This window comes from Ambystoma mexicanum, chromosome 14 (assembly GCF_040938575.1).
Source record: "Ambystoma mexicanum isolate Mex_15411 chromosome 14, UKY_AmexF1_1, whole genome shotgun sequence".
In the NCBI taxonomy this organism is placed as follows: domain Eukaryota; kingdom Metazoa; phylum Chordata; class Amphibia; order Caudata; family Ambystomatidae; genus Ambystoma; species Ambystoma mexicanum.
The window spans coordinates 557,525,817-557,597,905 of record NC_090940.1 but is presented as its reverse complement, the minus strand read 5'-3'; positions in this window follow the sequence as shown (position 1 = coordinate 557,597,905).

Below are 72,089 nucleotides of genomic sequence, written 5' to 3'. Positions count from 1 at the left end.
CTGAAAAGTTGATGAAAGTTTTGAAGCTTTAGTTTGTTGAATGCTGTGACTATATCGTAACCTCTTGTCAGTTGACACTGACCACAAAAGCACTTGTGGTTGTGAAAAGCTGTTCAGGCAGGGGAATATAGCCAGATTGTTAACCTTTGGCGATAATGGGCCTGGCATGAGAACAGGGCTTGTGAAAGTGGAAGGAGTGCTACAAGGTGGTCTTGACAGAGACATGTTTTTGTTGTTAATGGTGCTGGAGGAAGAGCCATGCAAGGCTGTTACAGAGAAGTTGTATTTTTTTAAATTGTCAAAGTAGCAAAATATCCTAACTGAGACAATCATTGATGCTGATAAGGAACTGAGAACCTGTTTAAAGAAGAAGAAGAGAGTTATATCTTTTGTGTTGGAATTTTCTGTTGACAAGTTGGGGTTGCATCGAACTGAATTGGAACGTTTGGTGCAAATCAGGATTTCCTTGTGTTCTTTCTTGAACTTTGAAGCAGAATTACATTTAAACCTAGGGAAGGGGTATTCGCCCAGGTTATGAAAAGAGACTGTGGTCACATTTTGAATTCAAACATTATTCTTTTGAACTGCCGAACATTTCCTTATTTATTTGTTTTATGTATAAGTGTGAGAGACAGATATCCTTTGTTAGATTGTTTCCTTCAGTTTATTTTAGGCAGGGAAATCCTTGTCAGGGTAGGGATAGTGAGGCCTTCATCCAACCCATTTCTGACCCCTCACATCGTCCAATCCTTCATCCTCTTCCTTTTTCCTGGAGGGAAGGAAGCTGGATGCGGTTGGCAAGTGCATCACTTCAGGGCCTACAGTTATGGACGCCAACGGCCTAGCCATCCTCGCACAATACGACAGAGAGCTATGGTATAAATTGGGGTCCATACTCAATTACCTGGCAGAGGACAAGAAAGCGGAGGCCATGGCCATCTTTCAGAAGGGAGAAGTTGCATCTGACCATGATATCACGTTTTGCCTTGATATTGCTGACTCTGGTTTCCAGCAGATGGGCAATGGGGTCGCCCTACGCCATCAAGGTTGGCTGAGGGCCACGAATTCTAGGCAGGAGGTCCAAGCCAAGGTGGTCGACATGCCTTTCAATGGGGATAACCTTTTCGGCAATGCAGTGAACGAGTCTCTTCCTGACATCAAGACTGACACAGACATGGCACACGCTCTGGGGACGCTGCAACAGAGGAAGCAGAACTTTTTTCCACCCGAAAGGGAAGGTCTACCGAACTTATAAGGCACTCACCCCTTCCTACCGTCAGCCCTCCTGTTCCACTGCTCAGGAAGCGTATAGAGGCTGCTCGTAGGCCTACAGGGGAGGTACCAATCTTGTCATGGGCAAACTACTAGGGTGCAGATGCTGAAGGAAGCCTGACCAGGGCCAGCCCCTGAGCCCCTACTTCAGCACCCCAGTGAGTGGTCTGCTGTTTCAGTTTGTCGAGATGTGGCCAACATCGCTATGGACAAAGGGGTGCTAGACATCATCGAGCAAGGACACTCTATAGAGTTTCAAGACAACTTCCCCCACATTTCTCTCATACCAAAGCAAGAATTGCACGGAGCCCAGATTGTCAAAGAAGTTCAGGCCATGCTGTTGAAATGGCAATAGAATCTGGCCCGCTGTGCCTCCAGCACTCCGGAGTATACTCCAGATGCTTTCTGGTTCGCAAGAAGCCAGGCAGGTGGAGGCCCATGCTGGACTTGCGTCGGCTCAAAGAATGTGTGAAGACCCAAACATTCAGGATTTTCATGCTGCAGCACATGCGCAGCAAACTTGAGGAGGGAAATCTCCTGGCAACACTGGACCTAGAGGATGCGTATTTTCACATCCCCATTCACCCAAAATATTGTAGGTTTCTAAAGTTTGTCATCCAAGGGAGACATTGCCAATTCAAGGCATTACCTTTCAGACTCAAATCAGCCCTGAAGGTGTTCACAAAGTGCCTAGCCCTGATGGTGGCTTTCCTTCGTCTGAAGGGAATGTATGTCTATCCCTACCTGGACGATTGGCTGGTCCGGTCTCGTTCTCACTCCCAGGCGATGCAACATGTAGTGGAGACTGTGCAGACTGTAACCTCTCTGGGATTCTAGATAAACTGTCTCAAATTCTGCATGGTGTTGTCCCAAGACACCCTGTTCCTGGGGGCCGGAATCAATACATTATTGTGTCTAGCTGCCCCATCGGAGGAAAGAATAAAGACCATCCGAGGGAAGGCCTAACGGCTGCCATTGACCAGCGTTGACACTGTCCAGTCCATGAAATCCCTATTCGGGGTCATGTCCTCGAGTTTCCACCTGGTCCCTCATTGCCGACTGCAAATGAGGCCACTTGAGGAGTTCTGGGCAGTAGGTGGAAGCAGATCTCTGACTCAAGAAATGACAGGATAGACCTCAATCAAGCTATCTGCCAAGCCCTGCACTGGTGGTCCATGTGTCCTCACATCTCACAGGGACAGGTCCCCTGCACATCAGCAGATGGTTACCACCAACGCATCACTGGAAGGTTGGGGCAGCCACACGGGATGACTTTATGCCAGAGGCCTTCGCTTCCGGAGAAGTCATTGCATTTCAACGTCCTGGACCTGCGGCAGTTATCTGACCTCAAGTCTTTCAAACCTCAGCTTTTGGGAAAAGTGGTCAGGGTCTTCACGGACAACACAACCACCATGTAGTACATAAAGAAGCAGGGAGGTACGAGGTTGCCCACCCTCTCTCTGGATGAGCAGAACCTGTTGCACTGGGCCATTGCTCACCAGATGTTCCTGGTCTTGTTGCACCTGGCAGGCGTTAAAAACACCATTGCAAGGAGAGGGGGCGCTGTTGCACAACAAGATGGCCGTCTGAGAGTGGAGCTCCTCTCTGGCATACAATCCTGTTATAAAAATATCCTTTTACCGCCTTCCTCTGTGCTACCCGATCAGTGGCATTGACCAGAGTAGCTGTCCTGCATCCACTGGAACGACAACGGGGGTAATCAGTCCCGGAGTGCCCAGATACGAGCGGCGGCGCTAGCGGGAGGCCCCGTACTGCTCCGCCGCTCCAGAGTGAAACACGCGTGTGCCGCTGCTCTGGGTGGTGCATGGGCCCTGCAGCAGGCGACCCCGGCTCTGTGGATTGTGCAGGCGGCGCGCGGAGGAACCCTTGATCCGCACTGAAGCACCGCTTTCGGAGGGAGGACGGCATACACACCTCGAGGGCGGATGCCCTCACTGGTAGGAGAAGCACCACCTGTCCCTGCACGCATCCCGAGCTGCAGGCACTCAGCTCTCCCCTGATCCCTGGCGCTGGGGGTCACCTCCTGTCCTAACACTGCCCTGTGAGGTGCTGGTGGCGCGGGGCCCCTATTGCTGGTGGCAGGCACCATATGGCATCCGACTGCATCCGGGGAACACTTAAAAAATAAAATTAAGAGAGGAGAAAGGGGGAAAAAAGAAGAAAAAGCCGGCGTCCCTGACTCTGGTCCATTTGGCCGGCCGCAATCGAGATCACGCAGCCCACCGGTCCCGGTGCGCATGGTACACGTGGCCGTTGTGCGTTGTCACCCACGGGCCGATGAGCGGAGCGGATACCACTGTACACACACTGTGCACGATCCTGCCAGACACTCGAACAGGGGGCCACTGAAGAAAGTCCCCGCCGTTATATTATTAAAAAAATAAATAAAAAAATACAAACGCTCGCCGCACGTGTGGTTCCTGTCTAGGTCCCGGGGCCGGCGGCATCCTCGTGACACAGCACGGCCCGCGGGTTAACCACTGCATCATCCTTCCTTGGCAGTGGCAGTGGGGGGAATACATGAGCTCCTTCTAGGATCAAATAATCTCATCGCAAGAGGGGGCAGTGGCCCTATCAACCCATCTGAAGCACCCACATCAAGATAAGTGGTCCCATTTAACCATCACTGGCACACTGACTGAACAGTCTCTCAACGGTTGGTGCCCCTCTGTATTAGCTGTCCTGGAATCCTCTTCATAGCTGCATACGGCGTGGGCACAGGGCAGCACATCCCCAGGCCTAAAGGGTTCTGGGTGGAGATCTTTGACTCCCTCCGGCGTAATCCTTCCAAATACATAACTACGTGTGAAGAAACAGTCCAGCCTTGAGATCATAAGGGGAACTGGAGACACTGGCGGACATTGCATAAAACACAGGACAACACTACCAGACACCCACCCCACGGCGCACCCCACTCTGCCGCCCAAATAACCTTACACTCCCTGTCGTAGTACTAAGACACGGGCAGACTACAAGCTTGGAAATACCGCAATAACATAGATACGTGGGAGGACACAGTCCATTCCGGAGAACACTGGTGGGTCAGACGGAATGTAGGATCAATGTTGACCAATTCATAAAGGCAAGTAACCGTTGGTACACCCCCCTTTTCTGCCCAAATCGTCTCATCCTCCGAGTGGCGGGACAGATCTGCCAATAGAACTTGAAACCTACACTTGCTGCGGCCGAAATCGCCCAACCAGGGGGGCGGCGTGGAAGCGGTCCTTCTCACAGTCCGAGGTGGACCCCGTCACCGCGCTCACCCACGTTCCTCATAACAATCGATATAATCAAGTGGACACTTGCATGATGCCTGGTAAAAACGTGGTAAAAGCAGGAAGACCGGGCCAATGGATTCCTTCACAAACTCACAAACATCTGCAGAGGGCTCGGGCCCAGCGACAGCCTCTGACCCCCCTACTACAGAAGACTGTAAGTTTAACCATCTCCTAACAATGGTCTAAAACGGGTTCCTGGCAATAAACGTCAAATTAGACGATATCGTCTCCACAATTGGTTCCCTTAAAGCCAGGGTAGATAAGGAAAACGCCAGAATCACGGACGCCGAAAACAGGATAAGTGCAAATGAAGATTCGACCCACCAAAACACTCAGGATACCACTGTCTTGAAAAGCGAAATGAAAAAACTCTGTGAAAAGTGTGAGGATTTGGAGTCGAGGTTGAGAAGGAACAACATACTGTAACGCTCACCTGGTATCCACGGGGACGTCAGCCTGTTCTGACCTCTTACGACCTTGAACCCTTCCCTGGAGTCTTCTCGACTGGAGACTGGGACTGAAACACAGGATTGGCAGAGTTTAACTCCTATTGTCTCTGTGTGCTTGAACCCCTTCTTCCCCAGGGTCCAACCCCTCCCTTTGATCCACAGCTCACCTTATTTTTTTGGAAAGTGTTCTCTCCGTCCTGCTTTCAGCGCAGGGGCGTGTTGATTGATGCAGGCTCGTTGCTGACTAGTTACTTCACTGGCAAGAGTCCGACAGGTAAGTATAATGAATCTTTAGAACAGTTCTGTAACTTCGTTCCTTTCCTTCCTTAGATGGTGGCCGGCGTCCGGGGATGGCGATGTGCTGCTGAGATGAGTAGCGCTGAAGGTGAGTGAGAGCGCGATGCGCGATGCAACCCTTTCGTATTTGTATTGAACTGAGTTCTTTTTCTGTGTCTTTTAGGTGCCGTGACGTTTTCAGCGTGGATGCCGGTTATGAAGAAGAAATGCGGTGAGTAAGTGCGGTATGCGGCACCTCTAGATGTTTCCACGCTAACTTGGAGTGTCTTTTCCCTCTTGCAGATGGATGAGAAGTTCCAGAGACAGAGTTCCCCCAGAGCGGGTGGGATTCAGGTAAGCGTTTGAAGCTCGTACAGTCTTTAAAAAATAAGCGAAGATTTGCTGAATGCTTACTAATGCCTTTTTTCTGTTCTTTTCCATTTTCCTTAGGAAGCGGTGTGCCGGGATGGGAATGACACAGCCGAAGATGCCTGCAGAACAGAAGGTGCGATTAATGATGGGCAGAAGCGCCGCAAGGTAAGGCTGTTCCTAGCAGTGTTCTTGTTCTTGCAGGAGCTGAGCGCAGAAGAAAGATGCAGGCCTACTGGAGACCGATCCGAACATGGTGAGTGTCACGCTGCAGGTGCAGAAAACACAAAGCATGTTTCACAGCCTGGCTGTGGCTTAAATAGTCTCTGGGTATCCCAGGTGTCTCTGGGCTGAACCACACCCAAAAGACTAGACTGCACATGCAGTTCTGGGAACCAAAATATGTGGGGGCATCCATCTTGTCCCCATCAATGCACTACAAGTCCAATCCCCAATGTTATCCTATGGTAGTGAGTGAGTCTGGTGCCACAAGCGCCAAGTCTGACTCCAAGTGGGTCTTTGGAGGGATGGAGAGGCCCTTGAGGGCCATGTAGGTGATTGTGGCCTGGCTCCAGCCTGACATCTTGGAGGGCTGGGTACATGAAGGGCAGGAATCATGACACATACGCATTGTCGGCTTATCAGAATCCTTTTGCAAAGGCCACGTTGGAAACCCAAATCGAGACCCTCTTGCGGACCCTACTCGGTCCATATTCCTTTTCCCCTCAATTCTTGGTCGAAGGGGCACATCGCACACTTACCCCACCACCCAAACCAGGTACCCCCCCCACGCACGATCGTGGTAAAGCTACTGAACTACAGAGACAGAGACGCTGTTTTGAGACTGGCAAGAGAAAAGGGCCTTTTGAGACGCGGCAATGACAACATACATATATATCTGGATTTCTCTGCAGGCGTCCAAACCCAGAGACGTTCCTATGAATCCATCAAACGTCAGATGTGAGTGAGGCAGGTCCCATACACCCTACTGTTTCCAGCGAAGCTACGCATACAACACGGCGTACGTGCGCACTTCTTTGACTCCCCGGCAGCTGCATTGGCCTATGTGGAATCCGCCATCCCTCTTCCTCCTGGAAGAAACGATCTTGATCAAAATTCTCTACAGCAGCCGGTATAAATCCCGTCCTGGCATACTGATTGACCACGGCACTTAATCTCCTCCTTTCTCTGGCTAGACGCACATATTTGTGGCACCAGAGAGTGGTGGTACTGTTCGTTTTCTTTTTTTGTTTTGTTTTTATTACTCTACAATCATCCAAGAAAGCCGGATGAGATGCGCTCATCTACGAGAGCGATGTTGCCGCACTCGTCCCCCTCCACGAGTGAAACCACAGGGTTCTAAAGGGGGTTCATCATCAAGTTGAACCAGATGGTGTGGATGGGGGTGGGTACTGGGAAATTGGGTCTGTTCTGTTGGCCAGATATATGGTCGTTCACATCGAGTGCCCCAGTTGGGCATCTCGGGAAGCATTTAACTGTTGTGTTTAATGTTAAAAATGAAATCAGAGTCATGCGCTGATCCCCCCCCATGGTGACACCCTTCCCTCCCAAGATTGTCTGTTACTCGCTAAAATGGCACAGAGGGCACATACTCCCAGCGGGTTGACACTTAAGTTGTTAACCTGGAACATCTGAGGTCTGAACAACAGAGCAAAATCTAGTAAAGTGGGGGCATACATCAATAGGCACTGCCCGCACATAGTAATGCTTCAGGAGACCCATGCATTGCGGGGGACTAATGAAAATGTTTTGAAACAATGGGGCAACACCAGATATTATACTGAATACTCGTCTCAGAACAGATGTGTCCTTACGTTGATACATCCCTCATTCGGGTTTGCCCCTGAAAAAAGTAAAATCGACCCCTTGGGTAGATACGTAGTGGTATGGGGCACAACTGCAGGTGAAAAGTTGGTACTGGTCAACTCTTATGGTCCAAACACGGATGATCCTGAATTTTACGCTCAACTCCTCAACGAAATTGACACAACAACTGATGCATGGGTGCTGTGGAGTGGGGACTTTAACACCTTCCTAGACGTACTATTGAACAGGTCCTGCAGCAGACAAAGGACACTCACCAGATCCGCCAACACCATACATCAAGCCCTGCAGGACAGGGCTCTGATCGATGCCTGGAGAGGGGTACACCCTACAGACCGTCAATATACTTTCTACTCATCAGCCCATGACTCCGAATCCAGGATAGACTACTGGTTCATATCCTCTCCCCTGCTGAGCTCTGTAGTGAGCTGTGAAATACACTCAGGTACACTCTCTGACCACTCCCCGGTTACACTTGAAATATCACTCCAGAATATCAGGCGACCATCTCCGCGCTGGAGAATGCCCCCAAATATCCTGAAGGACCCTAACGTTGTTGAATCACTACAAACTGAGATGGAGGAATTCTTTCAGCTGAACACGGGTTTGGTGGGTGAGTGGGCCACAGTATGGGAAACTTTTATGGTCTGGGTGAGGGGCAGTCTAATGTCTAAAACAACTGGCCTCCTGAAAAGTGTTTGATCCAACTTGGACAAGACCGAAACACACCTGAAAACACTTGAGAACGATTACAGTGTAACGCACAATAAAAACACATTGGCCGATATTAATGCATACCTGCTAAAATTCAACCATGATACACGAACTCAGGAAAACATTGAAACATATTTGAATGAGATTGATCTCCCTAGACTTACACCAGAGGACAATCTGGCCCTTGAACAAAAAATAACAAAAGAAGAAATCGCCGAAGCGATTAAGTCACTGGCAGCTGGAAAAACCCCATGCCCAGATGGCCTGAGCTCCGATCTCTACAAGACATACGCCGCAATACTATCCCCTATATTGACTCACATATGGGAGGAAGCCTTGAGCTCCGGCTCGCTCCCAGAGTCAATAACAGATACTGTCATAACAGTCCTACTGAAGCCTAGACGCCCAGCAAATGACCGCGGGTCCTACCGCCTACTGTCCCTTATAAATACAGGCACCAAGATATACGCAAAAGTACTTGCAAATAGACTGCTCCCTAAAATTACCACTCAAATACACCCTGACCAATGTGGCTTTATTCCAATGAGATCCACTGCTCTAAATCTGCATAGACTGTTCGGCATTATGGCACAGATCAAACCAGATGCACAGGCAGTGGCCATCTCGTTGGACGCAGAGAAGGCGTTTGATTCCGTCTCATGGAAATACATGTTTGAGGTCCTCAAATAATTTGGTTTTGGCCCATACTTTACATACTGCGTTAGGCTCCTCTACACCTCTCCCAAAGCTAGGGTCCTAACAAATCGTACTCTCTCTACCCACCTTACTTTACACCGAGGCACCAGACAGGGTTGTCCCTTCTCCCCCATCCTGTTTGCACTCACTATCGAACCAATGGAGGCTGCAAGTAGAAGAGAACAAGAATTGAGGGGCATAAAGTTTGCTGGCATCTATCAATCTATTTCAATGTATGCGGACGATACACAATATTATATATCCGTAAGCCTGAGAACAACCTCGAGCCCATACTGGCAGTGATACAGGACTTCACCTTACACTCAGGATATAAAATCAACACAGCCAAATCTGAAATTTTCCTATTGACACAGGCCACCACCTGCCCCTCACGCACGCATGGTCTGAGATGGTCCCTCGATCACATCAGGTATCTGGGAATCCTGGTATCTAGGGACAAACAGTCACTATATATAGATAACTACGAATCCACACTGCAAACGATCCAAACTAAACTCCAAATTTGGACTAGATTGCCCATATCACTTGCTGGTCGGATGTCGGTACTCAAAATGGTAATCCTCCCCAAGCTCCTATACATCTTCAATAATGTCCCAATATGGCCAGCAAGCCTTTTTCAGAGAACCTTCCGTCCTTGGCAACCCCCTTCATATGGAACGGTGGTGCCAACAGGCTTAAAATTGGAAAAACTGTTGGAACCCTACGACATGGGGGGCTTCGCCGTGCCCGACTATGAGCTGTATTACCTAGTGTCACAGGCTCAGTATGCCAAATACTGGCAGAACCCCACAATAGAAGCACCACACGTCCCTATAGAACGACACTCGGTCCGCCCAACGGACTTATGATCTGTAATCTTTGCGAAATCTTACAAAGACGAATGCAAATATGACCCCGCATCTTGCACAATTGCATCATGGGCCGCAATCAGTAGGCGACTCCATATTGAAACCCCCTACGACTCCCAAGCTCCATTATGGAATTTCCCGGGTATCGCTCCGATATACTACCCCGGTATACAGAAAGCCTGGATTCCGAACTATGACATCACAATGAAAGCCATGTTCCCTAATGGTAGTTTTGTTACCCCTGAAGACTTCGCAGACACAGTGGGGCAGGGCCAACTCGTCACTTTACAATATCACCGCATGAAGGCAGCGTTCAAGAAACGCTGGTCATCATACCCAGTTGAGCCGCCCGAACACCCCTGGTACCAGGCTCTACATACACACCTGGCATAGGCATCTCCACATTATATAACATAGTCCAAACACACACTAAATCATCCAATAACATAAAGGTCTCCTGGGAAGAAGACATGGGTGTAACAATAGAGGAAGGAGCCTGAACTAGATACTGTCTCCTTACAAAGAAGGTCTCCCTCAATGCAGGACTTAGACTCATACAATTTAAAATACTTAATAAACTTCATTATACCCCTGTCAAAATGGCTAAATTTAAGGAGTCCACAAACACAAACTGCCCCAAATGCAATAACCCTCAATCAGACTCATACCACATGTATTGGGCTTGCCTTAAAATAACTGGATTCTGGAGGGAAGTAGCAAGCATTCTGGAAGACATACTCAAACTGTCCAGTTGCAAGATGATTCTCATTGCACCGGCGTGGCCCACGCAGATCTGGTACACAGATCTCCTGCACCTCTCGGCAGCTCCAGCATTCAGGCTTCCTCCTCTCCCGAGAAGGAGGATCCATCCTGCATTGCGACCCAGCGTCTCTGAGCCTGGCGACCTGGCTCCTGCAGTTTTAGAGTTTAGAATGCAAGAGCCTTCTAGTTAAGGCCAGGTCTCCATCTGTACTTGCCTGTTACAAGCTCAAGTGGACGCGTTTCACAGTATGGTGTCGGTCGAAGAATAGCTCTCAATGCCGGGTTACAGTGCCACAGCTGCTTCCTCAGTTGCTCTTGCTTGCCATGGCTGGCCTTGCACATGCATCAATCAAGATACACCTGGCCACCATCTCCAGGTACACCCGGACACCGGGTAAGATCTCCCTGTGGTTGCATAGACACATCAAAGAGTTCCTCAAGAGTCTCTTCAGGACTTTTCCAACAGTGGAGACTCTTGCGTGGGAGCTGAATGTGGTACTCTCCAAGCTCATGAGGCCACCGTTTGAATCTACGCATCAGACCCCCTTGAAGTTTTTTTCTTGGAAAAACGCTTTCCTTCTGGATATCACCTCGGCCAGAAGGGTTGGTGAGATACAAGCCGTCGCTTGCAAGTTTCTGTATTAGTAATTCCACCCAGCGATAGTGGTTCTAAGGACTCATCATTCCTTTATGCCCAAGGTCAACCGGACTTTCCTTTAAACAAGCCCTTGGTTCTGCCAGTTTTCTTTGCGAACCCTTCTTCACCTGCTGAAAGTTCTTTGCATTTGCTGGGCTTGGCACGTGCCTTGCAATTCTATGTTGCATTCATGAAGGACCTTCGTAAGACTTCTCAACTGTTTGTGAACTTTGGACCTGTTGGACATGGGAAGGCTCCATCCAAAGTGTCCATCTCTAGATGACTCTCCGGCTGCATCATGCATTGCCATTAGCTGCCCAACAGGCCATTGCCAGGCAGACTGAGGGCCCATTCCACCAGAGCAATCGCTTCTACGACAGCGTTTCTCTCTGGTGTTCTCCTGCTGGATAGCTGCAGGGCTGCTACATGGAGGAATACCCACTTCTTCACGAAATTCTACTGTATCGACATGGATTCAAAAGAGGAGTCACGTGTCGGACAAGCAGTGCTTCACAATCCATTTTCTTGAGGTGAGTCTGTTCCAGGAGTAATTGTTTTGCTTCTGTGTGCTTTGCCATCTCCTGTGGTTGTGTATATGTGCTGCTGTGTAATCATATGCACGACCTCATGCTCGACGAGGAACCAGCTACTTACCTGTAACTCTTGTCCCCCAGCATGGGTCTGGCACGGATTCACATGCGAACCAGATCTCTTTCCCCTATGCAGCTCTTCTTGGGTCCTTACTGCCACTTTACGTGTGTGACCAAATCTGAAGATGACCACACCAGGGGTGGCGTTAAGGAGGATGAGTGTCATTGGCTGGGGCATTATGACCCAAAGTGACATTGATAGGGTATAGAGGAGACAAGCAGATTTTAGCTTAAAGCAAAACTGCTTTATTTTACTGAGGATTCCCGACATGACAACGGGGAATATTCATGAGCATGTGAATCATGCAAGACTCATGCTGGAGAGCAAGAGTAACAGGTAAGTAACGTATTCCTGCTCTTTCTTACTCTCACTTTGCCACCATCCCCTGGCTGAAGGGGACCTTTATGGCCTTGTGACTCAAATTCATGGTTGTAAGTCCAATTAATAGCCCCTTGGAGGTCACTGTGTCTGCTGTATAACCCCAATGTTCTCCCAATTCAAGGTGATCAACCACTTCCCTATCCAATGAACAATAGCCTAGTGGTCAACCCCCGGTGTTAGTCATATGCAACTGCTCAACCGATGGACATCTCCATGTGCCTTCCCTTCCCTGACTCCTCCCCCACCCTCACTGTTCTTTCCCTCTCAGTCAGTGTCCTCCCTGAATATCCTGTAAGGGTGTTGAAGGAGGAGACTGACACACAGGAGGCAATTTTCTGGCTATAGACTTTTATTGGTGAGGAACAAAAAAGAGGAAACCCTGCCTGACCTTAGTTCTAAGAGGAGTTTCCCTGCCTCAACCAACACTAAGGAATGTGTCTGAATGTCAGTCTAAAGCAAAAAGTCCTCCGTCCTGTGTCCCAAAAACCTATTTCCTTCCCTCACACTATATACTCAACTAAGGAAAAGGGGCTGTCTTATTAATCCAGAAGTAGGATTTGTTTCTCATGAATGATAGCCGAAAGTTCACTTCTGTGTGATACAAATGAAATAAATCAAAAGTCTCAAAAAGGTTCCTCGGATTGAGTTTCCAATAAGGCATATAAAACAAAAAGTCTCTTATCTTAAGAGTGTTAGCGGGATGACTGGTCCCCCCATCACCGTTCTCAAGCTTCTCAAACAACGTGACCATTGGTGGGGAAATGTCTCGATTCTTTGTTATTCCTGGTGGGACATATGCTTTTTCTTAACAAACTTGACAATTGGTGGGGGAATGTCTTCCTTCACCGGGCCTTTCTCATGCTTCTCAGGCTTCCCTGTTCTCACAAATATCAGACTGGGTTCACTAACCTGCCCAGTACTGACATGAGTAGGAAGGCCCAAGGATGCGTTTAGTTTAGTATTTTCGCCCCGACCCGGTTTCTTTCTTCACTGGTTTTTAGGGTTTACCGTGGCTTACCAGCTTTGGTAATTGGCCAGGTAATGATGTTGCTTCTTAGGTTCCCAGACCCTTTTAATGTCAATGTCCCTTGGCATCCTCCAAGATGTGGGTTCCTTCTTGGCTTGTTCGCCCGGGTCTTTCCTGTCTATGGAGGTGCTTGGCAGCTTCCCAATCGTTGCCTGTTTCTCTCCTGCATGTGCTGCGGCTCTGCAGCATTCACACCAGCTATTCCATCAAGCCTTGCTCCTTGTAGGTGTATGGTCAGCGCTTCGCTGCTGCTCCTTATTCCTTTGTGAGGTTCGACTGGCTTCCCCAGAGCTGACCCTGTGTGAACGCCTGAAGCCTCTTGGTTTGCGTCCCTGGCAGCGGTCTTTTCCCTCTGCACTTTCTTTGGCTCTACTCTCCTTGAAGTGCCTCCAGGGCAGATCTCTCTTTGTGTTTGAATTTCCCCTCTTCTATTTCATCCATATCTCGGCCAATAGAACGCCTACAAAGACTAGACTGCTCAGTATGGTTCACAGAGGTCCTCTCTATGCTTCTGCACCTCTTCCTCATCTCTGTACGGATCTTGAGGACTCCCTGTGAGTCAGTTGGCCTCTTCCTCATCTGACGGCTTATCTTGAGGACTCCTGGTGCGTCGTTGGTCTCTTCCTTGTCTCAGCACTGATCTTGAGGACTCCTAGTGAGTCCGTTGGTCTTTTCCTCGTCTCAGTATTCCCTACCTTACTGGTCTTAAGGACACAGGTAGGGACACTAGGGATGGTGATATAACGGGTTAGTGAGGAAGGCTGGTTAGGGATAGGTGGTCTATGGGGAGGCCATGTTCTCCCCGGATTGTCCACTCATCCCATAGGGGGTTTCTGTCTCCATGAGATCCACCCGCTGAGTACCACCCCCAGGTGGACTGTCGGGTAGCAGCCTCGCCTCCCCGGCCTCATGGAAAAGGGCTACTTCTAGGGGCGAAGTGATGACATACAGGGATTCGTCACAGTCCCCCAAACCCTGCTAATTCCCCTTCCAAATCCCCTTCTACTCACCCCAAACTTCTCTCCTCCTCTGACTCCATTATTCCATCTCACCCTTCAACCCCTGCCCCCACCTCACCTTGTTCTTTCTTTGTCAGGGGGTCCCGGGAAACCCCATTTCACCCTCCCACCCCCTGCTACTTTCCATTCCAGTCCCTTTCCCCTGACCCAGAACTGCTCTCCTCCCCCGGCCCAGTATTCCACCTCCTCTTCCACCCAGCTCCTTGCCACCAGTTCACCCCCCCGCCACTCCCGCTCTGGGTTAGTCATCTCCTCACCCCCACCAAAAAAGGTCCTATCGGGCTGCCATGCCGACCAGATCCTGCCAGACAGTGTTTGTAGAGGAATCGTACAAAAATGTTGACCTGGGAATTGTGACGGCTGAAAATGCCGACTTTTTTTTTCAACCCCCTTACCCCACATATATATGTGGGGGGTTTAGCGTATAATATTAATATGGTGGGGGGCTGCCGGGGTCTCTCCCCGCATATATATGTGGTATAAAGGGTTTTAAAAAAGTTGGCCTTTTCAGCCATCGCAATAAACACATAGGGAGTCGAGCAGGAGAACCACTTTGTAGTGAAACTGTACAAATTGTTTTTTACTGTGGGATCCTATCAGGCTCCAGTGGGCGGGGGGGGGCTGTTGCGCTCACCCCCAGTCAACATTTGACTCTGATTATTCATGAGCATATGTAAAATAGCTGTGTTTCCTATAATGTATTAAGCAAAGTATAAAAGGTGCACACCTTTTAATCCTGTAGCTGTATCTTAACAAGGGAATTCACAGGAATGCCTATCAGAATCTCTTGTGGTCTTGTGGGTAAGTGTCTCGCCCCTCACCCTAACGCCCATGGTCGGCATCAGCACTGTGGCGTAGTTTGAAGGAATCCGGCCAGATCCAAGGAGAGATTTTTTGCCAGATCTCAAATCCTGGGAGATCCGGCCCAATGCCAGCTCTGTTTCTATTTCATTTGGTGAATGTTGCCAGCTCTTCCTTCCTGTGCCACCACAGGCTGCTGTCTGAGTGGGTCTAATGAACGGAGTTCCGAGCTGAGTTCCAGTCTGCCCCAGAGCTCTGCAGTGAGAGGACGTGATTCTACAGCCGAGATCCACTTCCACTGTGTTTCTCCTTTAAGGAAAAAAAGCCCAACTAGCCTTTAAAAAGCTCGCGGCCACGTGGAGCGCGCGCGGAGTTCCGAGCTGAGTTCCAGTCTGCCCCAGAGCTCTGCAGTGAGAGGACGTGATTCTACAGCCGAGATCCACTTCCACTGTGTTTCTCCTTTAAGGAAAAAAAGCCCAACTGGCCTTTAAAAAGCTCGCGCCCGCGCGGAGCGCGCGCGGAGTTCCGAGCTGAGTTCCAGTCTGCCCCAGAGCTCTGCAGTGAGAGGACGTGATTCTACAGCCGAGATCCACTTCCACTGTGTTTCTCCTTTAAGGAAAAAAAGCCCAACTGGCCTTTAAAAAGCTCGTGGCCGCGCGGAGTTCCGAGCTGAGTTCCAGTCTGCCCCAGAGCTCTGCAGTGAGAGGTCGTGATTCTACAGCCGAGATCCACTTCCACTGTGTTTCTCCTTTAAGGAAAAAAAGCCCAACTGGCCTTTAAAAAGCTCGCGGCCGCGCGGAGCGCGCGCGGAGTTCCGAGCTGAGTTCCAGTCTGCCCCAGAGCTCTGCAGTGAGAGGACGTGATTCTACAGCCGAGATCCACTTCCACTGTGTTTCTCCTTTAAGGAAAAAAAGCCCAACTGGCCTTTAAAAAGCTCGCGGCCGTGCGGAGCGCGCGCGGAGTTCCGAGCTAGTTCCAGTCTGCCCCAGAGCTCTGCAGTGAGAGGACGTGATTCTACAGCCGAGATCCACTTCCACGGTGTTTCTCCTTTAAGGAAAAAAAGCCCAACTGGCCTTTAAAAAGCTTGCGGCCGCGCGGAGCGCGCGTGGAGTTCCGAGCTGAGTTCCAGTCTGCCCCAGAGCTCTGCAGTGAGAGGACGTGATTCTACAGCCGAGATCCACTTCCACTGTGTTTCTCCTTTAAGGAAAAAAAGCCCAACTGGCCTTTAAAAAGCTCGCGGCCGCGCGGAGCGCGCGTGGAGTTCCGAGCTGAGTTCCAGTCTGCCCCAGTCCGCTCCGGGAGCTGGGGGCTGGCGGCTCCTCCAAGGACCTCGAGGACTGAAGGCCTCCCTGTGCTTCGAGGATCAAGAGGTAGGACTCCTGTTTCCCTGTGTCTACTGGCGCTTGGCTGTGAACCCTGGCCGTGAACCCACGTACCTGTGATCTCGCAAACTACAGGCAGTTTTATCTCATAGCCCAAGCCTTCCGGATTTCCCGGAGCCGTCGGCTCATAGTCCATCGGGCGGCAAGCTATTGACTTGGTTTCCTTCCTTTCCTTTTCCTTCCCCTCGTTCCGTTTCTTGCTCTTTCTCTGTTCGCATCCCTCTACCATTTCTCCTTCCCTTCCCCTTCCCTTCCCTTCCCTTTTCTGCTTTCTCCCTTAGCTGCTTTTCCCCCTCTCTTCCCTTCTCTTTCCCCCCCCCCTCCCTCGCTGCCTCTCTCCCTTCCCCGGTTCTACCCGCGATGGAGGAAGACCCGGACCAGCGTCTCCTAAGGAGTCGCACAAAGAAAACTTTAATGACAGCGTCTTTGTTGGTGCCCAGCAGCGCCGCAGGCTCTGTCCCGTTTCTGCCTCTGGTGAATGCGTCAGCGGCCAGTAATCCGCTTTTTCGAGCAAACCTGGGTCAACCTGAGTCAATCCTGGGTCATGCTCATCCAGGGACCTCCAAAGAATCCTCTCTGCTTGGTAGAGACACTGACCACGGGCATAACCCACCACTCCACCTGGTGGGTCAAGATACTGGACCTGCGCAACCTTCTCTTTGCCCGACCAGGGAACCACGGACCTCTCTGTCTGCGCAGGATCCCAAAGACAGAGCACCTGGAGGCCGCCTGGGCTATTGGCAGTCTTTGGAAACAGAACCCACTATGGCCCGCCCTCGCACCGCCTCGGCGAGTGACCAGCCCTGTGCGGGGACCGGAGGGCCCCTGTCAGGGAGTCTGGGGGTGGGCCCAGCAGCAACTGAAGCGTCATGCGCTTCTCAACTTCCTTCAAATCCGGCCGTCCGGCCGGCAACCAATTTTCAAGAAACTTTAAGTGTCTCCGACCTGCCTCAGAAGCCTCAAGACGCACAGCGGTCACTCCACCTGACCACCAACCCTCCCGCCCAGGCCCAGCGCCCCATCTCACATATCATTTCGGCCGCCCATACCACTACGGCCCTGATTCACCTGGCTGTGGCGGGTATCAAGGGCAAGTCCGACTTCGTCGGCGAAGTGCTTCCAGGGAATCTAGTGGCCTCTGCCACACCGGATAAGACAATCCGGCAACCCGCAGTGGACGCTTTTACGCCACCGGGGATGGGTATGGCGCCAGTCCCTCCCGGCAGCATCCCAGAAACCGGGGAATTAAGGGCGTTGGATATCTCACCCCCAGTCTTGCATAATCAACCAACTTCCTCGAACCCCCTTTTGGAGGAGCTTAGCGAGGCCGACTCGGACCCCTGCTCTGTAACTTCAGATAAGGGCAGTCGTAAATTGCCTACCCACCAAAAGAAAAAAAGACCAATTTTCAAAAAAAAAAAGCAACTTTGCATCCAAGTCCATTGAAACACTATTTACAGCCAAACTTATAGCTGCCTCTAGACAGACTAAAAAGGCTGTTCCGCAACAAGGCCAGAAGAAGAACAGCCACATAAAAGCTACTCTACCTATTCCACTTCTGTCTAATGCTTTGCTGAATTTTTTTCAGACGCAAGGCAAAAGGAAACTGTCCAATGACTCAGAACTGTCGGATGCGGAAATCCTCGAAGCCCTGGATGAGACGCCCCAGGCGTCTAAGTCCAGGAAAATGACCACTCTTGTCAACCCCCAGGGCACGCCATCCGGGCAAGCCCCGGCTCCAGTTATACTGCCCCTTGGACCTTTATTAAATTCTTCCCCGCGGTCTGACCTGGGACTCGACCATCTGGACATCTCGACCCCAACTGTACCTGTAGTCGTCCAACCGAACGCATTGTTGCTAGCCACGCCAAGGCGGGAGGTCTCCTCATCAAATCCATCAGAGCATTTTCAGGCGAAGGCTCCATCGCCACCGCTTCCAAGGCCGGCGGCCCCCACAACGATCGATTCATTAAGTAACAAAAGGACCTTCTACCAGCCCCTTTCGGACATTTTTGACTTGTTGCACCCCAAAGTGGGTCCACAAAGAGAAATGTCGCCTCAACCCTGGGCAAAGAACCACCTGATGACCTCGTTGCCTGTTGTGGGGTGCCAAGACGCCCTGGCTCAGCCATCCCAAACAAGGGACCTAAATCCAAGGCCCTTCAGTGCGCTTGACCCGGGAGAGGGTAACTGCAGGCGCAGGCACTCACTGGCGAACCCTGCAGCTCTAGCAGCAAGGGTTTCGACAGCGAGTGGACGATCGGACTTTGCCTCATCACCTCAGAAAGACTCACCCAACACCAGAAAAGATCTGACAACAATAATGTCGGCAATTACCATCTCCATGGCTCCCTTTTGCAAGCTGTACGAAACGCTAAGTGACGTTTCCAAAGACAACACGGCCGTCTTAGCAAGTATACAGTCAAAGTTAGCCTTCTTGGAAGGCTACATAACAGCTATCGACTTAAAGTACGAAACCCCGCTCTTAACAAAAGAGGTGGCAGCCCCAGCTCCGGAGCGGTCCGTGGCCTCGTCATCAACAAAAGGCTCTTCACCACCACTGACAAAGCACAAATCTACACAGACGACTCAGGTAAAACACCCTAATGAAATTGCTCCAGTGTTCCTCCACAAAGCAAAATTGCCGCAAACATCTAACTTGTCCATCCCGACTTTAAATCTGGCCTTGGCAAGCAGCCCGGGTCCAATCCAACCCCTGTCTAAAGGAAAGAAAATCCTGAAATTAACTGGGGTCGATCAACTAAGCCCATTAGTCGATAAACTAAATCAATGTAGCCCCCCACGGGAGGGCTTGCCTTTTAACCCCAGAGTCCCCGGAAGTACGGCTGAAAATGTCACCCGCTCTGGCCCCGTGACCGACCTCACCCAGTCTCCTAGTCCGATAGCAGACTGTTTGAATTCAGGCATACAATTAGTAACGCCGCCTGGCAAGGCGCATTCCGCTCCTGTGAAAGGCCCATTCTCTTGTGAGTCCTTGACAACTTCCCCCCCTGGCCGTAACTCGAACTCCAGAGTGGCCCCTCTCGCAAGCCTGAGGGAGGCCCCTGAGTTGAATAAAACGACGCAGATCCGACACACTGAAGCTTCATCAAAACACTCGCCGGATTTCCAAAGCAGACCCAGGACGAGAAATCATTCAGCCAGGTCTTCACCGCAAGAAATGCGGACAGCCAGAAGCGCAACAGACAAACATACTGTCTGCACAAGGGGTAATTCTACCCACCTCTTTAAAATAGAGCAAATTTCCAGCAAAGATAAGTACATCATCTTGAATAGAAGAACTGTGCTAAAAATTACATCGGCTACACCCTCGTTAAGCAAACTAAATTCGGAAGACTTTAAAAGGGTTGAGCCTTATCATAGAGACAATAAAGCTAAAGCGTACCTGCACATTTATTCTTCTGCAACTCAAGATATAGGTCGCCTAGCCAGCGACGAACTTAAAGCGCAAGGCCTACTACTGTCAGAATTAAAGTCTCCGGTCCTTAAGTCCCGCACCCAGGATCGCCAATGTAAAAAAGGAAGAACTGGTGTCCATAGTCCTTCCCAACGGCACATCGATCGAAGAGATATAGTGAAGGCACACTTTTCCTTTTCATCAAGAACCCGGAAGCTGCGGCAAGACCCACCTGAACGCCCCACAAGATCTGCCGGGGGCTCTCCAGACCCACCTCGAGGGCCATTGCAATTCTTCAAGCGGCCTAATGATACACAAGATCTAGCCAGACATCGTCTGCGGCACTCCCCAACCCAGCGACTTCGCACGGCGCAAAGAAAGCCAAGCTGGAGAGACCAATCTCCACGAAGAGATCACGCAACTCACAGATCTGGTGTGCAATTCAATCTACCACCGTCGCCAGTTCCAAAAAAATCCGCTCCCCAAACCGGCCCTTGGGACTGGATAAAAGGGGCTCTATCTTCACACCGCCTCAGATAGCAATTACCCAAAGAAGCCGACACCCAACTTTGTGGAAAACTCTTGTCGTTGGCCTCCTGGAACACCAGAGGTCATGCTCATCTGACTGACCCCAATACCTTTGACCTGGGTCATTTTGATATTTTCTGTTTGCAAGAAACTTGGCTCCAGGATACACCCTCAATGGATGGGTACGACATTGTGATCTCGCCGGCGATAAAAGGGCTGTTGGGTCGTCCCTCAGCAGGTCTGCTCATTGGTGTACGGTCAGATCAAAATCTAAAACTGCTCAGGACCACAGCCAGATCATATGGGGTATTGGCAGTCCTAATTGAATGGAACCCTGTGTCTGAACCTTTAAATCGTCGGTCAAAGCAACTTGCATCTCTGCCACTCGCTTTGATCATTACATACTGGAACCCGCAAAGAACTACAACGCAACTCTTCTGCCAAACTATGGCGGAGGTAATTGATGAGATCCTTATTGAATGGAACACTCCCTTCATACTGGTATGCGGTGATCTCAATGCGAAGTGTGTCCAGCAGAAGATAGTCTCCAAAAATTCAATCGAGGTAACAGCAGCAGAGCACAGAGGACAAGCATGGATGACCCTCATGGTATCCAGGAACTTACACAACGTTGCCTGGATCCGTGAAGGGCAGTCCCATCTCCCGACTTGGGAGAGGGGCCGGTCGACAGCCACATTGGACTATATTTTTGCGTCACAAGCTCTGTGTGCAGCAATTCAAGACTTCAAGGTGGTTAAAACGGCCTCCAGCGACCACAATATGCTCACTACTTCCTGGTGCTCTTCTGCGAGGAATTCAACTTATTACTTACCAACGGTTGAAACAAATCCCCAACAATCACGCCTGCGACTGACTCTGGCCAACATTAGAGCTATTACCGACCAGTACGTGGCTGAATTTGGGATTGATCAACCTTCTGTGCCATCGACCAGGCCGGACTACCTTCCCATGCTCCTAAAGTATAGGCATCATACGGCAGCGGGCCTAGCTATCCCAAAATCTTGCAACCACCAGTATGACATGGAAACAGCTGGGAGGAAAAACGTCTTGAGAACTCTCAGAAGACGTGCCAAGGCCGCCAATACCGTTGCGGCATGGGATCGCTGGAGAACTGAAAAAAAAACCTACAAATCATGGATCAGGGCACGTCGAGCGGTTTTATACCAACAAGACGCTGAATCAATGATGAAAGTCCTCAATGCAAAAAAAACGGCAGACTTTTGGGACTTGGTTAACGCTTCGCAAGGATCCACAACCTATAATATGAGCAACTCAGTTCCGGAACAAGTGTGGGTCACGTTTTTCACCGACCTATTTGCCAGCCCAACCCAGGGTATGATCTCGTCTTTTGACACCGCTGGAGCACCCTGGATCGATCTCTCTTCAATTTCAGACATAAGTATAGCCATCCAAAAGTTAAAATCATCAAGAGCCCCAGGCCCGGATGGCTTGTCGAACGTTGATCTAAAGAAGCACCAGGATGAATGGGCTGCCTTCATGAGCATTTTGTTTAACCATTGCAGATCTACCAGACAGATCCCATCATCGTGGTGCAAAGCAACCATCATACCTATTTTCAAACGTGGAAGCAGAGAAGCGCCGGAAAACTATCGCCCGATTGCCCTATTGGACATTATGGGTAAATTATTTGCCACTCTTCTTTTAGATCACTTCCACCGATGGGAGAAAGCTGCTCCCTGCAGTGATCCCTACCAACTAGGCTTCAAGAAAAACGGCAGCACCACATTGAACATCTTTATACTCACAATTCTAAAAGCCAAAATAAAGCAGGGTGCCCCTGCGGTGTACGCGGCTTTTATCGACCTTTCTCAGGCGTTCGACAAAGTGGATCGATCTAGACTATGGAGAAAGCTGGAAAACTGGAAGTGTCCGCCGGCGGTACTACAGCCCATAATAGCCCTGCATACCAATACCTCTCTTAACGTGCGTCTAAATAAACAGGGGGTTCTGTCCAGAAACATTCAAGCGCATAGAGGTGTTAAACAAGGCTGTCCTCTGGCTTCGGCCCTCTTCGTGGCTTTTTTGGGGGACTACAAAGATTCGGAAGTGCTGGTCCGCAGCTTCCCTCCGAAGTTTGGCAATCTCCCCTTGTCCCGCCTCCTATACGCCGATGATATGATCCTGTTTGACCAAACTCCGATCGGCCTCCAAAGGCAGCTGGACAATTTGGCAACCTATATGACCGCCAACAATCTCCAAATAAATCAGACTAAAACCAAAATTATGATCCTGTCCTCTTCATGCCACCCGCCGAAAATCACCCGGTCTTGGTCAGTGTGCGAATCTAGAATTGAAGTGGTCCAACAATTCAAATATCTAGGTGTGTTCTTAGATGGGTCGTTGCAAGAACTCAAAATGCAGCAACACCTTTGGGCCAAAACTAAACAACTGACTTCCCAACTACGAGCACTTGACAGGAAGTTTGGCAAATTCTCACTAGCGCCGGCCATTAATTTCTATAAGGGTAAAATGGTCCCCTCCCTGACTTACGGCATGCACGCCATGTTCACTGTACCACCCCAACTATGGCGAAAACTAGAGGCCTACATATGGAAGTCACTTTTAGGTCTGCCGAATGCTATTCCTATTGAAGCGATCAGACGAGAGTTGGGCCTTCTCTCTCTAAGCGCCACCGTTAGTGGGGCTGCTCTTGCCCTATTTAGAAAAACCCTAATTAAAGACAGCCTGCCAATTTTCAAAATAATTGGGCAGGAACTTGAATCAACCACTACCAAGACGGTCCAAAACTGGGTTCATCTTCAAAAATCCAAACTGGAAGACCTGCAATGCTCACTCAACGACTTGATAACAAACCCGCAAAGAGTAAGTGAAAAACTAAAACTGCAGGATTGGATCACCACCTTGGACAAAGCAGCTTCCATCAAGTGCTTAAACCATCTTCCACCAACCTACAATAAATTGAAACTTCCCATGGCATACTGTCTGAGATTCCCAGACAAAAAACTGCGCTCAACATTTTTAAGGGCTCGTTTAAATCTGCTCCATACCCGAGAAATTCTAGGGAGAAGACTGCAGGTCAGCTCAATTACATGCAGACTGTGTGAAGACCCTGGCTCAGTGGAGAACATCCGACATCTGCTCCTAAACTGTCCGGCTTTGAAGGAAACTCGCGCCCCATTTTTGACTCCGCTTTGGCATGACTCGGTCTTGATCGAGGAACACACGTGGTGGTGCCGTTTGATATCTGGTGAGAAGTCCCGATGGGCGGCAGCTACGGCCAAAATATTGGAAGCAGCTTTCATCAAAATCGGCGGTTTAACTCAAAGTGACCTGCCGACTATGGATGTTTAACGGACATTTTGGTGCAATTTTGAAAACTTTTCTGTAATGAGACTTACCTTGGCGTACCCTTCCTGTGACATACATCAACTGTAATCTTCAACTTCTTGTAAAAATCATTCTTCTTTGATCACATACAAGTAAATAAAAAAAAATAAAAAAAAAATAAAAAGAAAGCGCGAGCCATAACATCCTGGGTCAGCAAGTGTTCTGGCAAATCAGAAACAAGGACGATAATCCTAAATGCGCAGGCGCGAAGCTGTGAAAGACACATCGCGCAGGTCTCAGAATGCTTCATGCGTGGGAGCACGTGGCCACAATTTACACCACATGCTTGTTAGCCAGCAGACCTGTAAGCTTGTGAACTTGCAGGCGTGCGTGCCAGATTTTGATTTTTGCTACGGGGGCAGAAATATTCACGCCGACCGAAGGGAGGGAGTTGTGCTCATCACCAGGTTGAAAAGGTCATATTTTAGAGCACGTTGTGCAGCAAGAATTGGAGAAAAAAAACCGCCATCGTATTTACAGGCAGGTCTAAACATGTAAAATTTCAGCAACAGCCGCCTAACCTCCTGAGCAGTCTTTACTCAGCATTCTGCCTTTGGACCTACCACTTCTCTGCCTGCCACACAGCCTCGTCAGGTGGTCCATTGATGAGCCCCCCACCCCCCTGCCTTCTCGCTTTCTAAGTGAGCCTCAGCCCAGCATTAGAGGAGCCCGAAAACCCTGTTGTGCTGATCGATTTAAAAGCGCGCAGTACTCTGTCCCTTTTCTGTTTTTGTTTGCCCCCCTACAAAGACATGCAGAATAACCACAGGGGTGAACACAATGACACTTCTGCCCCCGTGATTCAAGGAGTGGGGGTCAACTGCCCTCATGTACATTTACATTGGCCAGAAGAAATACGAGTCCCAGAATGCAACGCGTTGTTGGCAGGGCTGCTGCCTGGCACTGGCTGTAGCGGTTATAGACGGCAGCGGGGCCACTTGGCAGCTATGAATGACTGCAAAGAGATGGAATCTCGGGCACAGCGGCACTGCTCTCCTGCCCTTTCCCTCGGCCGCCCATAGCAGGCGCTGTCGCCTTCTATCTCTTCCCGGAAGGAGCCGGATACCTTTCTCCGACTCAGTGAGGCCACAATTACATCTGCCATCGAGTGCCTTATCTCGGCATCGCAGCGCCGTGTTACAATCAATAGCGCCAGCTTCTCACAGGGCCTGCGCCGGGGACGGCAGAAGCCAATTTGCTCCGCTGACAGGTTACCATGAAATAATATTGTGTCGGAAGGTGAGGGGAAGCGCGGGGAATGGCAGCGCAGACTGCCCCTCCCTGCCCCCTGTCCAGTTCCAGAGCAGAGGAGCCGGATTCCTGTCAAAGGGTTACTCCAAAAGACAATGTACACCGTCAACTCGTCTCTTGCAAGGCTAGCCTAGCCGGCAGGACAACGCAGTGGGTTCAGGCCCTGCTGCAGACACGTGTTTTACCTGCTGCTCGCAAGGACACTTTCGGGCGGTGCTGCTGCAAAGTGTAAGTCGTAACCCCTTGATATTGTCCGACCACGTTTTTGCGGCGTTTTGCAGCTGGCTTGGCTGCAAGGTGACACCTGGAAACTGGAGCACACGGATAGGACGGATCCTCGACGGGAAACTACAGTTGTAGTAAAACATTTTCGTGGGCGATTTTCAGACACATGACACATGATGCACATTGTTTGAGCACATGTGTAGGCCTATTTGTAGTGAAGGAGGCTAGAAAGATAATATACCCGTGGATCTGTTATGGAGGTAATGTGGCCGCTGGGTCTGGCTTCAGTAGCCACTCTGGGTTCCCTGGGCAGTGTGGTGCCCATGGAACTGCTAAAATGGTAAAGGGCCGCTGTAGCTATTGTGGGTGTCCTGGGCAGTGTGGCCAGTGGTGGCCATGGACCAGCTAAGAGGGTAAAGTGGCAACTGGGACTGGCAGCTGTAGCTACTGTGGGTGCCCTGGGCAGTGTGGCCAGTGGTGGCCATGGACCAGCTAAGAGGGTAAAGTGGCCCCTGTACCTGGCCGCAGTATCGACTGTGGGTGCCCTGGGCAGTGTGGCCAGTGGTGGCCTCGGCCGGTGACCCATTGACCTGCTATGAGGGTAAAGTGGCCCCTGTACCTGGCCGCAGTAGCTATTGTGAGTGCACTGGGCAGTGGTGGCCAGTGTTGGCCATGGACCTGCTATGAGTGTAAAGTGGCCCCTGTACCTGGCCGCAGTATCGACTGTGGGTGCCCTGGGCAGTGTGGCTACTGGTGGCCGTGGCTGGTGGCCCCTGGACCCACTATGAGGGTAAAGTGTCCACTGGGCCTGGCCGCAGTAGCTACTGTGCGTGCCCCGTGCAGTGTGGCCAGTGATGACCATGTTCAGTGGCCCATGGAACCGCTAAGAGGGTAAAGGGCCACTGTAGCTATTGTGGGTGCCCTGGGCAGTGTGGCCAGTGGTGGCCATGGACCAGCTAAGAGGGTAAAGTGGCAACTGGGCCTGGTAGCAGTAGCTACTGTGGGTGCCCTGGGCAGTGGTGGACATGGCCGGTGGTCCATGGACCCGCTATGAGGGTAAAGTGCCTGCTGTGCCTGGCCACAGTAGCTACTGTGGGTGCCCTGGGCAGTGAGGTCAGTGGCGGACATGGCCGGTGGTCCATGGACCCGCTATGAGGGTAAAGTGCCGGCTGGGCCTGGCTACATTAGCTACTATGGGTGCCCTGGGCCGTTTGGCCATGGTGACCATGGCCGGTGGCCTATGGACCCGCTATGAGGATAAAGTGGCCACTGGGCCTGGCCGTGGTAGCTACTGTGGTTGCCCTGGGCAGTGCGGGCAGTGGTGGCCATGGACCTGCTATACGGGTAAAGTGTCCACTTGACCAGGCCACAGTAGCTACTGTGGATTTCCTGGGTAGTGGCGGCCATGGCCGGTGGCCCCTGGATCCGCTATGAGGGCAAAATGCTCGCTGCGCCTGGCTGCAGTAGCTGCTGTGGGTGCCTGGCCAGTGGTAGCCATGGCCGATGGCCCATGTACCCGCTATAAGGGTAAAGTGTCTGCTGGACCTGACAGCAGTAGCTACTGTGGGTGCCCTGGGCAGTTTGGCCAGTGGTGACCATGTTCAGTGGCCTATGGACCCGCTATGAGGGTAAAGTGGCCACTGTGCCTGGCCGTAGTAGCTACTATGGGTGCCCTGGGCAGTGTGGGCAGTGGTGACCATGGGCGGTGGCCCTTGGACCTACTATGAGGGTAAAGTGGCCGCTGTGCCTGGCTACAGTACCTACTGTGGATGCCCTGGGCAGTGTGGCCAGTGGTGGCCTCGGCCGGTGACCCATTGACCTGCTATGAGGGTAAAGTGGCCCCTGTACCTGGCTGCAGTATTTACTGTGGGTGCCCTGGGCAGTGTGGCTAGTGATGGCCGTGGCTGGTGGCCCATGGACGCACTATGAGGGTAAAGTGTCCACTGGGCCTGGCCGCAGTAGCTACTGTGCGTGCTCAGTGCAGTGTGGCCAGTGATGACTATGTTCAGTGGCCCATGGACCCGCTATTAGGGTAAAGTGTTCGCTGGGCCTGGCCGCAGTAGCTACTGTGGGTCCCCTGGGCTGTGTGGCCAGTGGTGACCATATCCAGTGGCCCATGGACCCACTATGAGGGTAAAGTGTCCGCTGGGCTTGGCCGCAGTAGCTACTGTGGGTCCCCTGGGCTGTGTGGCCAGTGGTGACCATGTTCAGTGGCCATGGACCCGCTATGAGGGTAAAGCGGCCACTGGACCTGGCTGCAGTAGCTACTGTGCGTGCCCCGTGCAGTGTGGCCAGTGATGACTATGTTCAGTGGCCCATGGACCCGCTATTAGGGTAAAGTGTTCGCTGGGCCTGGCCGCAGTAGCTACTGTGGGTCCCCTGGGCTGTGTGGCCAGTGGTGACCATATCCAGTGGCCCATGGACCCACTATGAGGGTAAAGTGTCCGCTGGGCTTGGCCGCAGTAGCTACCGTGGGTGCCCTGGGCATTGTGGCCAATGGTGACTATGTCCAGTGGCCCATGGACCCACTATGAGGGTAGAGCGGCCACTGGACCTGTCCGCAGTAGATACTGTGGGTGCCCTGGGCAGTGTGGGCAGTGGTGGCTATATCAGGTGGTCCATGGAGCCACTATGAGGGTAAAGTTGCCACTGGGCCTGGGTGCAGTAGCTACTATGGGTGCCCTGGGCAGTGTGGCCAATGGTGACCATGTCCAGTGGCCCATGGACCCGCTCAGAGGGTAAACTGGCAACTAGGCCTGGCTAAAAGGATACAGTCCAAATGCTTTTTGTTTCAGGCTTGTCAAAAGGATAGAGCACCAAGCTAAGAAGTTAGGCATATATGCGTTTGAAACCACATGGGCGGTGTAGGAACTATAATTAATGACAAGGTCTTAAAAAGGAAGACAGCCACAGCAGCATTCTGTTTCTGGGTGAAACCAGAAGACTGTGCTCAGGCATTAACACAGGGGGTTTTCTCTATTTTAGCACTCAGTCTTCTGCCCAGTCTCAGTCTTAGACCCCAGACTCCCTTGGGCAACGTAGTCCCTCCATAGAATCAGTCATGGGTAAACCCTGACCTCCTTGTTTTCTCTCTTGAATGAATCTCCAGTTTGTCATTGCCATGCCATCCATTAATTATTGGTACCATGAGAAGGGAATCCTCGAAAAAATGGGGCGGGAAGGGGCAGTTCTTTAAGTGTGGCGAGGGTTGGAGGGGGTGGGCTCTACTATGTGGGCGTGGCCTATGTGCGTGGGGATTAAGAAACAAAAGGAGAGAGCACAGCTAAAGAATGTATACCAGTGCACCCACCTCCTTTTGTTTCTTTTTGAGAGGTACCAAACGCCTCAAACAGCCCCTTAATTCAACTGAGCTCTGTGGTTAAATGGGCTTCCTGGAAGGTTGGGGCTTTTATGTTTGTCTAATCAGAAGCCCCCACCTCACAGGCAGCCCTTTCACCATGCAGATCTGTGTAGTTAAAGGACTGCCTGGTGTGTTTGGCACTTATAGGGCTAGTTGAGGGAGCCCCAGCAGAGCCGCAGCTCTGGAGCACTCTTTGAAGGCTACCAGGGCTCTGCACCGCCTAGACCCGGCCCACTTAAAGCTTTGTTATAGCTATACATAGTTAGGAGTCCCTTTGTCACAGGCACCGTTTGGGCCCTTATCTTTTTCTGTCTGCATCTCGGAGGATAGCCTGGAATCCAAATCTTGAAGTGTCCCTTTAGCAGTCTCTTCACCGTCCTGCAACTTCTCTTCATGCTTCCAGAAGCATATGGAATTCCCAATACCTGTTCGAGTTGCTTCCTTAACACAATCTGAGTTGCTGACTCCTCTCTGTCTAGCTTTTTATAGTCCCCTCTCTACCTCTTCTCTTTCTCTGCTTCCTTGCAGAATAGGCTATTCCTAGCCTGCCTGTTTTTGGGGGGCTTTGCACATCATTTTCCTGGGACCTTAAGCTCACCCTTGTGTGAGCTGGGAAATCAGAGTGTGATGTTAGCAGGGTAGGCAGAGACAGGAGGTTTTAAGGACCCTGTACCTTGTGGATTTTATTTCCCCTTTCAGCAGCAGCATACAGGCTCCCAGAGTTTCCCTCTCTCTATCTCCATTCACCAGTGTGCCCCTCTTAAGTAGGTAAGGGCATTGGTTTTACTTGTAGTTCCCATCACAACCAATGCATTTATTAAATCATGTAGGTGGCGCATATAGTTAATATGGTTACATCGAATGCATTTTTTAAAAATGTATTTATTTTTATGGGGGGCTCCCCCCAACAACCCGTTTGTAACCCTTAAAAAACCACCACAACCAAAATGAACCCTTTACCCTACAAAAATATGCATTCGATGGACATTTTTTCGTTGCAAAAAATTTGATGGAAAAGGTTTTGATGGAACTTTTTCCGATGGAAAGATTGCACAGCAGTTAATATAAGTGTTTGTTAGAAAAAGGGTATGAGAATAGTCAGGTGACGTCCCTGCCTGAGCTGGCAAGTCAATGGAAGTGGTGCCAAGGGTTCTGGGGGCCACCACTAGCAGTGGGATGCTGGGCCCAGAGTTGGCATGGGGAGGATCCGATGGCCAGTGGAGTAACTTCTCTAAAAATGTTGGGGGGGACATGACACCTGAAAAAAAGGTGCCCCAGTCAAATGAATGGGGACAAAATGGTGTGCCATGAAAGTTTGGGGTGACAAACACCCCTGTCCCCCCTAAAATTACACCCTTGCCCACGGCCACCCCTAGCATACCTTAGTCAGGATGTTTATAAGTGACATTATAAGTCATGTCAATTGCAATGTCATTGGTGATGTCCTCATCTGCTGCCCAACAGAGGGCTCAGAGTTAAAGCAGCGTAGCTTCCAACACTTGCCCTATGTTAAGGGTTCAGGTGCATTAAACCAGGTCTCTCCAGATGCCTGGGACTATGATTCCCAGGATCCCTCACCAGTGACTATGCTGGCTGTGGCTGATGGTAATTGTAGTCCAAAACATCTGGAGTGCCAAAGGTTGCTGACCCCTGCGTTAAACCATCAGTTTAACGTTAGTTCAACTAAAGCTTAATTTTTATTGCCAATGATGTTTTTGGGTAGATTATAAATATATAAACTGAATAACATCACATAATTATAAATACATGTAAAGATACAATGCATCTATATATGCATATATAAATTAAGTTCAGTTCGGTTGTACCATGTTAGCCAAGGTTTGAATATAATGTCGATCCACCTTATTTAGGCTAACGACGTCATTCATTTTGCTTCTTTCGTAGAATGTCTCCACTTCCTCAGGCAGACCCTCACACACATGCACATGCATCATGCAAGGTGGGAAACAAGCGAAAGTGTGCATCGCCTGTGGAAGTTAGATTTGCAGTGCCCTAGGTACTCGCTCCTGGTGTTCCAGAAGTAGCTGCTGCCCGGGTGAGGCCCGACACCCAGGAGATGGTTTTAGCTCCTGCTCATCGAATCTTAATGTCAAGCCCTGATCAGATTTAAATATTTGCAGCGTTATTTGCGCAGGTATCGTCTGATGTGTTGGGTTCTAATGTTAAGCACCGCTGCTTAGTTTAATCTTACGGCGGGGGAATTTCTGGCTTGGATAGATGCCCGATACAGGTGTGTCAGCAGACAGGCCTATTCTGTCGGGCAGCAGACGGGATATGATATGATAGGTTATTTCTAACACGCTTAATACCCAGAGGTTTCTAAGTGCAGACCCAGGAATCCAACCGGTGTTGCTCCGTGTCGTCTTGCTTCCAAGGCAAGCATGTTGCCCCTGAGCTATCCTCCCGAGTCACACTTCTACACACACCTGCAGCTCTTAAGTTAGGCTTGTTTGTCTGTGTGCCCTTTTCAAACACTTCTGTGAGGTGTGTGGGAAGGTCTCAGATGGTGACACAGTCCAGTATAACTCTATAACCAAGCCTCAGCTTGTTTGCGTTTTGCTCAGTTCGTGGATTGCGCCCATGGCCGATTGAATTATCCCAATGCGCTTTTAGTAGTTTGATCTTTAGTAATGACATTTCCTCCACTTATGGTTTTAGCCTCCAAAGGATGCTACCATGGTATCTTTTTCATTGTACAAGTTCTTTTCCGGGTCTCCAGCCCTCCTGGGAGACCACTCAGGGGCAGGGTCGGACTGGGGCCCCAAAATTGTCTCGGGGGCCAATGAAAAAGTGGGCCACAGTTGAAAATCGCAATTCATTCCTTTTGTGACAGACTGTTTGAATAGTACTTTTTTGGGGATAAAATGTGGTGCAAATTGTGCAATTTAAGGAATATTTATTCAGCAAAAATGGTCAAAGCTACTAGCCGCACAGTCAAGTAACACATCAAACTGGCCCATATTGGCCAAAAATAAGTGTCCCACTTTGACCCAAAAAACCGACCCACACTAGCATTTTACGTTTTTGGTTCAGGCATTGCCTAATTGCCCTATAAGCCAGTCCGCGCCTACGCAGGGGCTTATGATATGATAGGTTATTTAAGGCGCTTAATACCCAGAGGTTTCTGAGCGCGGACCCGGGAATCCAACCTGTAGTGCTGTGTGTCGTCTTGCTTCCAAGGCGAGCAATTTGCCCCGGAGCTATCCTCCCGTGACAAAGGTATGGAGCCCTTGCACAGTCCCAGTGGTGCACTGATGCCTCTTCAGTTTGCTACAGCGGTCTGAAACCTACCTTTTTATCTTTGCAGTATGCTGCAGTGTCTCGATGGGCTGGTAAACAGGCGCAAGACATCACCATAGTGCTAAATAAAACACCCAAAAGAACAAATAATGTTAATTTTTTGTCCTAATGATGTGCCCACTCCCCGAAAATGTAGGCGTGTGGTTACCAAGTGACCTTCTGCCACCGGGCACGCAATGTTTCAGTCTTGAGCTTTCACAAGTCTGTGCATTCTGGGAGTTGTAGTTCCGATCAATTGAACTTGATTATCAGATCCCAATTGTTAGAAACATGAAGGGCAAGGTCTTGAGAAGGATGTCCACAACGACAAGGAGTCATTTGATAATTGTATTTAAGGCTTTATGAAAAACGCCATATTTGTATCCAATATGAGGATGTCTGTGCATTCTGGCTAGTGCAACCTCACAGCCAGAGTTCCCCTCCCAGCCCCATCTCATTGAAAGTTCTGGCTCAATTGGGCCCTCTGTCCCCCAGATGCCTGAGCCATTTCATTTGTGGAAAATGGAATGAGCACCAATCCAAGTGTGCATCATGGTCTCGTCCAACCCTTTTAATAATGCAGATATATGTGTCCGCTCTAAAGATCTGTGGTCATTCTTGTGTTCCTAACAAGTCCTCTGATTTTTTGCAAAGCAGCCAAGAAGCATCATCAGTGCCATTTCTCCTAGTCCGCTTTCTCATACGGGTATTTTGATAGAGTATAATAGGAGTGTACCAGACTGTCATCACTAACCTACATTTCTATGGTTATTCTAGGTTTTGATAATATTCTTTGCATAGTAACATTCTTATTACGGCGACAATATATGCTGAAACTGCAAACCAGAAATTGGTTTTATCACATTTCAATAAGGGCCAGTTTACGATATTAGTACACTTTAAGTCATTTCCTATTTATTAATAGCTTATTTTGCCAAGAATGCACACCATTTTGTCCCTCAAAATGTCTTTCTTTCTTGGAAAGGGACACACCGAGATTAACACCAATGATCTGTTCTTTCTGCGGGCACCAAGAGCATGTTTAATAATTCCAGAAATAGAAATAGCAAATGCTTTTGCAGAACCCACAGCCTCTTCCTCTGGTCCCGACCAAGGTGGTTAGAAGACCCCTCTTACCCCACCTCACAGAACTTCTCAGGTCCCTGTAGCCTCCCTGTAGCCTCTCTGCATAGGGACAATGCACCCCTCCCCACAAATGTAATTGTAATTGGTTATTTATAACGCGCTTAATGCCCAGAGGTTTTTAAGCGTAAACCGGGGCTCGAACCTGTGTTGCTCTACGTCGTCTTAATTCCAAGACGAGCGCGTTGCCCCTGAGCTATCCTCCCGAGACGTGGATATGGACAACGCTGCTTCAGTTTGATCGCAACATTCCTGCAGGACACACGCAATTGCAATGTCTGTCTCCCAATACAAAGCCAGTCCCCTCCTCTGGGTATGCCTCTTTGACGACTGCTCACATTCTACGTTTAACGATAGGACACCAAAGCGGCCCTTATATGACTTCACCCCTTCTTTGCGGGATTTTCATTTTTCTCTGGTTTTCCTGCGAACACTTACGGGCAAATAAGGACATCCATACCCATCATTTCACTGCACTGTAGGCTCCGCTAGGTCTCCAGCTCTGTCCTGGCTTTTACTCTAGGAATGCTTTTAATGAATTTGCTAGCCAGGGATTGGCCTGACATGGTATTGTTCAAGTGCCAGGCAAAATGTCTCAGTATTGATATATTTTGAAGTTTTTAGTCGAAATTGGTCATTTTGACATTACAGATTATTTGATCATGGGAAGGAAGGAAAATAATCACTATTTTGTTTGTGTAAAGGAAAATATAGTTTATCAAATAAAAAGTAGTAATCCTTTTTTCCATTTTTTTATATATTTATTTTATGTTGGAAATATTTATTTTGCAATTTAACACTGCAGGGACAGAAGCTAGTTATAAGAGTTTTCAGTAAATTGGATACTCTTACAAATGCGGCCAAGCCTCCTGTTCAGACGGAACAGTTCTGTTTTACACAGCAACACTGCGTTGCTTCTGCATCCTTTTGGATGGAAATCTTTTTCATAGGGGTGTGTGGCTGTCACATTTCCAAAACGAGGATTTTCAGTACATTTGCCCATAACAAACCAGAAGTTACTGTGCATTTTATTTTAAACTAGCAGAAGTACTCGTTCTCCGAACGGGTTCTGTAGACAGACATGATAACACTCTCATCAGTTGTAGAAAATGAATGATCCAGTAGGTCGCTGTTCTGCCTCACCCTGCCATGGTGCAGTTCATTGCGGTGCATTGCAGTGCAAATATCTCAGAAAACTTGTACCCTAAGGGCTTGAAACATGGTTTTCGAGGACCTTGTATTGGGACCAGTTCAGAAACAACAGTTTTTGTTTCCCTTCCCAGTAGACATGGTTTACAGCTTCGTCGGCAGGCACCATCTCGCAAAAATCCTCTGGAAAAGTAATTTCACCTGATGCAGCAAAAATGTGGAAACTTCTGGAGTACTACCTGCCTTCACCTTCGCCTCTCATGTCCGTTCGCATCGCATACATTTTTTTTTCCCTTCTCGGTGAACATGGTTTACGGTTTTGTTAGCAGGCCACCAACCAACAAACACATTTTAACTTTTGCTGAAATCCGGGCCAACTACTGGGGTGCTCCAATGTCATGTAGCCAGTATTGTCTGGTGGGTCCTAACAGGTAACTATGCAAAAGTTGGCGCAGATTGGTGAAACAGTGTGGAATTGTTTAAGGAACAACGCTTTGCCAAGCCACAAACCCACCAGCACATTTTTACTTGTGCTGAAATCCGGGGAACGGGGTGGGGTGTTCAAATGTCCTGTTGCCAGTATTGTCTGGAGGGTCCTAACCGGTCACTAAGCAAGATTTGGTGCAGATTGGTGAAACGTTGTGAAAGTGTACAAGGAACAACACTTCGCCAAGCCACAAACCCACAGATCCCACCACAAACCCACAGACACATTTTATATAAATGATAGATGACAAAAATGAAAATAATGTTTTTGGGGCTAAGGCACCCATGCAGTTTTTCTAAATTTTCTTTAAAAAGTAATGGTTGGGGGGCATGTGGTGTGTTTTGCGCCCAACACATGAATTTTGTAATAGAAAAATCACTGGGTTATCATAAACTAAAGAAAGGCTGCAGGTTTCAGTATGTGTGGGGTATCATTGCCACACACCGTATCCTCTTTTCTTTTCTCTAGCACTGCAGGGTGGATTAATACAGGTTTAAAAGTGCACAGTTAGCAGTAGGCTCTGATTGCATGCATGATATGATGGAATATACAGGACCCGCATATCTGCACCACACCCTAAAAACCCACCTGATTGCCTGGTTCCTCCAGAAAGCTTCTCCAATGATGTCCAGTTGGATCTCAGCACCTACAGCCAGTTCAACAACTTCTGCACTTAAAAAAAAAAAAAAAGTGGTGGATTAACTAAAATCAACGTTTTCATCATTTTTATTGGACTAAATGAAAACATTACGGGGAGCTGGTAGAAGGTATTAGCTTTCGAAGGTCCATGGGCTTGTGAATCAGATGGCACCACAAAAATGTCGTTCTGAGTCTCTTTGGCTTGGCCTTTTGTAAGGATACAACATATTTACGACCTAAGACAGCATCACACCTTTCGCAAGAAAGTGGTCTCATAGGCTCATTGTTTGGCCTGAAAAGTCAGCCTGGCTCAAGGCAGCTTTAAGCGGAGCGATGGCGAGCCTGGCAAGCCAGTCAAAAGCAGCCTTCACCCTACAGAAGGGGGTCTCAAAAACAATCGGACAGTGGGCCAGTTTGGGTACAAATAGATTTTTCACAAGCTATATCCTTGGGCCTATGTAAATGAACAAAACGATAATGAGCAAAGGCGGGTGCATTTTTTGAAGGAGAGGAAGTATAGCTCAGGGGCGGCGTTGTAAATGAACAATAAAATAAAGGGATGCGTGGTTAAATCTTTCCCATAAAAATAGTACAAGCAAGCAGAGTTAGCAAGCTTAAAACAGTTCTCTCTGGTTGCTGGGATCTCGCCAAAAGATTGTTTTTTTTTTCAATTTGAAATGATAGGTCGATATGGTGCATTTTACACAACACATATCAACCTGAGGAACTACACACAGTTGTGTAGGGATCCGTATCAAACATTCCACATCTTGGGGGCCATATCACCGAAGGTACACAGGTGTACTTCACTGCAGCAAATCATGGACGTGGCCATCAGACACTTGTGCCCCGCAGGAAAAAATGGATGCACAGTGCACAGATTTACTCCATCACTCAAGATAGATCTGGGACAGTTACCACTACTAAACTGGGTAAAAATGTCAATTGGTAAATTACAGGCCAGAAGAAATGACACCAGTTTAAAATACCAAAGGGTTTGAAAGAGCTGCACTTCAGAATACAGATTTAAGGGCTCACTACGAGTTTCCCCGTAACATGCCAGTAATTCCAGTAGGATACCGGGAAACTGCCGCGACGTCTCTGCCACCTGATATCCAGGTGTTGCTGCGATATTACGTGCGGCAGCAGTAAGTTCCCGTACCATGGAGTCTCAACTCGCCTCTTTACTCCACACTTCACTTCCCTCTCTACTCTCTTTCCCTTCTCGATTCCCTCTTGCACTCAGCGGCCTTTCTCTCTCTCATCTACACTTCTCGCCCTCACTCACGCATACTCCTACTCTTTCATTCAGCCTCACTCATCATTCTCAATCACCTTCTATGCACTCTCACACACAGGTACCACTTTCTCTCACAAACCAATGCCTCTCAGTCTCCTCGTTGCTCCGCTCCACTGTACTTCCTCTGTCTGGTGTTTTGGTCTTTCTTCTCCCTCCTTGACTTCAACCAAGCCACACTCTTAGCCATCTGTCTTCTTCTTGCTGATAGATTTGATCCATCAGCTGTGATTTTTGGATACCGAGGCTTGAGCCTCATTACTCCATCCTCTGGGGTTGAGTGTGTAGTCGTGGGTTAGGATTCTTCTTGGGCTCTGTGGACTTGTCACAGTAGGGCTGGCACACTCTCAGCATTCCACTCATTCTTTTATATACTGCCTCGTGTGTGCCTCACCTCCTCTTCTGCCTTCCATTGGCTAATGTGCTCACCTGGTTCCCCAGAATATTCTCTGGCTGGCTTCCCCCCCAGTTTTCTGGGACGTTGGAGCGTCCTTGCGGCCAGCACGCAGCGTGCAATTTTCTGTTGGCTCTGCATCGCTCTCTCTCGTGGGTCGGGCACGTCGTCCTTCACCGCAAAAGTGAGAAGACCAGCCAGCATGGTGTGAGGCAGGCCTTGGGTGATTGGCAGTGGTACTCCACACCTGTACACAAGCACGTAAAGCGGGGGCAGCGACTGTGGCACTTGCAACTGCCTCATCCTAGATATGGGGTAGAACTGTCTCGGGAGGATAGCTCAAGGGCAACGTGCTGGCCTTGGAAGCAAGACGATGCGGAGCAACACAGGTTCAATCCCCGGGTTCGCGCTTAGAAACCTCTGGGTATTAAGCACGTTATAAATAACCAATTACAATCAACTGTCTCTGGCAAACACCGCAGCAGGCATCCTGTTCCAGCTTGTGAGGGGTCTTTTCCCATATGAAAGGGTCAGGTACCTAACCTGTCACACCTGGTTTGTATGGTACTTTGAACCAGACTGCAACAGGGCTTTAAAAAGCAACATATCGCATCTCACTACCGCAGTGAAAACTTAGAACAAGTGAAACATCAATATTGTTGATACGTTTTGCAAATTAACCCTTTAAGGGCCAAGGACGAGTATGCTCGTCCTTTTTGCATAGACTTGCTCATCCCCTAGTCCCCACTCGCCCACGGACCGACCCATCGCTGCAGCTGCAGATTTTGGCACCCCTGCTGGTAAAGGCCCAGTATGTGTTCTATGGTGCAGTGCTGTAAGGTGGCCTAGAGTGAAGTAGGAAGGTTTTTAAGACAGGCCCTTGCCTCCGAAATGAGGGCCGTGTTAGGTATAGGCCAGTCACCTATTCATGTGTTGCCTGGCCCAGCTCGGCAGGCTTTCCTCGTGCACTGGCTGGCCTCCTGTGTGGGATTTGCGGGACCCTGATCCGGCCTGGTGCATGTCGGTCGTGGCCCGGCACGTGAGAGTACTAAAGCTCTCTTCGTGCTTTGCAGCTGCCCCTCTCCCCGAGCCAATGATGCTTAGCTGCCGCTGAGAGGAAAGCTCAGCCACGCGCGAGCGGAACATCTGCTCCCAGCCGGCAGATCGCCCTGCCTTTGTGTATTCCTTCCGGTGTCCACGCGGAAGAACGCAGCACTTGCATGTCATCCAGCACTTGGGCGCCGTGCCACGCAGCCCGGCCAGGCGTAATGGACCCTCTTACCCAGTGCTGCAAAAGACTCTGGGATCCCATGTGCGGGTGCTAGGGTTGGAGTCATGGCAGGCAAGTGACACGCGTGTCAAGAGTGTAAGACACAGGACTCAAATAACAGGGATGACTTGAAATGTGCAGAAATTGCATAATAAACCTGACAGTACTGTGGAGCAAACAGAGTATGATTGTTGCTTTACTGTCTACATCTTGAATAGAATCCTGCAAGTACCAGCATGCAGTTTAATGTAAGCCGAAAAAGCATCGCCTCCAAATCTAGAAGGAAAAGCAGTGCAACAGTATTTGTGTCACACACCTGCATCTTTATGCGTCCCTCCCAGTTTTAATCACCTACCGTTTGCATCTTTAACGACATAATAGCTGCTCTCCTTGTCATTCACTGCTGCTGTGCCTGCAGCCACGTTACTGTACTTTTACTTTCATGTGCTCAAGTAGAACAACAATATGACCCTCCAGTACAGAACTCTTTTGAGCTTGGAATGCCTCTGGCCACTGAGAACTGCTGATCACTCAAGACACAGGGCCTCATTACACGTTGTGCGGTAAAAATAGGAATTTACCTGCATGGCGTAATTAGCGTGTCCGCCCTCGCAACAGGCCGCCAATTGCGTGCCATTACGAGTTCGCGGGCACGAGCATAGCGCCATGCCAGTAATGATCCTACCGCCATGCCGCAAAAGTCCCCAAAAAGTCCCTTAATGGCATCGTCGAAAGCGCTGTTAGCACTTCCGACCTGCCGCCACATGCAAATAGCGGTCACTGCAATTAGCGGACATCGACATTAGCGGTCACCGCTAATAGCGGTGACCGTTATTTTGCGGAACCGGAAATAGCGTCATCGCACAGGATCGGGAAACAGCACGGCGGCCATCTTTAAAAACACAATCCATTGCCATACTCCTTATCCAGGACACCTTACCAGGAAACACGTTCGAAAATCCTTCCAGGACACTGTAAAGATGCCCAAGTCCGTGAAAAAATCGTCAGAGCGGCAATGCAAGGAGAAATTCAGCAAGGAGGAGCTCATAATGCTCACTCAGACACTAGCAGAAAATGCACAGGTGGTCTTCTGCAACGACATGCGGCGGGAGACCATCCTGAAGAAGAAGGCCATCTGGGAAGAGGTAGCCCACAAGGTCAGCGCGGTAGGCACCACCACCCGCACAGTTAAAGACTGCCGAAAGAGGTGGGACGACCTCCGGCTCTGTGTGAGGAACATCCTATCCGTAAACCGCAACCTGGCTACGGGCACAGGAGGAGGCAGCGAATCGCCGATTAAGATCCGTGAGTGGGAGGAGACCTGTGCATCGTCAATCGGCGTGGAATCCATCGAGGGAGTTGGACAAATGGAGCATGGCGTGGCCATTTCGTCTGATGGAGGTGAGTGTATGCATCTAACAATGCACAGTGAAGTGTGATGGTCCCCCCAATCATGGGTCCATATGAATGCCGTGGATCCAGCCACAAACAAACATGCATGCATCACCACATACCTGTTCAACACAGAGCCATTCATGCATGACCCACCCAACATCCCCATTACCTGCATCCACACTAAAGAGCCCTAAATGCATAGAACGGCATGACGTATTCATTCAGCATAAGGCAGGTCGACCCATAAATGATGATTTCCCCCCCTTCTCGCCCGTACAGGATCACACACAGAAACTGAGGAGGCACGCACTTCCACACCTGCTCCCACATCCAGCAAAAAACCCAGGAGGGATGCCACAGGGGACACCGCCACATCCTCAAGGGCAGCCAGGAGGAGTGACCATGACCACAGGGACAAAGGCAGCAGGAGCACCAGTTGCACGCAGCCACAGGCCATGCCTGCTGCCGTCGTGGCACCCACGGGAGTGTGTCTCCCAGCAAGTGAAGGCAGCATTGAGGGAATGCACTCTGCTGCCACCAGCTCAACGGGTGAGGCAGCAGCCACTGCCCCACTTTTGGATGAGGAGGAAGCACCTGGCATTGAGGATCTAAGCCAGAGCCCCAGACCAACACGCCCCTTACTGGCAAGCCCGAGGTTGTCGTCAGGTCCGGGTAGCCAAGGAGAATCACCCACCCCCACCCTTGAAGGGCCATGGAGCCCCCAGGTATTCTCACCTGATGCAAGTGCCATGGATCCAGGCGCATCAGCCATCCCACCAGCACCCACCATGTGACATGACCTCTCATCCATCTTTCAGAGGCAGACCGAGATGACTGGTCTAGTAGGGCAGCATGTGGCTGAGACAGGCCGCCTGAGGGAGGACATCGGTACATTTGCACAGCAGACGAGGGAGGCCATGGAGGCATGCACCAACAGAATCTGCAATGAAATGGCCCAACTCAGGCAGGCCATGAACCGCATAGCAGACGCAATTGAGCGCCGATGCCCACTCCCAACCCAGGATGAAACGGGCGCCACTTCCTCTGGGAGTTCATGGCAAACTAGCCCCCTACGCCAGTCTCTGCGCAACCTGCAGCGCACCACTTCGCAACCACCAGATGACGGAGCAGGCACTGGCAATTAGGGCCAGCAAGGACTGGGTGCCACATGTGGAGAAGGACACATTCACGCCATGAGGCTCACATGGGGGTGTTGTGGGGGGAGGGGGGTAAGGGTGATTTTGGGAGTGTTGTGGGGGCAGGGGGGTAAGGGTGATTTTGGGAGTGTTGTGGGGGGAGGTGGGTAAGGGTGATTTTGGGAGTGTTGTGGGGGGTGGGGGGTAAGGGTGTTTTCACAGTTGGGGCCCTGCACTTATTGTTGTCTTTTGTTCACAATACACTGTTTGAAAGTTTACACTGGCTTGGCATTCATCATTGTGTGTGTGTACTGTATTGGGGAGATGGTTCTTTGTGGGACTGAACACATGCATCAGGGCAGTAATACCATCTTTATCCATTACAGTCATACCTTGTATGACATGCAATCTGATGCATCAGATGCTGACGCACATCGTGTCCTGCCTGGACATTGCCACCTGCATGTCCCTGCGGGCCTTTTGAGTCATCCTCATCACCATCCACATCATCCTCATTTTGTGCTTGCATGTCAGGTGGCATAGTCACATTCCACCTGATGTAATTTTAGTCCCGAAACACACATGCCATGGTTTACTTCGGCACTTTGTCATGGCCGTACAGGAGGGCTTCACCCAGCACGCTTAGGGACCGGTGCTGTGTGTTGTAGAGGCCGGATGCCTGCTCCATCACAGAGCAGGTACGGCTATGTGCAATTGTCTTGTCCTCTTCCTGCTGGTTCTGTGGTATTTCTGGGTGCCCTGCTGGTGCTTGCTGCGCCTGTCTTGCCCTACTTCTACTCCTCCTGCGTCTCCTCTGTGCTTCGTGTTGTTGATGGTGCCGCACTACAATCACATCCTCCAGCCCATGTAATGCGGGCAGTATTGGAAGCATTTTTGTGTGGGAAGGGGTGTGGGAAGGGGTGAGGTGTGCCCTTTTGTGCTGCCACAGTCTCCATCCCCTACACCTGTGCTGGATGTGTCCACCTGTGGCAGGTGGACTGCTCAGGTCTCTTAACGGGTGGTTCGCGATGCCGGTATTAGCGCCATGGCGGTAGGGTGTTTTGGGGTCTTTACCATGCCGCTATTACCATGTCCGCCTACCTTGTGATGGGATGCTATTATCGACATGCCGCTATTTCCGACCTAGGGGTCGCGTGCCCACCGGCTTGCCGCTATTAGTGCCACCGTACTTAACGATGGCGCTAATAGAGGCAAGTACGGGTCGTAATTGGATAGGAAATTTAGCGTTACCGGTATTCACTTACCGGTAACGTTATTTCCTTACCGCCGTCCGTGTAATGAGGCCCACAGTGTATGAAAGGGCATGGGCTGTTTGTTTTCGCGGATTCGTTTTTATCGTTGCTGAAATACAAAAACAGCAAAGTCCGGCCCAATTTTGGCACTTCTCTTTGTCGCCCCTGATTTCTGGCCACAGACTTGAGCCAGGGATTGCGCTATTCCTGCCCCAGGCCAGGGACAAGTCCCCATGGGAACCACCCACCTCCACAGAACAGGCAGGGGCTGCGCCTGAGTCCTTACCTTAAATTTTACGAGACAAGGGTCTCATTGCAAGTCCGGCGGTAACCCTGCTGGTGCTACCGGCGGGTTGCCGCCCGACTTGCAATACTTACTGGCTCCTGGCTGGCCAGAAAAACCAAGGGATTACGACCCCGGCGTTCTGGGAAGTTAGGCGCCAGTATATTGTTAATCCCCATTCCCACTTTGGTAATGGGGATCACGGAAGCACCGGCACCGTTAACAACGGTGCCGGTGCTTCCGTGAAACTCTGCAGGCGGGTGCCGTTCCACCTGCCAGGTCTGACCCAGGCGGGCGGGACAGCTCCCACCCGCAGTGTCGGACTATGCTGGTCCGGTAACAACGGTGCCGGTAGGCTTACCTGCACCATTGTTACCAGACCGGCATGGTCATAATGAGGCCCAAAGACTCCAAGGTGGATTTATTAGGACCAACAGGGACTCCTCTTTATGAAACTTTCTACTTATACAACCTTTTCTATCCCTCTTCTTAATCCCCTTCCAAATCCCCCCTGCGTAAATTCCTTTTAACAAAAGATCTGCCCTGTCAGCCCACCTTTACTTAGAGGGATCAAAGGGAGACCCCTAGGTTGTGACTGATGGAACAGACCCCCTGCCCTACACCTGGTACCCCCCACACAAGCATAAGGCCAGAGGATGCCTCCATGGGGGTCCAACCTCTTTCCTTACCTACTTATACTATATACACTTCCTTACTTTTCAACAACTATACCGTAAACATTATTTTAGCTATTAATATGCATCCATTTCAAGGCCTGTGGTAGCGGCCGTGGGTTCCATGTGTTAAAATTGCGGCAAAAATGGCCGGGAACACAAAATATTGCGGCAAAAAGGCTGTGGTGTTGCCGCCGCAACCCATGTAAAGGATGCAGGGGACACCCCTGCAGCCCCCAGACCCATTATACCATTTAAGGGTAGCGGGGACACCCCCGCAATCCCCGCTCCCCTTAAATGGTGTAATGGGGTACACCCTTAATGGGTCAAACCACAGCATTTTTGCAGCGAGTTTTTTGTTCAGGAGACATTTTTGCCGCGATTTTATCACTGCATACCTGGCTGTGTAGTTATGGTTAAGTTGCTCAACCCATAGGAAGCGCCCTTTTTGGGTGGCTTATAACTTGGCCTCTCCAGGAACTAATCTTCACCAAACTTTGCAAAAAACGTATATGGCCCCCTCTGATTTATTTTGTGAAGTTTGGTAAGGTTTTGACCAGGGGGGGCAAACTTACAGGGGGTCCCAAAATGTGTAGTTTTTCCCATAGGTGCAATGGAAACAAATTTTGCTCATGCCTACAGCCCAAACCGCGGGGTGGATTTATGCCAAATTTATGCCAGGGACGACGGCTTGGTCCCTAAAGCGTGCTTTGTAAATTTGGTGTAAATATGTCCAGTAGTTCTTTTTTAAACAGCCAAAAAGTAGGTACAAAAAAATTAGTAATATCTGGGTTCGGTTTGCAGACTTACATCCGATGCGCCTACTGATCTACTTATTGGATGGTGAAAAGCGTGAGGTGCATCATATTTTCTGAAATGCTGGCCATGTTGTATCCATGGACAGTGGCTGCTGTCCGCGGACAGCACAGTGGGCAAAAAGTCTGGAATACACAATTGGGTTTGTTTGGTGGTGGAAAGAGGGGCTGAGAAGAGTGGGAGAGTGGAAAAAAGATGATATGGGGTTATTTTTATAGGTTGAAAAAGGGCATGCAGGTGTCGTGGTAGTCCGCGGACAGCTCAGCAGTCTGCATAAAGCGCCATGAACGGACGGCTTGGGAAACACATTTGGAGTTATTTGGTGGGCAAAAGAGTTTTGAAAGGGTACGGGAGTGGAATAAAGATGATACAGAGCTGTTTCTATAGGTGGAAAAAAGGGTTTACAGATGCCGCCGAGTCCCCGGTCAATTTCGGTGTCCGCGAACATAGTTTGCATTGGAAGGGGGTTCTGGACGAGTTTGGATATTTCAATATGTATTGTATGTACTTGTTATATGGTTCCATTATATTGTGGTGGCGGCCATGGCCCCAAGATTCTGGGCACTGGCCACACATACTAGAGTAATATGTGTACAGTAATTATAGGTACTGTAGGGGAGTATACCATATTTGTAATATGGTGGCATAATACAATTGAAGTGCAGTACAATTGAGGGTAGTGGCCATGCCTCCAAGAATCTGGCCACTGGCTACATATAGTATTGGTATATATTGGTATATGTGTATAGTAATGATAGGGTACTGTGGGGGGAGTATACAGTATTTGTAATATGGTGGCATAATACAATTGAAGTGCAGTACAATTCAGCATAGTAATTATCTGTTTGCTTGTAAACATAACACATAGGATTACCTTTGGTAGGTTTAATTAGTTGCAGATGGTAATGAAGGAGACGTCTGAGGTTCTTTGTCTGTGAAAAAAACACATTATAATATGTTATGCAGGATAGTTTTTAGACCCTCATAAACATTACATTCTATGTACTATGTTTGGTACAACATTAGTGTGTACTACACTAGTGCTATATTGACATTCAATAATAATTGGGAAAAAAATCCACACAGGATTAAAACAAAACTACTACACTTATGTCAGTGTAAATTTGACAGTATATTTGTTTGATGTGTGTTGTACTTTAGGGAATGATTAAAGTGCCTACATACTTGTTGGTGTATTCTAAGTATATTTGATGTTAGAAGAAGTGTTTTAAGAAGAATTGTGGTGGTGTATTTGAATTGTGGTGCAACAAAGGGTATTTTTAAACTAGTTAGATACCTGTTGGCGTATTATAACTATTCTGACTTTTAAAAGTAGTATTGTAGTATTATGGATGTAGTTAGATACCAGTTGGCGAATTCTAACTTTTGATAGTGCTACCATTCAGTGACTACATTTGGGTTTAAGGAATATTAAGTAGGCATTTGTTGGTAACCTATGTTTTAGAGTAACAGAAGTGTCGTTACATTCAAACCAACCACTTGTTTTTTTTAACATATGCAGTATAGCCGCCAGCAGTGGTTGTGGTACCAGTATGGTGGATTATGCCTACTGTTGTGAAAGTTTTCTTGCCAAGAGATACTTGTCCGTGTATGAAGTTAGTAAGCTCACAGTTGTTTTTGATACCATCTGCATTATACCTTAAATGTATTAGTATCAGATATTGGCTATGTGAGTTTATTTATATGGTGGAATGATTGTCCGAATTGCAAAGAGTGCATAATATGTCATGATTTACATTTTGCAGAAGCTGGTGAAATGGAATGGATTCACAATTTGGTATGGATACACACACAAATTGTTAATTGGGGATGTTTTCTAGTGAAACATGATTGCAGAGACTGCATGCATTTATGTTTCAAGGTGTATGAAATCTGCAAGATTTAATTTATAGGCATGTTTTTAGTATCCAGTACTTATAGTAAGTACATTAGAAATTATTGTGGATCTTCCTGTGTGTTTATGGTGAATTTCACCATTCCTATGCAAAAGTCAAATTCTTGCCTTATACCTGAGATACTTTACGTTTAGTCAGAGTTATTTGTGGCATTTCTATGAAGGACGAGCATTTGCAAACACAACTGCTCTGAGCAGTTTAAGTAAATGTTTTGAACAATTGGTGGTAATTCGAAAAGAAGATCAATTGCTACATTTGCATAGCGTTTTTCTCCAGTTGTGTTGCTAAATTTAAATGGACCAGAGAGTTGTGTTTCAGTGTTATTTGATGGGCCTGCATTTGTTGTTTGAGACAGAATATGTGTCTTTTTGTCTTCTGATGGAGAAGCAGTTGTTTTCTGTTTTTTCTGGTGGTATTGTTGTGAGATCTCTTGTAGGTTCTGTTTACATTACTTTTTAAAGGTTTTGTTTTATGAGGTACAGGGTATATATCTAGATAGGGGGTGTACAATCCACATAGCCTGTTGTATTCTAGGATGCATGGAAGGTCAGCATTGACTTTGCTTGCATCAAAATTGACTAGGAATGAAACTTCAAGTGTACGTTGTAAGGAACCCATGGTGGCAACAGTAAGACAACAGACACAAGTGATCACAGTTCAATGGTGTTAATTAAACTGTGTGCAGGTTGGAAAAATGCCTAATCTAAAACTAAATCACCTAAATCTAATATTGTAGCAAGCGTCGACCATCAACTGAATATAAGGTAGTTCTATTGGTGTTGTGTCAAATAAAACCACCTATACTAAGAAACCTATTGCCAAACCTTACAACTAATACAAAACGGGTGTGAGATAGTTCTCAAGAAAAGAAAGAAGTGTTCACAAAATAATATGTCAGGATGCGGTAGCTTGGGTCTCCCTTCCCCACGTTTTAAGCACGGGGTAAGGTGGGATCTCGGAGCACAGTATAGTCTCGAGCTTCCCCAGCACGAGAGGCCAGTTCGACTTGCAGCTATCAGTACTGTCGATGGCCAAGTCTTGTTTCTCCTGAAAGTCTCTTGCCTTCGAGGGACTGATGTAGTCGCATAAAAAAACAAACGTTCTTTCAATAAAATTAAAGTGTGTTTCCTAGTTTTACTTAGGGTGAGGATTCTTCACCCCTGGATCTCCCTCTTCTGGGCGCTGATCCCTGTTTCTTGTGGAGTTGGGTGATAGCTGTTCACCCCCAGCATCTCCCTCTTCCGGGCTTGGATCCTAAACAGTTCTTGTCGATATCAAGGCCTTCAGTGGTTGTGGTTTCCTGGTCCCGAGTTCCTGTTAGATTTTACCAAGGAACAAAACAACAAACAAACTTAAAGTTCTGTTTTATGTATTTCTCAGGTGATGGATTCACCCCTGGGTCCCCCCCTTCCGGTCGCAGACCGGTCTTTATTTTCAGCCTCCCTCCACCGGGCTCACTCTGGCTTTTCTCGGGTGATGGGTTCACACATTGGTCCCCCTCTGTCGGGCGGTGACCCTTCTTTTAGTTTCAGCCTCCCTCCACTCGGTTCACTATGGCTTTTCCTTCACTCACAAAGCTCAATGTCTTTTTAAGCAGTTCCAGGAGACATCCCTTGGCCGGGTTCACTCTTGTCAACACACTGTTTCTTGGGACTTTAGACTTGCCCCCATCGCGTTATCATCCCTCTTCCAGGTTCACTCTTGCAAACTTCATATTCTCATTTGCTTTCAATGTTTGCGGGATTAACTTCCATTGCTTTCTTACAGTTCTTAAGTCAAAGGCTTTCGACTGTAGAGGGATTTTTATTTCTCCAGCATGGGGTCTGGCATGGATTCACATGCTCATGAATACTCCCCGTCGTCAGGCTGGGAATCCTCGGTAAAGAAAAAATCAGTATCAGTTTCGTTTCTGATCAGTAACCAATGACTGATCTCTGGGTCATACTGCCCCCAGCCAATGACTGCCCTCTCCATAAGCCCCGCCCCTGGCAGCCATCCTCATATTTTTACCGCATGCTCAAGTGTTGGGAGTCCTTGTGTTTAGCTCTCGAGGTTTTTACTGCGTTTTCATGTTTTTTCAGGAGAATTTCTCATTTATTCGGTTTAATCGAGCCTCAAGCTCCACCGTTTCTACTTCCGATAACGGGGACCCGTTTCGGAATTCTTCTACGCCCCTCAAGGGTGAAGTTTTCGTCGAATTTACACTTCTTGGAGGATTCCGGAAGATCTGCTGCCTAGCTCAAGACATGGCCCAGGACAAAGGGAGCTCGACGCCCGGATCCAAGCTGTTCAGGAACTGCCCTGGATGCAGATTATATAACGTTTTCAAGGAGGACGAGCATTCGCGATGTCTCTACTGCCTCCATGGGGACAAGACGCATGTGGAGAAGGACTGTGCGTTCTGCAAGAACCTTTCGGAACGGACCAAACAAGATCGTCGTTCTCGCCTCGCCACCTGGCTGGAGAAGGGCACAGCAAGTGAGAAGGCGAAGAAGAAGTCTGAGCGGGCTTCTGAGTCCTTTGAGGGCGCCCTGGCGACGGGGGCCCAACAGAAGGCCAAGCACTGTGAGTCTGCGGGCTCCGGGAGCGCTGAAAGGTCGGGCTCTTCGGTTGCCAAGCAGGGCGCTACTTCCCCGGCACGTTCGACCATGAGCCAGCGCTCTGGGTCGGGGGAAGAGGAAGTCCGAGAACCCGGGTAGGCCGCTGGAGCGGACCCAGTCGATCTCGAAGGGGGAGTGAGGTGTTGACCCTCCCCCCAAGGCGAAGGCCCAGGACGCACCTAAGGTAGTGAGGGCCTTGATCCACCAGGCTAAGGCCTCTACCGAAGTGGTCTCTGCGACCCCGGCAGAGTCGGCTGAGACTACGCCAATGGAAACGGCCTCTGGGCCTAGAGTATCCCTGCCGCCGCGGAGGGAATCCTCTTTCCAGCCCATTGCTAAGACCCCCGTGAAGCCTTGGCTGAAAAAGAGGGGGGGGGCCAGTGGCCGTTACAGACTCGGAATCAGCCTCTGAGGAGGAACTGTTGGAGACCGAGAGGGGCCTCAACGAAAGGTCCATAGGCCTCAACGAGAGGTTCATAAACCTCAACGAGAGGTTCGAGAAGGTTCGATCCCGGGGGACGGTCCCTACTGATGTGATCGATGAGATCGACGAGGACGACGAACAGGGCCCACGGGAACGGCCATCCCATCCGTCGCAGCCATTGCCCGAGCCCCAGGATAGCTCGGCAGCCATTTTGTTGGCAATCCAATCCTTATGTACCGAGATAAGGACGAGATTACCAAGCACCCCGACGGAGGAGCCAGAACCAGGCCCATCGGGAAGCCCTCCGAACAAGCAGAGGAGAGTCCACCCTGCTCCACCTTTCATGCCTGCGAGACCGGCGGACCCCTCATCCCCCTCGCCGGGAGAGGATACAGCGACGGGGACGGACGACGACGGCGGCGATGACACAGCGGACATCCCGTAGTCGCCTCCCCCGCGGGCATCCCCAGCCGACGAGGTTGGCTCTTTCCACGCCATGATAACAAGGGCATCCGAGCTCTTCCAGCTCTGCCCTAAAGAACAGAAAAAGGAGGGGTTTCTGTACCAGCGACGAGAGGCTAAGAGGATACGGTCCTCGCGGTGCCTTTACTCGACGACATCTGGGACGAGGGGCTTGCTGTCCTCAAGAACCCTGCCAGGACACCTGCCAAGAGGGACAGGTACGAGAAGAAGTACCGAGTCCCCGATGCCGCCCCCTTGTGCATCAGGGCCCAGCCCACGCCAGACTCGGTCGTCTCGGCAGCGGCTAAGAAGAAGGCAGCGGGCGCGGCGGCTTCAACTTCCACCTCCCCGCCGGACAGCGAGGGTAAGAAGTTGGACTCTATGGGACGACGAATCATCTAGTCAGCGGCGACGACGATTAAAGCGGCCAATGCCTTAGTGATCGTGGCCCGCTACGACAGGGAGCTCTGGTTCAAGATAGCTCCCCTGCTAGATTTCCTGCCGGATGACAAAAGGGCGGAGGCCCTAGAGATTCTGCCGGAGGGCGAGGTGGCGTCGGATCACGCCATTACGGTGGCAACGGACATTGCCGATACTGGATTTCGCCAACTGGGCAACGGAGTTTGCCTCTGACGACGAAGATGGCTCAAGGCGACAGACTTTCGCCAGGACGTCCAGACCAGAGTGTTGGACATGCCGTTCGACGGCAACAACCTCTTTGGTAAGGCAGTGGATGAGTCTCTACAGGCCATCAAGACCGACTCGGAGACGGCCCGGGCCCTTGGGGTGCTTCACAGCGACGGCCCTTTCGGAGATCTGGAGGCAGACAGGGTGCCTCCATCCAGTGGTGGCTCCTCCACCTGCCACCAGGCGGCCCACTCCTATTCCCAGGAGGCCTACAGAGGTCGCAGCAAACAAGGGGGTTACCGCCATTGTCGACCAAGGAGGCCAAGGCGGCAAGGCCGCCTCCAAGCAAGAATGACCCGGCCGTGTTGTCGGGCCCTCACCGAAGCACCCCGGTGGAAGGCCGGCTGACGAAGTTCGTCGGCGTGTGGGTGTCCATCTCGACCGACCATTGGGTGTTGGACACCCTGGCCAACAGGCACTCGCTGGAATTCCAAAAGAAGTGCCCTCGCATTCCTCCCGTAGCCAGGAAGGAAAATCACGTCCCTCAACTGCTGTTGGAGGTAAGGGCGATGCTCAAGAAAGGTGCCATCGAGCTCGTCCCCAGAAGGCTCCGGGGCTCCGGAGTGTACTCAAGGTACTTCCTCGTCAGGAAGAAGACAGGCGGTTGGCGCCCCATCCTGGACCACAGAAATTCAGGATGGTCGCCCTCCAGCACGTGCTGGGACAGCTGGAGGAAGGCGACTTCCTATCGTCGCTGGACCTGGAGGATGCTTATTTCCACATCCCCATTCTAAGAAGGCATAGGAAGTCAGGTTCGTGGTTCAAGGACGCCACTACCAATTCAGAGACCTACAGTTCGGATTAAAGTCGGCACCTAGGGTTTTCACCAAGTGCCTGGCACCAGTGGCAGCGCGGCTGCGCCTGCAGGGGATCCACGTCTACCCCTACCTGGACGACTGGCTAATCTGGGCAAGGTCAAGGGAACTCGCCGTCGATCATACGGCGAGGACCATCCAGTTGCTCACAGAGCTGGGGTTCTCCATCAACTACCCCATATCCCACCTGGTTCCATCGCAAGTAGCACTGTTTTTGGGGGCGAAGCTCGATACAGTGGAGAAATTGGCCTCCCCTTCAGAGGAGAAGACCAATACCATCCTGGGCAAGGTACGGCGACTGTAAGCCATGGACGTGGCCAGGGTGAGGTCCATCAAGTGCCTTCTCGGGATGATGTCCTCATGCATCTACCTTGTACCCCTTTGCAGACTTCGGATGCGTCCGCTGCAGGAGTTCCTCGACGCCCGCTGGTTTCAGGCGGGGGGCTGCTTCGAGGACAGGATCCCCCTCGACGAGGAGTTCCGTCGGGCGATCCTAGGGTGGGGCACCCGGGCTCACCTCACAACGGGCACGGACTTTCAAACCCCGGTGTTTCAGGAGACGGTGACTACGGACGCCTCTATGGAGGGTTGGGGGGCCCACACCGGAGATCTCCATGCAAGAGGCCTTTGGCTCCCGGAGGAGAGGTCTCTTCACATCAACATCTTGGAGCTCCGTGCAGTGTTCTGGGCGCTCAAGTCGTTCCTCCCGTCCCTCAAGGACAAAGTGGTGAGGATCTTCACTGATTTATTTTTAAATTTGTTTATTGGCATTTTCATACACATTAATCATTTGCCTTACAATTCTTGCGATAGCAATGTGTTTAACATAACATTAACATTGTTCAAACAACAATAACTGTCTCCTAATTTAGCTCTCTTCCTGTGGTGTCGCCAGTCTCAAGGGGGGGTGGGTGTGGGGGGGGGGATCTGCTCGGTGACTTCAGTGGGGAGCGGGTCCCATGTGATTATCTCGACCATCAATCCTCCATCTCATCTAGTTCTTGTGGTAGCCGAAAGTGGGCTTAGTTCAGGGGGGCATATCGTCCGAAGGGTGGAACATATTTCTAGTGAGTTCCTTCCATGCCTCAAGTGTCATGCTGGAGTCATCTGTGGACCCAGCCACACAGTCCTCCCATGCCTTGGTCTCAGCTAGAACCCATCGCTCAGTCTCTTTTTGCCATAGTTTATATTGAGGACCCGCAGGTTTCTTCCAGGCCATTGCGATAGTTCTTTTGGCCAGTATGCATGCTATGTCCATGAGTTTTATCGCGTGCTTAAGCTTGGCAGATCTGGGGTAGGTTCCTAGGAGGCACTCCTCTGGCGTCCATTTGTATTTGTTCAAACCTGCTTTCTCGCATGTCTGCCTCACCTTACCCCACAGAGACCCAGTTTTGGGGCATTCCCATAGCATATGGATCAGGTCCGCTCTTTCCCCCCTGCACCAGATGCAGGTTAGTTGTGTTTGCTGATTGAATTTAGCTATTCGGCATGGGGTCAGGTAAGTTCTGTATAGTATATTTAGCTGGATCTGTCTGAACCTATGGTTCCTAGATACCTCTTTGGGGAACATAAGGGCCCTGCTCCACTCCTCATCTGTCATTTCTCCGCCTGTGTCCGCCTCCCATTTGTTTTTCAGTTCCATACTTCTCGGGTTGGGTATGTCGTTCAGGTGGCTATATATCTGGGATATGGGTCTGCAGCCCTCTCCTAGGTTATACATCAGTGTTAGGAAAGGGTCTGTTTCTGGTTCTTCTGGCCATGTTTCCCATTTACGTCTAGCTATAGTGCGAATCCTCTGGTACCATAGGAATTGGCCGGTGTGGATGCCTGCATTCTCCCGTAATGAGGTGAACTCTATAAAGGAGCCCTCACCATACAGGTCTCCCCAGGTGTAAATGCCCTCCCTTTCCCATAGCCTGGTTTGTTTCAGGTCTGAGGTGGTTATGCATAGGTCTGCAAGCAGTGGTACCTCTGGGGCGTAGGGGTTTCGCAAGTGGGATAGCGTTTTTGCTCTGCGCCAGATTTTCCTTCCAAGGTCAGCCAGAAAGGGTATGGTTCCCAGTAACTTAGACGGCGCCCAGATCAGCTCCCTCATGTGAAACCCAGGTATCATGGCTTGCAGCAACGGCGTTTCCGATGTGGGCTCATCGTCCAGCCATTTGGCCGCAAAACTAAGCTGTGCCGCTAGGTAGTATCTCTCCAGTCCTGGGAGTTGAATTCCGCCCTGTCCATATGGGAGGGTTAGCAATGATAGCGCTATTCTGTGTCTGCCCTTTCCCCATAAGAACTCTCGCACTATGGTCTCGAGCAGTCGGAAGAAGGGTTTGTGGATGTAATAGTGTACATTTTGGAACCCATAGAGGAATCGCGGGAGGACTATCATTTTGATTATCGACGCCCTGCCCATCATTGACAGGGGGAGTCTCGCCCAGAAGTTCATTGATTTGCGCAAAGCTGGAAGCGCTGCCTTTGTGTTATGCTCGTGCATTAGCTCAGGGGTATGCATTATGTGTAATCCGAGGTATCGGAATGATGTGGTCTGCCATTTGATGCCCACTTCGGGGAGCGCCTCTACTCCCACATCTTTTAGTGCCGCTAGGGGGAATAGGCAGGACTTCAGCTTGCTGAAGCGTATCCCTGAGACCTTGGAATAGTTGTCCAATACTTCTAACATGGTTGGCACGTTGAGGTGTGGGTCCCTGACATATATAAGGACGTCATCAGCATAGAGCGAAATAACGTGGTCCACTCCTCCCAGACTAATACCTGCGTCAAAGAACTGTTTTCTAAAGAATATGGCTATAGGTTCCAGTCCTAAAATGTAAAGCATTGGGGATAGTGGACATCCCTGTCTGGTCCCTCTATATATGTTCCAGGCCTCCGACACATGCTTACCAGTTTTCACCCTTGCTCTGGGCCTGGCGTACAGGATGTTAATCCATCTAATGAACCCAGGACCAAAGCCAAACCCCCTGAGCACCGCAGACAGCCACTCCCAATAGATGGAGTCAAACGCTTTGACTGCGTCTAGTGACAGCAGCGCGTACGAGTCCCCTGTGTTATTTGTTTGTGCTATAATGTGTTGTAGCCTGCGTAAATTCATGGATGTGTTGCGCCCTGGTATAAAGCCGCACTGATCAGTGTGTACTATGTCTCCTATTATTCTGGACAGTCGCTTTGCCAAAATCGTTGTTAATATTTTAGCATCGTAGTTAAGCATCGCGAGTGGGCGATACGAGTCACACTGGTCTGCCGGTTTGTTGGGTTTAAGGATCGGGACCAGTAGTGTTTCCCTCATGCTTTCGGGTAGTATTCCTTCTTCGTATGCCTCTTGGTAGACTGCATGTAGCAGGGGGGTCAAGGAGGACTCGTATGTCTTATAAAATTCTGTGGGTAGCCCGTCAGTTCCAGGCGCCTTACATGTGGCCAAGGATCTGATGGCTTCTGTGATATCCTCTAGTGTGATTTCTGCTTCCAGGGTGTCAGTTTGTTCAGGGGACAACCTAGGGAGTCCTATCTCCTCCAGTGTTTCTGTCAGCTGTTCCTGGGGGACTAATACCTCATGAGAGTATAGCTGCGCATAATAGCGCGTGAATGTATCGTTTATGCTCTGCTGTGTGTAGTGCATGTTCCCCTCTTCATCTCGTAGTGAAGTGGTGGTATGTCTGGGGTGCTCCTTCCGGCAGAGCCAGGCAAGTAGCCTGCCCGGCTTGTCCGCTTCAGTGTGCGTTCTATTTGTTTTAGCAGTATAATCAAACTTTTCTAGTCTGTTCCAAGCATTTATGTTCCTCTCCCTCAACTTCATAAGTTCCGCCTCCCCCTGTTGGGTGCTCACTGGGGTAGCCTCCAGCTCTCTAATCTCCTGTTCCACTTGGTCCAGTTCGCCCCTGAGCTGTTTCCTGATACCCCCGGCCTTTGCAATGATTTCGCCCCTGGTCACTACTTTCAGAGCCTCCCACACTGTGCTCATGTGTTCTACGCTGCCCATGTTAACCTCTAGGTAGGCATCAATTGAGTCCCGTAATTCCTCCTTGAAGGCTGGGTCCGTCAGGGCTCCCGTTGGCATTTTCCACATGGGAATCGGGGGTCTGGGTCCCCTGTGACTCCATGACATTAGGAGCGGGGAGTGATCAGAGATAGTCCTTCCCAAGTATTGTGCCCCCTCCACCCGGGACATGTGTTCCTTACCTATGAGGATATAATCCAATCTCGTATGTAGATTATGTGGGGACGAGTAATAAGAGTATCCTCGGGTCTCTGGGTGTTTCTCCCGCCATATATCCGCCATGTCTAGCCTATCCAGCATAGCAGACAGAGCTGTTGTAGCCGCTGATGGGCCTTTCCGTTGGGGTATGGACCTGTCCAGCACCGGGTCATGCACACAATTAAAATCTCCTCCCCATATGAAAAGGTCATTTCTGCATTGTGCCACCTTGGGGTACAGTGAGTTCAGGTATGTCGGTGTGTTGGTATTAGGGAAATATGTATTCATGATGCATACTGCTTCCTGCTCGATGAATCCCCATATTATTACAAATCTGCCTTCCGGGTCTATCTCGGATTTGGCCACCCGGAGCGGGAGCTGTGGGTGGACCCAGGTGTAGACTCCCCTTGCGTACTTAGAGTAGGTGGTGCCGAATCCCTGCCCTCCCCAATGCATTTGGAGTTTGTTCATAGAGTCTACTGTGCAGTGGGTCTCCTGTAGCAATGCTATCATCACCCCTTTTCTATATAGGTAGGTTTTAATTCTGTTCCTGCGGAGGTATGTGCTCAGGCCCCTCACATTCCATGTCATTATTTTGATTGTGGTCGTGGCCATAATGGTGCAATATGGGTTTCATTGTTCACCTGCTTCACCTCCCAACTCGCCCACGGGCCTGTGCCAACTGTCTTGTGGTTGGTCGATATTTTGACCAGGGCCCAGACCCCCTCCATCTTCTGTTCCCTAGTTCCTCCCCCATTAGTGTTGCCTGGAGACTTATTAACAGTAACAACTTTCATTCTGGTGAATGAAATTAACAAACCTTTCAACTTTATACTGCCCCCAGCAGTTGCCTCAAACCTGCAACGCTCAGGGGCACCCGAGCCTTCCGGGCCTTTCCAGGCCTCCCGGTGCGGGTAGTGTGTAGGCAGTCGGCCTACACATGTGCCGGAGGGGTGTGTCAGCTTCGTCGTCGCACTTGTGGGTCAGTGCGCTCCTGCCAGATGTAGCTTTTCGTGATATTGTAGATCTCAATGTAGTCCGATGGTCCATTCATTAGATATGTAATCCTTGCTCCTTTCCTTATTGCTCGGGGTATTCAGTGACCTGTGACCTCTTTCTCCTTTCCATCCTTATCATCCGCCAGGTTGTTGTCCTCGAGCCACATGTTTGCCGCTGCTGGAGTCTCTAGGAAGATTGCTTTCCCCTTATATAGTACTTTAAGGCGCGATGGATAGATCAGCATGTACTTGAGGTTCAGCTTGCGCAGCCTTGCCTTCACCGGCACAAATGAGTTCCTTGCCCGCTGCACCGTTGGGGTATAGTCTGGGTAGATGACTATTTTGGCGTCTTGTTTCGTAATTTCTCCGCCTTCTCTCGAGTATCTTAATATTGTTTCTCTGTCCCGGAAATTGTGAACTTTCGCTATTATCGGGCGCGGGCGTGAGCCAGGGGGAGGCCTTTTCTGCAATGACCTGTGGGCCCGTTCTATTGAAAAACCTTGGGTCAATTTGCCTGCCCCAATTTCTTGCAATATCATTGTCTCAATAAATTCAGTTGGATCATTGCCCTCCATATCTTCTGGGACCCCCAAAATTCGAATGTTGCAGCGACGGGCGCGTCCCTCCGCATCTTCTGACCTTGCCTCCAGCCGCGCTACCTGCAGTTCAAGGTCCTGGACCTTAGATTTAAGTTCTTTTGTGCTGTCAACATTGTCCTGCAGTGTTATCTCCGCCGTGGTCACCCTTTCAGTGAGATTGCGGGCGTCCTGTCTCATCAGCTGTATATCCGATTTAACTTCATCCACTCTAGTTTCAATGGACGTGCGGAGTGCTGCTATAGCCTGCAGTAATTGCATGTTCGTGGGATCTTCTTCTTTGGCCGTAGGATCATCTGCAGCCCCCGCTTCCTGTTGCTGTTTGGGCCTAACCGTGGTGTAGGAGTCCATTGTTACGACTCTTGGCTTATTTTTGGGGGGTGACATCCCTTAACTCCGGGCTGTTCCTCCGGCCCGTTTCCGTTTTGCGGGGATAATTATTTGCGCTGATTGCAATGACAGCGGCAGCTTTCTCTGAGGTAGGGGATCTCTAGGTCACTGACTATTCGTTCTGTGGCGTGTCGGCAGGCCTGGCTATGCGTTGCCTGGTTCGGGCCTGGGGGACAAAGGCACTTTCTGGGGTTTGGTGGGAGCGACCTGCCTCGCGCAGTCCACTCCTCCCCCCCGATTTCTCACCCCGTGCTGCCCAGTGTCTAAGGGTGGTCCAGCGCCCAGCCCCTGAGTGGTCCTGTCCAATTCCGTTGGGCGGCTCTGCGTGTAGAAGAGCTTCTTGCGCTTTATGGTGCGTAGTGGGGCAGTCAGCCGCGGCCTGTGTGTTTGCTGTTTAGCGTGGGAGTTAGACTGGCGATCATGCAAAGGCAGTGGAGGTGCCAGGTACCTGCTAGATCTGCTCCGTTCTCTCGCCGCCTCTCCAACGGTGTTCCGATCTGGTACGGCACTCGGAGTCCTGCGCACTGCAAGCTTGATGGTGCGCCTCGCACGGGGCTTGGGCAGCGGGTCGTTGTGCACCGCCTTGGCTGTGGGGCACCCCCTAGCCCTCGTTCCTAGCAGTCTGGGGGCGGTCTGCCGTGGATGGTGGGCCGCTGCGTTGCGAACGCAGTCCTCTGCAGCCGGGCTTGGCGGGGGCTGTTCTCGGGTTGTGCGGTGTTGCGGGCGCTGTGCGGCTCCGGCGCGGGGCTGCGTTCCCTCGATCCGACGCCTCTGGGAGAGCGTCTAAGCTGGCGGCGCCATTTTGTGGGGCGCCGGGGCTCCTCTTGAAGCGGGCGCGGCGGCGGTTCTCCGGGTCCGATTTTTTCCGGGCAACACACCAGGTGAAGGGAAAAGGGTTCCGCTTGCAGTTACTGCATTCAGGTACAGGAATCTGTATGTTTATCCGCTACAACAGGATCAAATGTAGGATCACCGGCAGGAGCTTAACGGAGCTGCTTCCTTACGCCATGCGTGCTGGCCACGCCCTAGGATCTTCACTGATAACACCACCACAATGTTCTACATACGGAAGCAGGGGGGCACCAGATCCCCAGCCCTATCCAAGGAGGCCCAGGATCTGTGGCACTGGGCCGTCGCCCAGGGGATGTTTCTGGTTCCCTTCCACCTGACAGGAATAAAAAACACCATTGCCGATTCACTCAGCAGGGAGCTACGCTCGTGCCACGAGTGGGAACTGCGCCATGATCAAGTGGATTGACTCTTCCGACGATGGGGCAAACCCCAGATCAACTTGTTCGCGACGGCGACTAACTCCAAGTGCCAGAGGTTCGCCAGCAGGTTCCCCCAGCCGAGGAGCATGGGCGATGCTTTCTCGTTCCGTTGGGACGGCCTGTTTCTATACGCGTTCCCTCCATTGCCGTTGCTGCTCCGCCTCATCAACCAGCACAAGAAGTCCAGGTGCAGGATGATCCTCGTCGCACCGGCGTGGCCGAGGCAGATCTGGTTCCCGGACCTTCTGGACTTGTCAACGTCCCCGCCAGTCAGGCTGCCGGCGGACGCGGATCTTCTCTCCAGAGAAGGAGGCGCCATTCTACACCACGACCCACAGTCACTGAACTTGCAGGTCTGGCTCCTGCAGCACTAGAGTTTGGAGGGTACGATATCCCGGCTGATTACAGAGAGGTTCTTGCAAAGGCCAGGGTGTCCTCAAATCTCAAGTGTTACGGTCATAAATGGAAGAGGTTCTCTGTCTGGTGCCGTGCACAGAAGATTAACCCTCTGCAGGTTACGGCCCCTCAAGTGCTGCCGTACTTACTGTCGCTGGCCAAAGCTGGACTGGCTCATGACTCCATAAAAATACATCTGGCTGCCATCTCCCGATATACCAGGACTACGGGACAGGCGCCCTTGTGGTCTCATCGCCTGGTAAAGGAATTTATGAAGGGACTATTCCGATCATTCCCGCCGGTGAAGGCCCCTGCCCCGGCGTGGGAACTTAATGTGGTGCTGACCAGGCTCATGGGGGCCCCATTCGAGCCTATGCATTCGGCGCCTTTGAAGTTCCTGTCATGGAAGACAGCGTTCCTCGTGGCTATCACCTCTGCACGACGAGTGGAAGAGATTCAGGTCCTATCTTGCAAGCCTCCATACTTGGCTTTTCATGACACGAGGGTGGTGCTGAGGACGCACCCCTCCTTCATGCCCAAGGTGCCGTCGGACTTCCACCTCAACGAGCCCTTGGTGTTACCAGTTTTCTTTCCGTCGCCTTCGACGCCGGCCGAGAGGACTTTGCACTCGCTGGATGTAGTTAGAGCGCTGAAGTTCTACGTGGACCGCACGAAGAGTTTTCGGAAGACGTCACAACTGTTTGTGAACTTTGGGTCTGTGAATCAAGGGAAGGCTCTCTCGAAGGCTTCCATTTCCAGATGGCTCTCCGGCTGCATTATGCATTGTCACCGGTTGGCAAACCGACCGCTGCCCGGCCGTCCGAGAGCCCATTCGACCAGAGCGATCGCTGCTACCACGGCGTTCCTGTCTGGTGTGCCCCTGCTGGACATCTGCAGGGCTGCTACGTGAAGGTCGACGCACACCTTCACAAGATTCTACTGTGTCGATCGGGACTACAGGGAGGAGTCCATGGTCGGCCATGCAGTGCTGCGCAACCTGTTCGCCTAAGGTGAGCCGGGTGAGGAGGTAAGAGATGCTTAATGTTGAGTTGTTGTATTGCTTAATGTTGAGCCTGTTGCCACCTCCCGTGGTTGTGCATGTGTATACTGCTATGTATTCTTTTATTCATGAGCACGTGAATCCATGCCAGACCCATGCTGGAGAACAACAGTTACAGGCAAGTAACTTGTTCCTTACCTCCTGTATAACAACTTTGACCTATCCTGGCGGCTCTCCTACAGCCTTCTGGTATCTGTAGTTTCTACGCAAAACAAAGGGTGATCAGTCAGAGTTTTTCCTACGAGCACCTACGTGGCTCCAGAGCACTCTGCAGCTGGTCTTGAATGTTTTCCTTGCGTCTTGCAGTTTCACCACTGGGCCTCCCTCTGTCAGGCTCAGAACCTTCTTGTAGTTTTTCAAGGTTCATCCTCTGCCAGGCTCAGACCACTTTTAAAAAAGTCTCAATTTGTAACACAAACAAGATTTTGGGACTTCTAGTCCCAGAATGCATTTGGGTCAATTTTGCTCCCACTTTGTTGCTCCCTGAAATGGTACTGTCTGTATTTGGGAGCTGCAGGAGCCAAAAGGGGATAGCTGTAGGAGGTCAGGGTCTCTTCCTTTGCCCCTCAAAGACCTCGGTTCACCTGCCTGGCCCAGGGAAGGAGTTTAATTGTTGGTACCGCCAGGCAACCTCAGCTTCCTCTGGACTTGCCTTCTGGAGGGACAGTTTTCTCTTCCACACTACAATCTCATCTCTGGAAGAAGGGCCAGTGTTTGGGCAGTTTTCCTCTCCTCCTCCAGCCCTCCCAGGTCTCTCCAGCCTACGTGGGCTCTCTCCTACTCTCTGGTATCTTCCAGCATCCCTGATTTGCTCACAATGCTGTTCCTGGCTGCTGCTTTTATAATCCCAGCTAGAGTTGATTGGAGTCTGGTGTGAATAGATTTCTCTCCCTGCCTGACTCTGCCTGACCTTGTTATCGGAACAACATTGAGACTGCCTATAGACATCGATTGCCCATTGATTCCTATGGGTAATCCTCATGAATTCCCTGTGCCTCTTCCTCGTCCCAGTCCATGTGGATTTCAGTGGGGAAATAGGATTATGGGAGTTGTAGTGTTGTGGCAAGCAAAAATTTGTTTTGGGTTTTAGATGTAATTTGGAATTCCCCTGTTGTTTTCTCTGTCTTTTCCGTAAGGGAAAGTGCTGTGGGGGGATAGGATTTTGGTGAGAGCATCCCATAAAGACTGCTGTGTTATCGGGTAGGGGTGCATTGGAAAAAATGGGATACCGTGTCTCCCCCAATGATGTGCTCTCGCAGTCTCCAAGGACTCCTTGCCCAGGTGTTCCTATCTCGCTCGTCCGCCACCAGGTTTGGCATCCAAGAGCGATGGCCCTCCCCTGGCCACCTGAACAATGGATCCTGGTAATAATCTGGGAGAAATGCCTCAGGTTTCTCGCAACATAGACGTGAAAGTGCTACGTAACTCAGACCATCCTTAAAGCCTGTGCTGCCAATGTCAATCAATGCGTAAGCCAAGTTTAAACATTGCGATTTGTGAATAGGGACAGCATATGCAAGAGACACAAAGAATTGTTCTCTGCGTACTTACATCTCTTTGAAAAGAAGGAACTGTGCTATTGTGTGGTCTATTTTTTTAACTTCTGTAAGTATGTCAAAGTGGATGTTGACAAACTCAATGTTGTTGTCATGTGGATAGGTTTGGAAGTCAACAACTGTACCAATTGGTCCATTGACTAAACCTTGTTCTGCGTCAAGGTTATGTTTTAGAATTACTCTGCAGTTTAGACACAATGTTAACATTTTCTCAAATCCAGATGTGTTGGAGATAGATTTTTCTTAGCTATTTAGTCATGCTGTTGCTTCCTGACACATAGGGAGTGCCATGCCATGTACTTCTAGTTTGTCCGTGGAGCCGATATGCAGGAAGGGTTGCATTTCTTTTTTTAACATTGTTTCATTGAATTGACTGCAGCTTGGTAGGGTTGGTGTTAAGGAACAGCATTTTATATTTTGTTGAGTTAATTGTTCCATGACATCAGGAGCAGATGTGTTTTGCCCATATAGCTCATGGATTAGTCTAGTATTTAAGATGGATTTTACATCTTTAGTAAGTAGACCAGTTCCAATGCTTTTTAAAATGTTAGCATATGTGAGATATGTGGACTGACACATGTTTTGAGCTACTGAAAATGTTGCCAGAGATTTACATTTCCTATGCTGCCGAGTGTTCTGCGGCATTTTTTGTGTCCTAATGTTGTTTGTGGTTGGTTTTTGGGACTTCTTGCAGTCTGAGGTGAATGAAAGTCAACATGAAGTTGGGAACCATGCTTACTTCATCTATTAGGAACACTTTCATTTGTCTTGGAATTCTGTGTACTTCAGTAGCAGCTTCTGCTGATCATTTGCAGTATTGTAATTGCTTTGGTGTTCTACTGGAAGGAGCTGTAGTCGGTGTAAAGTTACATCTCCTATGTTGTAGGCAGCTAATCCTGTGGGTGCTGTTACAAAAGCTGAAAGGTTGTTTGTTAAGTTTTGTATACATTTGCTGATTATTTTAATTAAGAATGCTTTTCCAGAACCAGCTTCACCCAGTGGTCGAAGTGTACGAAAAGAAGTAGTGGAACTATGTTCCTTACTGGTCTGCTCCGCTCTCCACAAAGCCCATCGCCACGCCCCCTCCCATGCATAATACAAACCCCAAAACACATGTGCCTGCTGTTTAAGGGTACGTCCAATGCAGTGCACTGAAAGTTCAAGTTTCAACTTATTCCTACACTTTTTTGTTTTAAAACGAAACCATTCCGGAACGTTTTCTTTTTAAAATAAAAGTATAGGAACGGTAAAACTTATTTAAAAGAAGTACAGGAGCACTGCTCCCAACCGCTCCCATCCACTTCAACCACTGGCTTCACCACTTGCATAGGCATATTATGTGTACAGCTAAAACCATTAGTTTCATTTTTAAAGCCATTTACAATTTCTTCAGTGACTTCTAGATAAATGGTGAGTTGTTCATTATTTAGCTGTTTTTTGTGCACTGACATGTGTTCTTCTGATTTGTTTATATTGATACATGTTATTTTCTACTTCAGTTATGGCTATTTCTGCTTCATTTACAATGAGTGGTTATCCAAGTGGTTCTTGTCTTCCTGTAAGGGGAGGTTGATTGTCCTCAGGAGTGTCTTTATGTAGTTGAACTTCAACGTCTTCCTCTTGTTGGCGTTCATTGTCCAACATTTCTTTGTATTGCTTGACATTGACATTTGTTATACTGCTTTCATTTGCATTGAATGTAGCTTCAAATGAATCATGGCTACCTAATACTTCTTCCTCTCTTCTCCATGGTTTGAAAAGTTGCAGTAGGGTCATGTAATAAAGTTTCCAATGTTGCAAAGATTTAAATGATCATTTTATATGAGTAATTAGACCGGGTTTGGTAAGTTTGACTAGACTTCCTTCAGAAGTTGAGACTATATATTTGGCAGTTGTCTCATCTTGTGTGACATTACTTTTGTAGGAGTCGTTTTCGGCTATGTGGTACAGCCACATGTTTTCCAAAGCAGGACTTCTGTTTGGGTAGTATGTGTCTATTAAATTGTTTTTTAAAATGTCCTGGCTGTTGGGATCATTTGTGGCTATTGTTTATATCTCTTGGTAGGATTTCAGTACTCTTTTTCGGGATGAAGCTGGACCAAGGTTTAGCCAGACACTGTGTCCAGAATAGCCATATAAGGCTGTACCTGTTAAACGGTCGGCAGCTTCGTATCACCAGTATTGTCCATGGGAGAGCGTTTTCATACGAAAGATGTACAATTTTTGTGCATTGTTTTGTCAGATGATATGTCATTCCATAGGTCTTTTAGCTCTGTTTTCTCAGCTTTGGTTAGATAGGCTGTGACATATCTAGCAACAGCAGTGGAATTGTCTGAAATATATTGTATGTCTATATTTCCATTCCACAAGAGCGTAATGATTGCATTGTAATCATTGATGTACTTTGATGCTTCGTCCCTTTTAATGTTGTATGGTTTTTAGGTGATTTGCCTTTTATAGTGTGTCTAAAAGAAGACATCAAGTTATTTACTTGTCCTTTTTCCAAAACTCATCTAGGGAAGCAAAAGCGAAATTTCGTATTTGCCACACCTATGTTTTTGGAAGCATAAGATTTGTGTACGTAGGTCACTATGTGTGCTTTCTGAAGGGATGTTGCAGGTAATGCATTTTTGAATTAACTCTAAAACAGTGGAATCACTGTTGTGGCCAAACCTGGGAACATCTTTTATCTACAAAAGCATGTGAATGTGTTGTGCTCCTCTGGATTGATATTTTTATCTCCAAAAGAAGTGTTCCACTTCTCCGTGTGGAGGGGTAGTTTTATTTCAGATGAAGTGCAGCATGACAATAAAGCAAGGGTGAAAGTACCTTGATACATTCTCAGGGTCAACACAACACAGTTCGCCTGGTGTTTTTATCTCTATTCCTTCTTTATTTTGGTTTGCTATGCGTAAGAAGTCGTGCAAGCCATCCCATGCATATTCTGCACAACTTAAAGAAACAAACCATGTGGGTGGGCCTAGGTTCTTTAGCATACACCGTGCATCAGCATGATGTCGGAACCAGTATTCTTTTGTATCACCCATGTTTGCCAAGAGATTTGTGATACTTGACTGCAAAACTTCATCTTTGTCTTTTATCTTTTGAAGCAGTTAGGTAGCAGACATGTTTACAAAATTAGAGCCGTTTTTTAATGTGTCTGCAACTCCATAACATAGAGTTAGCCGGTCCGATAGCACAGCGAGTAGAGCGCTCCCTTTGACATCTGTGCAGAGCCTGCTGATGCAGGTTCGAATCCCGGCAGGGCCAAACTCAGCCTTTCATCCTTCCAAGGTCGATAAATGAGCACCACACACTATGGGTAATAATAAGCAGTGCTCAGATACCTGAGGGTTCGTAGCGCTATATAAATGGAAAATTATTATTATTATTATTGGTAGTTTACTTTCGAACAGGAGGAGGAAAATGTATTCTACATTTTGTCTGAATCTGTGGTCTTCAGAATACATTTGTAAAGAGCTATATTCTCATGCAGTTATTTGTGTGGATCTATCATCATATCTTCCTCCTTTTCCTGTAGGAAGGACTAGAGGTAAGGAATAAGCTTCTACACTTTTCTCCCATTTGCTCATTGGAGATCATTTAGTTGACGCATTTGATATGTTTCTAATGCATCTTCGATGGTGTCTTTGGAGTGTAGTGGGTGAATTCTATACTGGTCCAAAATGTAGGCTGCATTAGTAGGATCTAGACATTCAAATTGGCCAGTTGGTGGTTTCTCTTAAGTTCTCCTCTGTGTTTATATCTTTGTAGTATTCATTGTTTTCTTTAATATATTGTAGGGGTTGTCTAACCTTGTTTAAGTCGACTAGTTGTTGCCAAATTTTGTTGTCTTTTGTTGGTACATCATTAACTAGTACAATCAAATATTGATCTATTGGCCATTGTACTCCTAGAGTTTCTACATTCTCTTTAAGATCTAATGACAAATACACTACTTTGCCACAAATGCCTTTTAGTAACTCAGAAGGAGGCAATTCAGCTGTTTTGGGTTGAAGGCATATTATAGCTTCAAATGGGTGTACTGTTTGGATTATAATGCTCTCATACAAGTTAAGTTATTGGAGAGCCTTTGGAAGTGGGAATATAGTGACAGCACGGGATGGCATTTGGTTATTGTCAAGCTTTGTATTGCAGTACGTGCAAACGATTGAGGGGTCAGTTATTTTGTATGTATTTTCTGTTAGATATAAAGCAAATTGGAAGCATCTGGATTCCTCATTGTCCTCTATTTTGTAGGACATAAGTACTATTTTTTGCTATTTTTATAAAAAGTTCTGAGACAACAGACAAACACATACTTGGTCTGGTATTTCAGGAGATGTGTTTTGACACTTAGCTATTTCTTTTTTTGTATGTGTTTGTTAGGAGGTTGGTCTTTGTAAGGTTTTTCACTAATGTTTTCTGAAGGTACTACATTTTCTAAGTGAACTTCAGTTCCAAAATATTTACTTTGGATGTGCTCTATTTCTTGAAGCAGTTGTTTGGCTGTTCCATGTAGGAGGATGTTATTTAAATTTTGCAATTGCAGAGAAGGACTTTTTGCATAGTATTTGTACAATCTATGCACAAGATTCCATATAGTGGAATGGTGTATTGCTAACATTTTGATGTTTTGGAATGTGCTTTTGCAAGCAGTTCCCGAAATGCAGGCAATGAATGTGCTCGCAGTGCAGTGTGGCTGCGCATTGGACAGGAGTCCATGGTTTGTAAAGTTTTAATTCTACTTTTGTCTTTCAGTTCCACATAGCGATTGATGAATTGTCGTAAAGATTTGAAGGATTGTTGGCATACGTTGCATATTGACCTGCATGTCCATTTGTATACTGGATGGATTGTTTGTGGCTAAAGGAACACTTGGTTCAATATTTGTTGGGGATTTTCTTTTTCTATAAGGGTTTCTTATGACATAATAGTGTGTCCTACCATTTCATACCCTCAGCAATTACTGTCTATACAATTGTCTTTTTTGTTCTTGTTTATAAGGCTCTTCATTGAAATATGTTTATGGGCTGCTTGTGTGAATCCATTCACCTTTACAGGAGTTTGAAAAGGTATCTATATTGACATTGTGCATGCTAGGAAGTACTTTATGAAATTAACTGATTCATTTAGTTGGTGGTTTTATTCTGTTTGAAAATAATCTAAACTTTCTTTTTCAGTAGAAATGTGCTGTCAATTAGAGCTTCGAGAATTAGAGCTTCTGCAATAGTTTTTATGGGTAGATTGTGACTTTTCACCAGTCTTCATAAGACTGTGAATCACTCTATGGTGGAACATTTTTTGTAAAATAAATGTTTTGGAATGCTTCATTGTGGCTTTGTTAACATTGGTAGATACAGTGTTAGGTTCATTAGTAGGTTTGGTTTGGGTAATACATTTTGTTTAGTTTTTGGAGGAGGGGTCTTATTTTTTTTAGTGCTCGCTGGTTCAGTTTTGTTGAGTGACACTACTAGCAGTTTTGTTTTAATGTTTTATATACATTGTTTTAGAGGTAGATGACTATGTGGCTTGCTTTTATTCTCATCTGCTCTATTCATTCTTTTGTTTTCTACAGAGTTGCTTTTTAGCAGGGATTCTGTTATGTCTTTTGGAAAAAAAGAAAGTTTGGGTGTGAAAGTTGTTGAAAGTAGATGGATGTATTGTGAATGGGTGTGTGAATGTGATGGTAGAGATGAATAGAGTGTGGTGTGATTTTGCAGTGGGATGATCTTTATGGGTGGGATGGTTGTAAGAGTAAGAGTGTGTAGAGGTGTGAAGGGTTTGGGTTAATGAGAGAGTGGTGGTGTGAATTAATAATTAAAGACATAATGATGTTTTGAGCAGAACAGTGGGTGTTGTATTGATGCTGTTTACATGAGAATAGAAAGAGTGCATGTTTAAATATAATGAGTAAGAGTGAATACATGTTTATTTGAATGAAATACTGTCATCTAATATACAGTGAAACTATACTGTTACAATAACAGACAGATTAATACTATAGTAATGTACTTACTTTGTAGGATGTGAAGAGTAGTCTTCTTCTGGTTGGTGTCTTCTGGAATGTTCTTCTTTCCAGTAATTAAAAGAAATTTAGTGGGTATATATGGTAATGGTGGGGTACTTTTAGTAAAAGAGGTTGTTATTTAAGAATATAGGAGGCGTTGTTATGGAAAAAGAGTTAATAAAGTTGTCTTATGTATAGTGTACTAAAGTATGTTAACTATGTTATTACAATTGGAATATGAGTAGTGCTATTTGGGAGACTAGAAGGAACAGGGTAAACATGTGTAAGAAAAAGATGGACTGCAAGACTTGTCCTTGACCTCAAGCCCAGGGAGTGTATCTCTCCAGGACTGAAATCTGAACTGTTGATTGTAATGAAGGAAGTGCTGTGTTTGTAGTGCAATGTATGTGTAATCTGTTGTACTGTTTCTAAACAATAGGAAAACTGTGGCCTAGTAGTAATGCAATGGCAGATTGTTGTTGCAGCAGCAGTGTGTGGTGTTTTATAGTAGAGGTTTGGAAAGAAGAGCACTTTATATGTAAGGGGAAGTGTTGAATATAGATACTTTGGTGGTATACATTTATGTGTGAGTAGGAGGAGAATTGTTGCAAGGCAAGGGATGTAATGAGTGAGGTTGGAATGTGTGATATTTATAAGGAATTAAACATGGAAAATGCAGTGTGTTTACAAAGGTTTTTTTAGGACCATTTTCATGAAAGTAAAAACATGGATATGTGAATGTATAGCAGTACTGTGTGTAACTTTTTGGGAAAAGAAAAGCAGATGGAAAAGATTTATAGAACATTTTTGTCACTCGTGTGGAAGTTTAATATGTTGGCAGCACATTTATACTTGCCAATATGATGCATTATAATATGTAAGTGCTAATTAAGTGTTGGATTTTGTCTTTGTATTGTGGGAGTGTTAGCTGCACTTTTTCTATTAGAAAAGCGGGACTACAAGTTCCAGAATACAGAGAAAAATGTAGGACTGGATAACCGTCTACAGATTGGAATGGGTTATGTTAGCAAGTATACATGTTCTCCCAAGTTAGTAAACTTTCACACACCGAGTGCCATTTAAAAATGCTGCACACCTCGTTTGCATTTGCTTTCTTTTCTTTGTTAAAAAAAGGTACACACAGTGCTGTTGTAAATGTATACATGCATTTGTTAGCTTTAATGAAAATGCTATTAAAAAGAAATATTTTTTAAATGCACAGCATTTTCAATTTTTCATTCAATGTACATGTGATACTTTGCAAGCTTCCATGCAGTCCTGCATGGTTAAACACAGAATATGCTTATTGAGAAGCTTATTACAGGGAAAGTAGCAGGAACCCTATATATATTTGTAAAAGAGTTGCAGAAAATACATTAAAAAATATAAGCATACCTGTACTATGTATTGTTAGATGCAGATGTTGAATGTGGAAATAGAAATGTTAGAGAGTTTCACAGTAGTTTTTGATGCAGATGGCTGTGATTAAGAGGAGATATGTACTCTCAGAGTTCAAGTGTACATCTGAAGTGTTGAACTGAGATGACAGGGTTAGGTGTAGAGTTTGTGGATGTGATTGGTGGATGGATATGTGACTCTTTGAAAACAGCCAATGAGGGAGTGTTGAGAACATGAAAGTGGAAAGGGTAGAGGGGCTGCCCCTGTTTTACGTGGTCCGCAGACACTGCAGTAGTCCGTGGATGGCGGGTCTTTCAAGGATGCCTGGCAATGAAAGGGGACTGTGAGGATTAACCAATGAGGTGTTCTGATTGTGGTTTACAGGAGGAGAGGGTAGTAGCCATTTTGATTGTTGTGTGCAGTGAAGATGGCTAAGGCTAAGGAAGCAGAGTGTGTGGATTGTTGGAGATTCTTCAATTCAATCCTTGAATTTGCATGCAGAACATCAGGGCATCTTTGGAAGTATTGGATTGGCAGAAGTGAAAGGTTTGTGGCTTAAACTGGGCAAGCTTGTTTTCATTCTGTGAGAGTAGGGCTTCCTTTAAATGTCCACACATTGTAATTATGCACTGTAGAGGGGACCGTTTGCGGTATGTGACACCCATGTATTTGCAGGTTGCCCTGAAGGATTTCTTGAAAAGCCTAATTTCCTGCTGCAAAGACAAACACAGAGATGTCCAAACATTTTCAGTCCACAAATGGAAGAATCGAGGCAGCTTGTCAATAAAGGTGTATGTGCTTTTTATATGCTGAAGGGATGTCATCTTTTGAGAATGACAATATAAGGAATGCGTTGAAAAGGTTCCTGTAAGAATATTGTAAGGGAAGATGTATAGTGCACTGCACTACTGTACATAAAAGCAAAAAGCAAAAAGGTGTTTCTTAACAAACCCCAAAAAACAAAAAAAAGAGGAAAAGGTTCTTTTCAGAGCCACCAGTAAAGAATAAATTACTGAAATTATGTTTAATTTGCCCCCACCCATTTAAGGGGACATCTGCATGTGCCACAACCAGGTGTTTTAAGGGTGCCTGACATAGAAATGGGACTGCAGAAAGAGCAGACAGTCGTGGATGTGCGCCGGCATCAGGGGATCAGCCAATCAGGTTTCCTGGGTGTGGTGTGCTGGAAGAGAGTGTAGCAGGAGTTTTGACAGCAGGCAGAAAAAATGGCTATGGATATGAGCAGGCAGAGTGTATGGATTTTGGGGGACTCTTGGATCCGTTGGCTAAAGGTGTATGCTCAGTACTGTGGAGTGACTGGAAATCTTGGATTTCATGAATTTGAAGTGTCATGATATGTAGTGTGAAGAATGAAGTGTCCTGACTTACTCCCGTTTTGTACGAATATGGTTCACTTACAACATCCGGACATTATTCTTGTTAATTGTGAAGGGAACAGTTTGGGGTATGTTACCGGGATTTCATTGCAATTTGCAATGGTGAATACATTTGGAAAGTTGAAAGAAATGTTTCCAAATTCAAAAATCTTATTTTTGCGCATTTCTCTGAGACAAAGGTGGATGCACTCGAAAAAGCAAGGCGCAATGTCAATAAAGCGGTGTGTGCTTTTTTACGAGATGTTGGCATGACATCTTTTCATAATGAGAACATTAAAATTGACATTGCCAACATTTTTCGGAGAGATGGAGTCCATCTAACTGATGTGGATAATCAGATTGTTCTGCAAAAGTTTCAAAATGCTTTGAACAGTTTTTGTAAAAATAAAATGGAAATAATGAAAGCTCAGTTTATGAAAACCTATAATTATATAAAAGCCAAAAACACAAAAAACGTTCTTTTAAGAGCCACCATTTTTTTTACATAAAACTATTTAAATGATTTTAATTTTCCCGCCTCACGGCCGGAATTATTTAGATGTGCGCAGACTACCATGATGTTCACGGACCATGCAGGCTGCACAGGATACTGTGATTTTTTTTCTCACTTCTATTTTTTAACTGTCAAAGTGTGGCTCCTAAAGGAACCATTTTTTGTGTGTCTTTTTGGCTTTGTATTATCTTTGTGTTTTTTTGTGTTTTTCTTTTCTCCAGGAGAGGTAAGGTAAGATGGGGAGACAAGGGAGGGAAGGGGCACCAACCACAGAGACGAAGGGCCAGGTGGACAGAGGAAGATGTTGGACGGGCCTTAATCAAGGTAGGTGGCAGAGTTTCTCGTGCTCCTTGACGGCAGTCTCCAAAGCACTCAGAACCTCCTCCCCCCTACAGATTGGTGCTTTACAGTACAAACATAGGACTGTTACCCTTGAAAGGTAAGGGTAAACAACATTTTATATGGCTTGACAAGCCACTTCTGGGATCCTCTGCCCCAAAAGAGTATCCTTTGTGGTAACTGTAGCAGTTGAAGATGATGGGGTGGAGAATGTTAGCCTAGTCTTACCTGAGAAAGGTATCACCTTCCTCTGAGCATTCAGGTTGTTAGATTTGGTGTGACATTTGTGATGTCATCTTTGATGTCCCTAGTGTTAGTCTTAGCAGTGCACAGTGGTGGCCCAAGCTATGGTTGCTTAGCTTACCATAACTTGCAAATTTCTGGGGGTTTTTGGTTTTACTTGCAACTATAACGTCCCTTTAAGACATTTTTTTCACTGAATTTCCTAGGTTTTTATTAGTGCAACCTAACCATACCGTCCATTTAACGTTTTTCACTGAATATATAGTAGTTATGGTTAAGTTGCTCAACCCACAGGAAGAGCACTTTTTGGGTGGCTTATAACTTCACCCTCCACCCCCCGGAGGAGTCCTAATATTTTTGGGACGCGTCCACCATGTTGGATTCGTGGTCAGCACCCGTTGCCCGCAAACATCGCGCTAAAAATAATTAAATATTTTTAAAAACACAACAGTGTAACGAGGGATTAACCCGAAACTGACAGTTGACAATTTAATTTTCTTCATTGCAAGAGAGAGAGGCACAAACATTTCTGGTGAGTTATGCATATACAATATGTCTGTGGACTCATGTGGACAATAGGAGAGGCTCATATAGGAGGACATGGGAAAATGTAACACATTTTGTGGGTGATGACGGATTTATCATGAACAAGCTGGTATGAGGATAAATAACTTGCCTGGGTCCAAGTAACATGAGGAATGAATGGGAATTATAGTGCTATTTAGGCATTATTGTCAACTGACATGAAGACGTTATCCATCTGGATTATTCTAGGATGTTAATCTTGATTATAGGACCACACTAGGATACCATTCTGGCTTATTCTAGGATGTTAATCTTGATTATAGGACCACACTAAGATACCAATGTTATTCATAATACAGTGGCTTTATCTTTCCCAACAGAATGACATTGGGCATGATAATATTATGTTGGAAGTTTTTTATATTTAGATGTGGGGAGACTTTTCAGTATT